A 71718-nucleotide genomic window follows, 5' to 3' on the forward strand; every position below is an offset into this window, starting at 1 on the left:
AAGATGAGTAAAGCAATAAGGTAAAAAAACAAAAACAAAACATAGAAAATTACATCTACACACAATTCTACAAAGAACTGTCCTGTAACCTTTCCTCTGTGCTTGTATACCTCACGGTGTATACATCAAACATGGTGGCTCTCACTCTGTAGCAGGTCAGTCCTTTAAAACACTATTGTCCCAATCAGACAGATGTCCTTAGTGTTTTTGAACTCCATGAGCAATTTCACACATTAGGAGGACTTGCTAGGCAGCATAAGCTAATGTATGTTTCCTCCGGTCGCCACAGTGATGGTGACAGCCTCTCACCATCCTGACAGGCCAGTCCAGTTAGCTGTGGACGGTCACACAAGCAGCAAAGACTTGTAAGCAAACTGGTCCTCACTGAAGTAACATTTAGCAGAGGTGCATGATATCCAGTGTGGTCTGAGTGAGAAAGCGTGTCTTTCACTCATTGGTAGCAGCGTGCTGATTATTCTCAGGGTTCAGACGACGTGTCGGTTACTGCATTCACACAAGTCAGTAACATAACAGCACCGCTTGGAAAGAGTAAATAACTGTATATAAATATGTCTGAGTGATGTGACAGCCGGTCAGCTTTGATTAAAGTTAATAGCGGCTTGGGTGAATTTCACTCACAAACTTAAAGCTGGAATCTACAAATGTTTACGACTGTTTACAGGCGTTACATTTAAGTGAAGTATGATAAGTTGCCTTTGGTGATGTCACCTGTTACTTTCTGTCACCATTTTTTTTAAAAAGAAAGTGACCTAACCACACTTGCTGTGTGTAGCCCGCTCCTCACCTCTGCTTGAGGCTCCAGGCTACCAGCACAACACACCCAAAACCCTGGGTACTGAACTGTTGGCAGCTGAGTTGCATTGTGGGTAACTTAATCAAAGAGTCGTCTTTTCAAAACAAAAACTTTTTTAGCAAATTTCTTTTAATTTTAAACGTTTGAAAATTAAAGTTACAATCCTTTAATGTTCATGAAATAAACCCTGTTGTGAAGTTACTGATGGTGAGCATTTTTTAGCAATAGCCATTTAATGTATTTACATTCAGTAATCTCTCTATATATTGGTGGAGTCCGCCATTCACACGCTGGATTCAAACAGCTTATTTTTATTCAATTGAATCAAAAAGATACAATGCATACATGCAATCCAGCGTTACTGCTGTTATTAATTCCATCTCACTGATATCACCGTCATTATTTTCCCTGCTGGTGCTGCTTCACATTTCAGTGTCTGTACAACAATTTAATGGTCATCACCTGAGGCCACATGTTTAACTCACAATAGGCTCCTTTTGGCTGCTGCTTTCTTCTAAGCTGTTGGCTCATACACACATTTGACACGATTTTACACCAAATTTTAGCCACATGTCCACAATTTCATTCGTATATTAAATCATTATTATTATTTGAACCTGTTTGCTACTGGAAATATGAATGATTTCACACAAATATAAGAGTTTCAAAAAGCAAAATCGGCAGAACGTCACTAACAAAATGTATGTTTTTAAGAGTGGACCTTGGAGCAGATAAATCCATGAGTCTGATTAGCCTGACCATCCAGTACACATGATTATTCATGATTACTGAAGAGCTGCTCTCAGAGATCACGCCAACACTTTGCTCTTAGTAGAACTTCATGTGTCTTTGTCTCAACTTTAGTTCTCTCTTGAGCATTTTTAGATTTAATTCTGTATAAAGTTATGAAATGGTCTTTTTTTTCAATTTCCTCATGAAAGCTTCTTCTACAGGTTTTCATTTTCATTTATATTAGTGTTTGTAACCATTGTACATTAACTACAGCTTAGAACTCAACCTCTCAAAAGCTTCTTTACACTTGAAGGAAAACACTGCTCCCTAGTGGTTCATTGTGCCTTGTCTAAGAATTTCATGGGTACACAAGAAATATAGCAATTATTTTGAAAATATCAGCACTTCCTTTATGATGTCATTAACCTGCATGGTGACAGCTCCAGGAAAACCTGTTCTCATTGTCGGCCAGTAGCCTTTGGATGTGATCCAAACAGAATATACTGCGCGGGGGAGTTCAATGACTCTGAGGGCTGTTAAAATAACTACTCTGGGCCTTGAACTTTTCAAGGTTATAAACTTTTACATTCATAGGCTGTAAAAATAGAAAGTGAGCAGGAAAAACGATCATTTCTCATTCAATTTGAGGGTACAGTTACACTAACCACTCATGCATGACTTCACTTTGATTTTAAATTCCTTTATTTAAAAAATTCAGACATCTTTAAATATTGAGACGACATGCACAGTGGGGGTATTACAGTCATCAATCTTCTTATCATGACAAAAAAAAACAAACAAAGCAAAGTATGAACTTAAGACAAACAAAGTCAGTCAACAAGTTAGTCAACAAAACCTTGAGAGAGAACAGATGAGGGGGGTCGTTTGGTGCCTGACGCTGGCTCTGGCTCTGATATGATGGACATGAATCATAATGTAGATTCTACAGGTGAAGCCGACGACAGGAAGTCTCAGCTGAATTTGGCTTTAGAGAAATCCATCTCTGGGTGCTGAGCCATGAACCTGCAGAGAGAGAAGATCTCAGAGTCACAAATGAGACAACGTGTTGTTTCCAAAGCAAGAAATCACAATCAATTCATTATTAACTCAGGACATTTTGACTTTGCACGGGAAACTATCTCTACTCCTTGACTTTAGATATACCTTTCTTTTATTCTTAAATAATGGATGGGTTCTAGTTTATCCATTTCTCCACATTTCTATTTGTGCATGGTCAAACTTTTCTCTTGCTGGTATACAGTAGTACACCACCAACCGTTTACCTTAAGCTATAGCACCTCCATCTGGCCAGTGAATGAGCTGTTTACAAACTTACAATAGGGAAAAGATGCATGATCCCCGTGAGATGACACCATCAGACAACACATTTGATTGGTCGGACACAATGTGAACTTTGTGTCAATAAAAAAAACCTCTGAGAGGACCTATATTACCTCTACAGTCACCACAGTAGTACTGTTTAACCCGTATAAAACTATACAAGAATCTTAAAGGCAGCTTTACAAGCTTTAAGAGGAAGTGGATGTCGACATGACAGCAGGCGTGTCTCCTGAGAGCAGCTGAGGAGGAAGAAGGTCATTTACTACCAACAGTGATAAGAGAGGGTCCTTCACAGCCGACTCACAGCTCTGACGCTAGCTCACATCAGGGTCTTATCAGCAGCTCTGAGGAATATTTAACATGATGCCTCGTGGATGGACCGCTGGATCAGCAGGGGTTACTGTTCATAAAATGACTGACATCACAGTCAGATTGTCGCAGTCACAACAATCATCACGTATGTTCATGGGGTGAAAGCACCATTTTATTTCATTATCGATTATTCCTTTTGTCTATAAAATGCCACATAAAAAAACAAAACAAAAACATTTTCAGATTTCTTCTTTTGCCCAATCACCATCATAAAACCCAAAGACTCTTTATCTAGATCTAGATTATCACACTTAAGAAGCTGGAAACAGCAAAGGTTTGACATGTTTGCTTGAAAAATTACTGAAAAGATTAATCAATTAGCAAAATAGAGAATTAATTTTCTTTTGATTAATCGACGTGCTGATATTTGATATTTCAGAGTCACCTGGGTGTCTGGGTGCCTTTATCAGACAGAATAAGGCATTGTGGTGATTAGCCACAGGGTTGTGTGGGAGTGTTTTTCAATGGCTCATTTGAGTGACATAATGTTGTGAAGCTTTATAACCTTATGAGAAAACACCGACAAAAGATTAACATATCTAGTTGTTATCTGTGATGGATTACATATCTTGGTATTATCACTGAAAATCCCCGTGCAGACACCAAAATGAATTAGAAACAATGGCTGTGTAGAGAGCAGGAAATCAATCTATAAATTTTAAGAAGAACTAAAAAAAATGTTTGGGAGGTTGTAGTTAATGGGCCAACACACGCAAAACCACAGTAACACCTTCAAAGTGCACCAAAACCCAAGTGGATCATCTGGAAGAACTGTGGTGCTCTGAGACAGTATCATGGGTGATGTGGAGTGACAGATTACAGCTTGTTTGTGATGTGTCTCCTTGAAGCGGGTCACGTCTGTGCCTGGCAGAAGCTTGTACGCACTATCTTTTATTGCTACAGTTACGGCAGGTGAGCCTGGCCTTGAGCGGAAATATGTAACAATGAAGACAAAACTAGGCAGCTTTCAAATTCACTCTTCTAATAAACTCTTTATACGCCATAAAGCTTCTGTTAAACTGACTATGGATATACTGTCTGCTTTGGAGAGTTAGCCTATAAAACCCCATAGATGTCAGCTGACGGGGGATAAAAAGATCTTTAAAGAAAAACTGAGCGGGCGTATTATCACACTTACTTTTTAAGAATGTCTTGCTTCTTCTGCTCTTCAGATGTAGGCAGGCCCATTGATTTCTGCCTTTGGTCATACATCATCTTCTCTACCATCCCACGCGTCTCCCCGTCCAGGTCTGACAGCTGTTCGGCAGGAAACACACACAGTCAGGATGAGGCAGTCGGCTTTTACTACACGTGTATACGGAGGCAGAATACACCTAAAGGCTTAAACTTGACATGGTTTACCTTTGAGTTCTCTGGACACACTTTCTTGGTGTTAATTTCTGGATCTGCAGTAACAATCCTGCTCCACCACTCCATTTTATTTATCTGAAATTAAAGAATGTAATTAGGCTCAGGTTCTTCATTCACTCGGTTGCTGCTAAAGATACACAGAACAATGGTTATAACGTGTCTTCAGCGACCCGCATCAACTCTGTTCTTACCTTTTCAAAGTGGACTGTAACAACCTTTCCATCGTCGAGGAGCCAGGAGCTTTCCTCCACCTTTACCTCGTTGTAAAGCTGCCCTTCAATAACAGGAGGGTGTCCCTTCAGGCCCACTTTGATGGAGCGTCGCTGGATGTCCACGACTACGTCTCTCCCCTTAATGCGGAACTTGACATCAAAAGGCACCACCAGCTGTAGGAGGATGGTAAAATTGATGATGCGTATTAGATTCTGTTTTATCCGCAGCTATCAAAACTACAAAACACTGAGGGTGGAATCACCTGGTGTTACTGACTGCCAGCATTGTTACGATCAATACACTGGATCTCTGCTGATAGAAGATGCAATCATACCCATGATTCTGCTTTTGGGTGTGAACTAATTTAGGTGTAAAATGTGCTGATTGGTTCATTGATGTAAAAACATGCTCAGTGACAAGATGCCCATATGTGGAGAGGTGACAGTTACACTTGCGCAATGATAAGAAAATTATTTATGCATTGCAGAAATGAGTGTGATTTGTGTATTAAGAAGTAACAGTTTTAAGACAGAATGAAATAAATTTGGCCTGTTAAAAAAAAAACAGCCAATAAAAATGCACTGAGTATGCCTAGTTTAGCGAATGGAGCGTACCAGGAACTTCATTTGACAGCAACAGACACTTGTTTCCCCTGACTGTCTGTACACACTAGCACAGATTGGACATTACATAGACAGGAGCTGCTTTTCTTGAGGGAAGAAGCGTGTCGACACTATTCCCTGGAGATGACATATATCAACCAGCAATGATGTGTGTCAAGACACCACCAGAGTGTAGGCTGACATAGAAAACAATGGGTGATAGTGCTCTGACACATGTCATATATACTGCTGGTGTGTGTTGGCCGTAAAGCATCTATAATGGAAATCTTTAAAATAACAGTGTACGAAATGACAATGTGACAATATAAAAAAGGGGTTTCTCAAAGTGATGGCCCTGCAAAGATTTATCACCTGACTCTGCAGCTCACTGCGGCTTACAGAGCTTTATCGTGAGTTTCAGTTCATTGTTTAACTGACTGGCTGCAACTTTTCTGTTTTGATTCACTCTCACGACTATCACAGGACCCCGACACACCTCAACACCAAAGAACCAGCAGTGACAAAAGCCGACTGTCTGATTGCCTCTCGTTGCCTGTGTCTCCGTCAAAAAGCTGTACTTGAACACTACTATATATTATACACACAATATTATCTTCACAACTTAATTCTGCTGCCCCCCAAAATGTAGGTTTAAGAGTGAGGTGCTTTTACAAATGCTCCACAAATATTCATCCTGTAAGCAACATGTCCAGGATGCTAACTGTATGTAGACAGAAAAAGCTGCAGCATTAACATAAAATGTTGATTTCACTGTGCAATCTGATCTGAGTAAACGGTGTTAGCAAATGAAACAGATGGCGTTCAAGTGAACACTGCCATCTCTGAATATAAATATGAAAGGTGTGTAATGTTAAAAATGGACATTGCTGAGCAAGAGAGGCCCAGGAAAACGAGGCAATGATCTGTCTCGTGATGTCACTGTTGAGAGTTTTTGGCAAAAATCTGGCTGTCTGAGCAGGAAGGTGATCTAAAAACACGTCCTCTGAGAGGCTAAGTAAACACAAATTGGTGACTCTTCCACAGAAATGTCGAGTCACAGCATTATCCTGAAGTCAAACAGCACTCACATCAACTTCAGACAGCGTCTGTGTCCACTTGTAGTTTGGCAGGTCAGCTCCATTTCCTGCATTAGGCTTAATTTTATCTTTGTCCTTCTCATCCTGCTCTCCTTCTGAGTCCGACTGGGGAAAAGAAAAATTAAGATGAGTACATCAGCAGAACCAGATTTTACTGCTAATCAACACTCTAAAACGGTCCAACTGTTAACTCACCCCCTTCTCTTTATCTGCTTTGTCAGAGGACTTTTCGTCGATTTTTGCGTCGATTTTCTGTTCTTCATTCTTTTTCTAAAGTATAGAACAAAATATTAACTAAGTGATATTTGGCAGTGGTTTAGTGGTTCATGTGTGACAGAGCATCACAGCTGCCAGATTTCACCTTGTCGAGTTCGGACTGAAGTTTCTCTGCTTCTTCATCAGTCAGTTCCTGAATTCTGGGACCGTCGTCAGGTTTCTTTTTCCTCTCCTCCTCTGCTAGCTTGGCAGCTCTTTCGGCTTTCTCCTTCTTTTCCTTCTCCTGTTTCATCTGTTTGTCTTTGTTGGCCTTCATTGCTATTTTGTTGTGGTGGGCAAAAGCATCTTTGATAAGCTGAAACGAGAGATGGCGAGAAATGGGGGGGGGGGGGGGGGGGGGTGCCTCTGTTACTACATCGTACAGTATGCAGTCTCAAATGTCCCAGAAGCTACAGATACAGGAACACTGCTCACCTTCTCTGGGGCACCTGATTCTCCACCGGTGAAGAAATCAGTTTTGCGTCGTAGAAAACTGAAAAATGTGTTTACCAACTGTTGAGAGAAAAATAAGGGGTCACAAATTTCATCCAATATATCACAGCTTTAATTTTTACTTCAGCATCACTAGAAACAGTAAATAGTGTTCAATCTGACACCTCTTACACAGCATCAGCTTGATAGTACATATAGATTGATCATATTCATGGTTAGTTTATACATCACTCACATAAAATTCTCATTTCTTTTAACCATCCTCCATAAAAAACTGTTATTATTCACTGATCAAACTGCAAATATTTGCATCAAATGCAGAAAAACTACTTAACAATATGATCTTCATCCTTCAACTGACCACCTGTCTCAACCTTTAGTTCCTTTATCATAAGCAAAGACGTGCGAAAGGAAGTCTGCTTCTTCTAGAAGTCACCTGACACCACCCAGACAGGACCCAGCATCTCAGTGCAACATACAAATGTTTGCTTGTACGACGAATCTTTATAAAACCAAACTTCCAGGAAAGAGGACCCTTAACTAATACGTTTTACAGGAGCTAAAATGAGATTTTACTGACATTTCCTTCTGCATTGTTGGTCACATGTATGCCGAATTCAACTGAACACACAGCTGATAGAAACATAGCATTATGGTCTGTCCACCGAGACAGCTTGTTGATAATGATAACGACATGAGTTAAAATCTGTAAAATTCTTGACGTTCAAACGTTTTCTGCACGTGAATGCCTACAGACGAGGTGTGCCTACTAGCCTACATGCTAACTACATTAGCTCCTATATTAGCACGCTTGCTTAGCATGTCAGCAGCACACTGACTTACCTCTTGTACCCCTCCTTCGTGTTGTTGCGCCATAACAAGCAACATAGAGTCATACTTTTCTTCATCATCACCCATATTGGTGAATTACGAAAAGGTTGGATACAATGTGAGCTGAGAGATGACAAGCAAAAAGTTGTGTTAGCGACAATGTGAGGCCCTTGGTCACGCTACTCACTTCCTGGAAACAAACCCCGCCTACCCTTGATTTGCACCAATCGGAAGAATAGATTTTGAATGACAGTGGAAACATCCAATGAAGGGAGAGAATTGGTTAAGGGAGGAAGTGAGGCGCCCGGGAAGAAATCGAAGTTTCCAGAGAAGCCACCAAAAAAATATATGATTTTCTTGCAAATATAATTTTAAACGACTACATTATCTTTTTTTAATTTATTTTTTTAAAGTAGATATTTAAAATTATGTACATAAAACATTTGTTGGCATTTTTAATTAACAGATTTAAATGAACAAAATATATTGTTCCCAGTGTCAGATTAACCAATTGCTAGCTAGGTGTAAGGTGGCTAGGCTAGTGGAATAAAATTCTGAAATTACAACTGAATTTATTCAATGTGCGTTATTAGATTTAGGGTCAACCATTAGGCTTTTATTTTATCTATCCTTTTTTTTTTTTTTTTTTTTTAAATTTTAACAACAGACAGTTTCTCTAACCATACCAGGAAATGTACAGGTTTCAACCATAAGGATGAAACCAACTGAGAGAAAAGCAGCAACTGTGCTCTACCATATAATTTATTATTCATATAGGCTATACTTTAAACTGTTTAAGGATAGATTAAGCATCCAAAAGTGTAATTTGGATGCAATTCATTAATTTTGCTGTTGGCCCCAATGTTTTGTGAAGTCAATGTCAACACTCTTCTATTTCTGAGCTAATCAGGTACTTTTTAGTTCATTGACAGAAAATAACCCTGCAAAATAATTACAACACATCACACTTTTTTTTATATCATTTTAAGTCAAAGTCATTTGAAGATGTCACCGCTGGCTTTCTAATAAGCATTTATGATTTGTCTTTTGGCATTTTTATAGGCTTAACAAATCCACAATTAATCAGAAACATAATCCACAAATCAATTGATAAAAACGAGATCAGATTTCTCACAAATATATTTTGTTTCATCAATTACAATTAATGATGCAATCAACAAAAGCAGATGAACACTTTATAGCACTTTAGAGGTTATGTCATAATTTAAGTCAGCTACCGAGTATTATGTCTTCAGAGTGTGATATCCAGGTGCTACTGGATGATAGTTCACTCTCTGTCTGTGACCCAGATCACATATCTGTGAGCTGCCAAAAAATGAACTGACTCCACCTCATTTAAGCTTGCTAATTTTTGAGGATTTCCACAAGTTTGTTACCTCTATTGATATGTACAAGATGCTCATAACAGAAAATCAGTAGTTATTACAGTCAGATAAACCTGATAGAGTCAGCGGATTAAACAACATAGAAATAAATAAACCGGCAGCACAGTTGTAATCCTCAAAGCTATAAAAAAATCATTGGGTCCTTTCATGCAGGTCCAAGGTGTAAGTGGGGCACAGGTCAGCTGGCAGCCTGTGCGCTGACCCCGTCAGTCCTTGGTAGACTGGTACAGACGGAGTTAATGACTGAGGTAAACATGATAAATGTCATTCACCCCACCGGCTTCTGTGTTTCACTTTCCTGTGCTGCTGCTGAGTTTAACTAGCCTTATCGCCGCCACGTGGATGGAACCTAGATCCCTCGACATGGGAAGTCCATGGTCACTGTTTTTTTTTTTTCTCCCTCCGATGCAATGGTTTAAAAAAGGAGGGTCAAGGCTGAGCTTGTGGTGGGCAGGTCACATCCTGGATAAATAGGGCTGGAGCTTGTGGAGCGACACTGTTCATGCCTTCTGGAGCTTACAGGCCTGCTATTTTTCCTTTGAAGGCATTCTACAGACATCTCTTCCTTCATAATGTTTCCTCTGGATGAGATCACACCCAACACTTGCTCTGGTTACCGGGATCAGCATCCTCACACTATTCTTTATAACATCTTGAGCGGGAGGGAGAGTGGCTACCTCAACACCAAACTGAACCACAACACCACAGCGCACAACTGCCGCTGTGAGCAGAGGAGGACGGTTTGCCTGAAGGACCCAAAGGCCACCTGCCAGGTTGCCTCCAGCGTGCTGGTCAAAACCATCCACTTTGTGAGAAGTTTACCCTCCTTCAGTCAGCTTCCATCAGGAGATCAGTCATCATTGTTAAGACACTGCTGGGTTCCTTTATTTGTTCTGGGGCTTGCCCAAGAAAAGATAGTGTTTGAAGTGACTGATGCACCAAATTCAAGTATCCTGAGACAGATTTTGCTGGGACCAGGACCAGGACTCACTGAGAAGGAAGCTGAAAGACCAACTTTTGCTGGAGTGCACAAACTCAGAACTTGCTTGCATTATCTGTGGAATCTGGATCTCAGTCCGAAGGAATACGCTTACCTGAAGGGTGCTTTGTTGTTTAACCCAGGTAGGACGCATTTTCATTAACTGTTTCATCATCATTCTAATTATTTTGTTGGATAATGTCATATGAGCTTAAACAGAAACTTCTCTTTATCTGTTCCAGCTGTTCAAGGACTGAGTGCCTTGCTGTCCATTGAAGGTCTCCAACAGGAAGCTCAGAGAGCTCTCCACGAAGTCATCCACCTCCTGCACCCAGAGGACACCCTTCGCTTCAGCAATGTCCTTCAAGCCGCCTCTGCCGTCCAGACCGTCAGCCACAGCCTGGTCACGGAGCTCTTCTTCAAGCCAGTTATTGGCAACACAAATATGTTACATTTATTAACGGAGATGTTGTTTGTGCAATAAGATCGCAGTTAGTAAGACTTGAATGTTTGAATGTTGTAATATGGATTTTTTATACAGTGAACATACAGTTGAAAAGCGCACGAAATAAAGCTTTTAATACCTTCCTCAGCTTCATGAAGTTATGACCTGATCCTTAAAAGAAAATGCATACTTTGACTCCCTCATGTGGTCACATGTGGCAAACAACAGGCAAACAGTTGCCGTGTTTCGTTTCGTTTCACTTCATTTACTTTATTGTTTTTACAATGAGTAAGCAGTTAAAAGATGGCCTACACACACTTTTGCTGACAATATAAAGCACAGTACCCTGGTGAAAGGCCCAAGCATTACTCTTTGAAATCTGAGAAGAAAATCTAATGAGCAAATGGAAAGAAATTGCTTCAGCAGACAATTCAACACGTTTATTGGAATAAGAAGTGTACAGTAGGATAGGTACAGCTAACAATTTATATGACACAGATACATTCATCACTTCCTAAATAGTCTGGTGCTTATCTGCTTCTTGCACAAAACCAGAGCAACCAGTTTCACACCACTTCATTATAACCACCCTGGTGTTGCAGCCACATTCTTGACACACAAACATAGATCCTGGGAGAGTAAGAGAGACTGCAATCTGGACAATTATACCACAATATGTGTATTAACTGAAGGCATTACAATAGGGTCCTTGACCAACAGTAACCATAATCTAATGCTGATAAGAAAAACACAGGGCTGAATAAATTCCACTGAGTCACCTGGTCAAATTCCCATCAGCACCCAGAAGCAAACACAGCGAACACATTAAGGTAAGAAACCAGACCAGACATTCACTTCATGAGTCAGCTTGAATTAATGTCACTAATAAATTATAGTCATAGTACAGGATACAACCTAAAGTCTAGCTGCAGTTCACACCAGCTTTCGAAGCATCTTTCAATTACAGACAGGACGGCCACAAACAGTACCCAGAATGCATCACACACCTGGTCAACCTAAAACTTATGAGCTATCTGTTTCATATGAGCTTCATGTTACTGTGTAGCTCTAATAATAATCAGATCTGGAAAAACAATCACACTCTATCTACATTGTATGAAAATCATAGAAGTCACAACAGAAAAATCCCCTGAATTTTGACATCAAGAAAAACAAACAAAAAAACTCAAGGTTCACTCACAAGATGTAGCTTGTGCAGCTCTGTAGCTTTCAACTTGTTTTTTCTCAGTGGAAACAATGTGAAACAGCTAGCCTGGCTCTGCACCTGTACAGCTCACTCATCAACATGTTTTAACTCATTTTTAAGTACAGAAACAGAACCGTAAAAACAACTGATTGTTGTCAAGAAATAGTTAGATGCATAACTGGCCGTAAAACCATTTTATCGTTTATACACTTTGGTTATTGTACAGAATACACTAATAAAATATAACATGTTAATTAATGAGCAAGAGAGATATTCCTTGGCAGATTTTGTTGCCTTCGGACTGAACCAGGTTGGCCATTTCCAGTGTATATGATAAGCTACGCTAACTGGCTGTAACCTGTAACCCTCCGCAAGAGAGCAAATACATGTTTTTCTCAAAATGTATGTACAGCCAGGCACACACAAGATTCCACCCAATGTTATTATAACAGGATTTTGAACCATCACATAAAACTGGCTTTTTCCTTCTGCCAGTTATCATTACTTCATTCTTTTAAACTACTGCCACTTTTAGGTTCTCTTACAGTAAATATGTCAAACTATCAGAAGTTAATTTCTGATCATTAATCTATAATCACTCATGTTCAAAACCACTAAATTAAAAGCACTAAATACAAATAAACTTCTTAAAAATCTAATCTATGATGATGAAATGTGCCAAAAAACCTCTGTATTTTATTTTTACAGAACTGAATCCAAATATTTTTTGAATTACAGCAGAATAATCTGACCAGGTCAGGTTTCATGAACATAACTCAGTTCTCCTTCAAGGACGAGGGGACGGTTAACTGTGATACAATATCTAAGAGTCATCGAGAGCTGCGTGATATCTGCTTGCAATATAGCAATCCTTCAAATATACACATAATATTTATCAACCATAAATATCTACACACAGAGCCCTGAGTTCACTGACGTCCTTCAGACAATGTGAATTTTCACATTTTCACGGCTCAGCTTCAGAAACAGCAAAGCCACGTCTCTACAAACAGCTTGGCTCAGCCACAGACTCCTGTGCAAGTAGTGTCGCCTTTCAACGTCCCACATGTGACCTTGTGGACACAGCATGACAAACAATTCAAGCATACATCGCCAGTGTGGAGCAGGAATCATGTTCTCACAGAGGTACGAATTAGCGGGACACCTGAAGAGTTGGTTCCTGTGTGAGAGGGTGAGTAGGCTGTTGGAGAACTAGAAGTATGACCTGTAAGAACAACAAAAGACAGAAAGAGCATGGTCATTCCTCAGCACGTATCTGTAGAGGAGACAGAGTATTAACTCTGCTCACTGCCATCGCTATTCAAAGTACCCTGCAACTAGAAATCATGTTGCACTCACACCTAGGATATACAATTTTAAAAGGGGAAACAGTACATCAGAAAGATTAAAAAACTTATAATACTGTAGGAAAAAATAGGGGAGACGTTTTTTCAGACTCCCCCCTACTTGAGTTTTTAGTTTTTAATTACTAGCAGCACTTTGGAGCTTTGGTTTTGTGGACCATTGTTTTGCTTCTTCTTATGCACGAACATGCAGCAAATGCAGCAAATAGGTGATCAAATGCAGGGGAAAGGAAGTAAACATGGATCTGAGCCAGACTGAATCCAGACGTCCAGACTTCACCACACTTGCAGACTTGTGGACTTTACTCCCATTCTCTGAGTGAAGTCAAACCGAAACTCTGCTTACAAGAAAAGTGCAAGGGGCACATGTTAATACGTTAATCTTAGTGAATTAAATTGTTTAAATATGATCCCGAAATCAACCATAATAGACTTATTGTCAGAACGATCATATTTATTATAGAGATGTTGAACAATATTTTTTCTACAATTCTTTTAAGTATATACTATTTTAGCATGGCATGGCATATTTTATAGTTTAGTAATGGTTAAAACATTTCTCTCACTCACAGCTTAATGCAGGTTGCTGTGAACATTTTGTCTTGCAGCTGACTGACTACTGTAGAATATCCTCTTGTTACAGTACAGCACAGCTCTGATGACACATCGCAGTAGCAGGTGAACAGGTTGCATTCATTGAATCAAACCATTCATGACCAGTTTGTGCAGTTAAAAGATTTAGATGAATACTGTTTTATGTTCTTGCATGAGGCCCATTATTGTTTACTTATATTCTTATCATTCCATCTACTTTCTCAGATAAAATCTTGCAGATGGATGAAACAATTGAGACTTGCACTACAGGATCCAGTCATTAAAAGAACTCCATGCAGTACTGGACCTCTTGGCTTTAGCTCCTATTACTGACAAAAATGATTTACATCTTTGTATGTCACTGCTGCAGCCCTATGAAAAGGCTCTGGGTATGTTTTATCTTTACCTCTATGTTAATTTGCTTGGAAGTCAGTCCACAGACAGTATGAATATTTATCACCTGTCCCACAAAGTCTCCTGCTGTTAGTGTCGTTTCCCATATGCTTGAGGCATTAAATGTCAACCCAATCACACAACAGTTTACATGGAAGAAGCACAAGACCTCAGATAATTATTCTGGCATCTTCGTTAATTTGTGTTGAGCCGCTGTTCTCAGAAAAATAAAGGTTAAAAATGTTTAAGTTTAATTGCATAACTCATCCTAACTAATGTGTAAATTCTTCAAATTATAAGACATACATTCTGCTATTTTGTGCATCCTTCAAAGATGCATTATTACATGTGTTGTTTAGTGCAATATTTCATTGAACCACTAGTTATAGCCACACAAAGGCAAACTGTAAGTAACACCAGTAATCAAACACCTGCACCAGGCCATTGCTGCCATAAAGGGCAGAGGTCATATCCTCTGTGTTTATTCTGGGGAATAAAGGTGTTTACATTCTACATTTAAAAACATAGACATTCAGACTGAACCCAGTATATTCAGAATTAATATACAGTCCTTAAAACCTAAATACTTTAAGGCCAACTAAGTACATTATTGTGAGTTTCTCCACCAGAAATGTTTTTCTAGTAGAGAGGAAAAGGCTTTGATACAGCATTTAGGCCAACGATTGTCAAACTGGGGGGGTGCATGCAGGGCCAGGGGGAATAATGGCGAAAATATGTTATAGCAAATCTGATTCCTGAGGGAACAATAGCCATACAAGTGTGCTCTGAGGCTTGACAGGCAATCAAAACTCAAGTGTGCATTTGTGCACTATGACAGGTTTTTGACAGGGAGGCTAAACAGGTGATGCCCAGCACACAACACATCAGTCAAATATGACATATAATAATAAAATAATAATATGAGTCATGTGCTTTCAACTTCCCCATCAAAGCAGTAAGAGACATCTGTGTCTTTTGTGTCCAATTCTGACACCTTTGGACAGTTTGATTTGATTCATGTGCAGGGACAGAGCTGGATAATATATCTATATTGTGAAATGAGACTACATATTTTCTTATATATTGTTTATCGTTATATTGTGGAATGTCATAACTCTCGTCTTTTCCTGGTTTTAAAGGCTGCATGACAGAAAAGTGATGTAATTTTCTAAACTTACCAGACTGTTATTTTTGTCCCCATTTACTTGCCTTTACCCACTTAGTCATTATATCCACATTACTGATGATAACTTAACATTAATGTAATTGTGTTAAAGGAACTGTTGTTCCCCTCCAAAAATTACAATCTATTGCAGGAGCTTATACAGTGAAACACTGTTGCAGCACTCTCCTAAAAATCTGAAGTAGATGGGGACTTGTTAAAAACAAACAAAGATAAAATGTCTCCATAAAGCTTGTCCAGGGTAATCCAAGACTCTAGAAGCCTTGCAATCCAGAATTGATCTCAAAAGACATTATTTACACCCTCGACAAGCGATCAAGTTTTTCCACCACTTCAGACGGGATGCATGCTAACATGTTTAGCTTAGCAGATACTGTAAAGATTCTGGCTTTAAAATTGGTGTAAATAACGTCTTTTATAATCAGTTTGGGATCTCAGGGCATTTAAAGACTTGGATTACACCGGACAAGCTGTAAGGAGCCATCTTATGTTCTGTTGTCATTTCTTGTTACGCTTTAAAACAAGTCCCCATCTACTTTGGTTGTTTAGGAGAATGCTGCAACACTGTTTTGCTGTGAAGCTTCAGAAATGTTTTGTGGTATACAAAACTTCATACGACTCTCCATCAATGTGGGGGTGAGGAGATAATGACTGAATTTCCATTTCTGGGTGAATCTATCCTTTAACATTTTGTGTGCAATAGTCATATGTAGCCTAAAGATATTGCATTGTTTTTTTTTTGCATGACAGAAAATGTTTGAGATTTAGAGTTTACAGAAATCTTAAAATTATTAGTTTAAATGATGAAAAATCAATTTCTACAGTAGAAAAAAAAATCTAAACTATACAAGAGAGACATGCCATCTGTTCCCCGCTGTAGTATTTTATTTTCAAAAACCAAAAAGACTCTTTGTCTAGTCAGAAATAAAAGTGTAAGTAGAAGTTGGAACAGATCTTATCAGGAAGTTAAACCAGTGTTATCAGGCTGTGTGTGATGACTGCTGGATGGATTTCCCCTGTTATACGAGCCACGTTATGTAAAACAAAATGTGTACTTTATTCAAAGTCACTGACCAAATTACTGGGAAAAGCTGGTGAGTGACACACTGTTCAAGCTACAGTCTTAATGAAAAAGAGAGTACACATTACAGTACACTGTGTATAGAATAATATAATAAAGACCTATTTCTTACCTCCATTGTTCCTCCACATGTCTCTGGCACACTTGTCAGAGGAGGTCAGTTCGGAGATTTGGATGTTTGGATTTGATTTGTAGTCATCTTAAGGAAACAGAGAAAATGAGAGTGACTGTCACTCGGTGGCAGAAAAGCAGTTGTAGGGCAAAATAGAGTTAAGAAGCGCAAAACTACAACTTACTGTTGTTGCTGAATGAAAAGGAATCGCTCTCTCGCATCGTCTCGTTCCCGCTGTCTGACAGCGTCCTCTCCCTCCTTGAGACGGGCGGCCTCTTCTTCGTACTCTTCCTTGTGCTGATGCGGATGATGCCACGCACCAGCCGACACTCGGCCTCCTGCTCATCCATTTTGTGTTCTTCTGCCAGTGAGTTGATGAGGTGGTTGATGTCCTTGCTCTTCCTCAGAAAAACAGAGTCGGAGGTGCACCTGGCCAACTCCTCGATCTGATATTCAGAGTACAGCTCCAGCAGCTTCTTTGCAATCAGTGAGTCCACATCCTCCTCGCCATCCTCCCAGTCATCAAACCTCATGGACTCATGCAGGGACGGATGTCTGGGCTGTGTTCGACCACCGGGCGGAGGCACATATGATGGTTGTTTGCTTTCAACTTCTAGATACTCCCTTGGACTGTCGACTTTGACTCCAGCGATGCGGACGTCCCCAAACAAGTCTACGGCGTCCTCCTCTTTGTTGTCTCCTGGGTTCACACCTTGGAGGCTGACCTTCTCTGGTTCGTCTGTGGAGGTCTCGTTTGGCGCCAGGCACGGAGCGAGGATGGAACGCTGGCACACCCTATACAGGCCGCAGGTGAGCACACTGCAGATAAAGGTCCTGCAGTTCCTTGGAGAAGCGCAGGGATTGCAGGTTTGTGTGGCAGAGGAAGGATCAGCTGAGCCAGGAATGAAGCCAATGGTCTCAGACTCCTTCCCATTAGCATCTTTCAGTTGAGCTTTGTGGACTGTCTTTGGCTCTGGCGTCGGGAGCCTCTCTTCCACTGGGTCCACACAGCGCTCCTCATATGATGACCTCTGGCTGCTGCTCCTGCTGGGCCCATGCCTGTAGCTGCCAGGCCCCGCGCTGCGTCTCAGACTGCCAGTGCTGCCGGCTGACATGACGTGCTGGCTCCAAGATCTGGATGAACATCAGAGAGAAAACAAGGTGCACGGTGTTGAAATGGCATCACTAAACGTTATGCTTGTTATCAACCCAATCTTCTCGGCAAAACCTAAAAATCACTTGCAGGTACCTGAGGGCATCTGTCTTCACAACAAATGTGAAACTGCTATCCCCAGGTGGCACGTAAAGTCACCCAACTGGTTCTTTTAAGGATGTGTAACCACACAGTCAGAGACAATAACATCTCAAGTTCACTGGATGATGTCATGGGGATTTCGAGAAATGGACTACACCTGTTACATGAAAAATATTAATATGTAGCCTATTACTTTATATAATGGTCAAAATTATAAAGAACAAATGTATGGGGCAATAAATAATTCCATTCATCCACAACCACACACAGCGTTGGGTTTACGCTGTGACGCAGAATCAACGTAGACCAATTTCAATTAAAAGTCTTGGAATTGAATGTTCCTTGGTCTCGAGAAAAGGTTCAAAACACCCGGACAATAACTAACCTGCGAACTTCTTACGCATCTGTTTATCAAATTTCATTCCGCACCCCTTTAAGCAAACAACGAGGAGTACAACGCCATCATTAAAACTGTTTCGGTCAGCTGGCTGCTAGCTACAACTGTTGACTTTTTTTTGATTGACAAACAATATTACATTAGGATAAACAAGCACTGTTTTGGAGGTGCATGAATGCCGAATTGAAGAACAAGCCTTATTGAATCTGAATGTGTCTTCGGTTATGTTTTGTTGGGACTACATGTCATTAAATACAAAAATAATCTTTAAATGGTCAGATTCTAAGATTTAGTCCGTCGTTCCGTGTCACGACGGCAGGTGTTGGGACGATGTTTACAGTACTCATTCCATGTAGTTAGCTAGTTAATTAAAACACAAGTGAAATTAAATCATTATTTTGCTTTTTTCCCCCACACATTTAACCACCACCATTAATTAAAGGTATTGCTTGACACACTAATCTCTTTCGTTTATAAAAATGATTTTCACTTTCATGGCGACTTGTCACTGCGGCTCTTTCCTCCATTAGAGGACTCAGGAACTTCTCACTAAACATTACTCACAGTGTACACGGTGCGTCCACCAAACGACTCCCGAATTAATGATGTCTTCTCAACCTTTCACCACACATGTCTGTTCTTAATCCATTTTGAACGTCCCCTGTAGGAACTCCGCGACAAAAGGTCAGTTTCAGTAAAGTTTTCGACCAAATCCGTGTACCTGAGCGTCAAGGTGGAGGAAACGCACCAGGTGGCTACAGCGAGTGGATGGACTTCCGGTAATGACATAAAAAAATAAAACGCAAGTGTAATCGCCTCTGTGGTTTTAGCTCGGAATTATGAATTGACCGTGATAATAACCTATCAGAATGCATTTAAATCACGTAGCAATCCTTAGAGAGTCCACCCCACCCCGGACACATATTGCTGATAACTTCCCAAATGTCCTGTTTGATAAACCTACGTCAAGTCACCTACAGTGGCCTCTGATTTACCGGATATTGTAATGTTTAGCAACTGGTGACATTTGCAGGTTCGTAGACATTTTACATTTATAGAGAAAAATATTATAACGAAAGTGTGCGAGGTATTCCACTAGATTAAGTGGCTATTCCGTGTTTATGTCTGCCACTTTAATCATACCTAAAATCTAATATTTCAGTAGGATATTTATTTTGAAATAGATTTAACCGGAAATACACGTTTTCTTTGTGTGGATATTGACGGCAGCCAGTTTTCCCGGATGCCTCGTCTAATGGCAACGTAGCTAACCAACACTAGTCACGAATGTGTCAGGACTCTTGGAAGGAGAGTGATAGGAATTAAAAATTGCGAAGTTTTAGTGCTCATTTTAATTTATGAATATAAGAACTCTGGAGATAAACAAAACGGTTAGCTGGTATGCGCAAGACGAGCAAGCTAACAAGCTAGCAGTAGTAACGGTACTTTGGTTTTACTGATGTTAAATAGTCTGCAGCTGGCTGAGTTGGCTAACAGCTAGTCTGAATGCCACTGCTAACACGCTAACGATGGCAATGGGACATCGTCTAAATTGGTCTTTCTGTGGACAGACTTTCAGAGGAATAAATTAAGAGACATGGAAAGTAACGAGGGTGTCCTTTCGAGCACGGGGTCTTCGGGTTATTTACAACTGGATACCCACAGTAACGATATAGGATTAGCTTGTTTTCTACGTGGAATGACGACATTTGCACCGCTCAGCTGCCTCAAACACGAGCGTCGGTGATGCTGGTGAACGCCGGCCAAATGCCCTGGTTGTCCGGATTGGGACAGAGCACCCAAACTACATTATAAATCATGAAAAACTGCGAGTATCAGCAAATCGACCCGCAGGCACTTCCGACACCAACACCGACGCCTCCAGCTGATCATGGGAACGACAGTGACAAGAGAGAGGAGCCGAAAAGACCGAAGAGAAAGTGGGAAGTTTTCCCCGGAAAGAATCGCTTCTACTGCGATGGACGGATCATAGTGGCCCGACAGAGTGGGGTCCTGCCCCTCACTCTGGGCCTTATTCTCGTCACAAGTGGATTATTCTTTATATTTGAGTGAGTTCATGTTTCATATTCAGGCTATTAATGTGTCATGTCACTTGCGAGTTCAGTCGTTGTCCTCGTGACAAATATATTTAATTAAATGTATATATCTATATATGTTAAAGGACGACATTTCAGTACTTCACAGTTTCCATAACAGTACAGAAATATGACGCTAATCGGCTCTTAAATGGGCATTTTATTGAACTGAATTCTGTCTGGTGTATTAGATCAACGCCGAAGCTTACAGCCGATCCCAGTGATCAATACAATGTTCTTCTGCGTGTTGTACAGGTGTAATTTCTTCACTAACACGCAATTCATCCGAACAAGGTCAGATTTTATGATGCAGTCTGGCAAGGTTTACTAAAATGCAGCTACCAGACCTCTTTTTGTCCCCTCATTTGGTTTTACAACGTCTGAATATCTGGTAATGTTGTACATTCAAATTTAAGTTTATTCTTTCAGCTGTTATAATATGATATGTGCTATAATATTGAATTGTGCTTGAATATGAAAGTATCTTCCTTTCTGTCACTGTGTAGGGAAAAATGTGTTCCGTCTCCAGAGAATCAGATGGTGATTAAGTGCACTGGATGTTAATTAAAATAGATCCCCTGGTGGGCGAGAAAAGTAGGCTCAGTTGTATGAGACAAGGCTCTTTTTAAGATCCTTTACCAGCCTTTGATACTGTCATTGTTTCTTGTTAATCCATCCCCTCTCCCTCTGTGTCTGTGCTCCCCCCCCCCCCACAGCTGTCCCTTCCTGGTCAAACACCTGACCAGCTGCATACCTGTTATTGGAGGAGGCCTCTTTGTCTTTGTGGTCATCACCCTGCTCCAGACCAGCTTCACTGACCCCGGCATCCTGCCCAGAGCAACGCCAGATGAGGCTGCAGACATTGAAAAACAGATCGGTAAGAGCCAACCGGAGTCAGAACTATAAGATTGTCTCAAGTGCCTTTGAGTTTGATATCCACTGTCATGAAATCTTATTTTTAAAGTGTTCACTGTTTTCCCCCAGAGTGGTACTCTGCCAGTTTATGGCACTCCTGGCACTATAGAAGTGTCCATGTGGCGATGTGCTTAAACTCAGCTCATTTCTTTATAAGTTATCCTCTGCTCAGTGGCATTCAATCATGTCAGACTTCAAGTAAGTACTCTTTGTGGCACTGTCATAAGAGCATTCACAAAGTTTATTTAGCTTTGGAGCACAATTCACAGTCGAGACTGGAGGCATTTTTCTGCTAGCGTCTGCTATTTTCCTCTGAAAATGAAACATAAGGCAGGTTCTAATAGAAGTCTCATTCACCATATGTGTAATGAATGTCAGTTGGCAGCCACTAGGGCAATTTTTCTGGAAGAGATGTGCTTTGTTGACTTCTAAAGTTTGGACTGGAAGATACGATATCTCTCTGACAAGGTCCAGTAGAGATTCCTTTACCCCAGTCTGTCCTGTTTTCACCACAGTCCTGTTCCCAGTGCTCCATCAGCTATATTTACTGCCAGTTTTAAGTCTTGCCAGAAGTATCTTTATTTTTTCACGTGGCATGCTTCAATATAATGACCTTGTCTAAAGTTGGCTTCATGTGCACCTTGTTAACTCCTACTCATGACCAAAGTTTAGGCAGTGGTGATGTAAGCTGTTCATATTACCCAACTGTGCTGCTGTTGTTCCAGCTATTTTTGAAACGAAGACTCTGACATAAGTATTGCATATTTACCTACTGCTTTGGACATTTAGTTAAACTCAAGATTATCTGAACAGGTGTCTTAGGCTGAATTTAATTACCGATCCTATATAACATTTTATTTACAAGGCAATTAATGAGAGATAATTTCAATCTGTAGTAAACTGTGTCCTGAGTCATCTAAACAGGTTTTGAGAACATCATGTTCACACTGGAAAAGTGACAAATAAAGTGAACCTAGATAAATTAATATGCTTCAATGTGCTGCTGTTGATGTAGTATTTTCCCACAAGGTGGATGGTGGTAAAACAGATCCAGGAACATCTCAGGCAACATTCCAAAGTAGCTTGGATTGTTGTGTCAGTGCAGTTCTGTCATTTCCTGTAAGTACAAAATGGTACATTAGTACATATTGTATACAGTTAGTATGTAGTAAGGAATTGCAACACAGTATAAACCTTTTTTTTTACCGAAGCCATTTAATTTCAGGAAAAGTCACAGATATAATTATAACCCTGCTTCCAAAAAAAGTTGGGACACTGTGTAAAATATAAATAGAATGTGTTGTCCCTTTTCATATATACTCAGTTCTATCTGCTTATTCTGAATTTGATGTCAGCAACACGTTTCAAACAAGTTGGGACAGGAGCAACAACAGACTGGGGAAGCTGTGGAATGCTCCCAAAACACCTGTTTGGAACATTTTACAGGTCAACAGGTTCACTGGCAGTGTGAGAAAAAGTACCCAAAAGTCATATATTAACATGAATGTATACACTCTACTATGGGTTGACCAATGATCAGCCTGGCTGTCAAATCTGATATTCTTTTTTCTGATCATCTGAATCAAGGTTTTTTTTTCTCTTTTTTTCAAAAATCCCATTGCCGATAAAATAAATACATTTAAAAATGCACTACTTTGGCTCTGATGCAGCCTGCAATCTTTAAGGTAAACAGTTTAAAGTTATCAGATTAACGTAGTGGAGTAAAAAGTACAATATTTGCCTCGAACTTGTAGTGGAGCGGAAGTATAAAGTAGCAGAAAATGGAAATATTCAAGTTAAGCACAATTACTGCAAAAGCGCACATAAATACAGTACTCAAGTAGCTGTATTTAGTTACATTCAATCACTGTTTATTGATAATAGATTATAGTATCATTGTTTGGTATGAGAGCGGCACCCTTGAAAGGCTGAGTCATTCACAGGCAAGGATGGGGCCAGGTTCACCCCTTTGTGAAGCACATGATTGTAGGAAGGATATTACCACATGGGCTCAGGAACGACTTAATTGAAGTCTGCCATCGTTAATGTTATTAGATGTACCTGTGCAAAAGGTCAAATGTTTCCCATAAAAAGAGGTCTTTAAAGTAGAAACATTTTCTGGTTAGAAAACCCACAAACTTTGAGGAATTTTGTTGGAATGTTGTTGTGTTTGTTATCAGACTGTTGAAATGGCTGCTTATTTGTATAAATATTGTGCAAATTAATCAGAAATTCAATAAAGTAAACGTCTTTGTTGTCAGAACTGTTTCGACTTTAATCACAGAGGCTGTGAAATTGTTAATGGTGCAAGGAACAAATCTACCTCCAGAATCAGAAACAGAAACAGATTTTTTGCCAAGAGGGATTTTATGCATCCTCCGTCCTCCTACCTCAGCCTATTAAAACCATATGCAATAATAATTTCAACCTGCTGGTCAGAATGCAGCAAAAATAAAAACAAGTTTTATGTTGCATTCCAGAAAACAAAGACACTTTGGAGCGCCATCCAAAGTGTCCCAAACTGGGAACAATCAGTCTACCCCGGCTTTATGAAGAAGCAGTTGTTTGACGTTACACAACAATGGCAGCACCTACAGGGATGGAGTGGGATATTTTGGTAGACAATAATATTTCTATTTGGCTAGTGAGTGAAATATTTAGCTACTTGTCCAGGTATCAGTGCTGTAAAATAAAATCTATATGATGTGACCTCATGCATGGCTTTTCTTCTCTGTTTCATTTATATATGCAAGGAGGCTTGACTGCTAAAGGTTCAGTGTGTGTACACTTGCCAAAGGAACATCTGTTTGGTGTGGTCTGCAATGTCTTGGAAATTGGAAATGTTGACGAGTAAAGTGCGACCTTCCGACTTTGAATGGAAAGCAGCATTAAAGACCATACAAATGGCACAGGTGCTTTCACTTAGTCTGGCATTTGAGACTAGATGCTCAGGTTGCCATTGGGATGAAACTATGTTGGGAATTATGCTTGCTCACCACAGATGCTGGACCAATAAGAATGCCTGGAGAGCATTGCAATTTCACACATCAAAGCCATTTGAAGTACTGATAATTTCTTTAATAAACAGCTGTTACAGTAGTTTATAGTACATGTTAAATGGCTAGTGTTTAGGTGATAATAATCAAAGGACAGACCATTATCACTTGACGAGTTGATCAGTTGAATGTAACAAATGTTGTCCTGTTGTTTCTCTTCACTGTCCTCTCCTCTGTAGACAACACAGGAAACACCAGCTATCGACCTCCACCGCGCACAAAGGAAGTCCTCATCAACCAGCAGGTGGTGAAGCTCAAGTACTGCTTCACCTGCAAGATGTTCCGGCCTCCGCGCACCTCCCACTGCAGCCTGTGTGACAACTGTGTGGGTGAGCTGCGGACACACACCGACACTCTGACATTTACCACTGATAAATAATGAATAGAGGTTCTCGCAGGGCTACAGTGAACATCGATGCATTACACTAGCTCAGGCTGGACTGACTTCAATGACGTATTAGCATATTTCCCAAACTTCTAGAAGTTTTGAATTAAAACCAAAATGTCAGTGGTTCCACTCATTGTGAATTCTCTTTTGGTGCACTTCTCTTTTTAGAGCGATTCGACCATCACTGTCCTTGGGTGGGGAACTGCGTGGGGAAGCGCAACTACCGTTTCTTCTACACCTTCATCGTGTCACTCTCCTTCCTGACGGCGTTCATCTTCGGCTGTGTGACCACACATCTAGCACTGAGTATGTGTTTCTGCTTTGGTTTACATGTGTTGAAAAACAGTCATGATATTACTGATAACAACTGCTAACACACCTGGCTCAAACAACACCTGCCACTAATGCTACGTTCACACCCCAGTTACGAGTGACCTGAATCTGATTTTTTCGCTCATATGTGACCCATATCTGATTTGCTTTTGACAGTGTGAACAGCACAAGTCGCATTGAATCTGACATTTTCTAATCAGATTCAGGCCACATTTAAATGTGGTACTGAATCGGATACGTATCGGATTTTTTTGAATGCGACCGCAATCTGAACAGCCAGGTCGCATTTAATGCGACTTTTTTTAACGTCATTCTGACCCGCGCTGCACTGTTTTGTAAATGAATGACAAATAAAGTTGATTGAAAAGCGGGCGGGAGCCACGAACATAATCAAAACAAACATGGAGGACAGCAGTGAATGCTCTGTCTATGCTCTAGTCTATGCTCCGCATAGAGCCATCATTAAAATATGAATTTTCTTTCTCCTCTTCCTCGTCGTGATATCACCTGCTCACAAATATGCCGGCTGCCGCCACACTGTTTTTAGCATTAAGCCATACAGTCCCACGTTACCGGTTGCCGTTGCCATGTTCGCTTCCGTAAACACCGCTGTGGCGTGATGTCATCAATGATCAACTGCGCATGCGGGTCACTTCAGGAGCGTGAGCTGTTCACACAGCAATCCGTAGACAGGCCGCATTTAAAGAGGTAATGTGAACAGCCAAACAAAAAATCGGATTTGAGCCATAAATCGGAATTGTGCATTAAGACCTGCAGTGTGAACGTAGCTTAAGTGTTGGCGTTTGTTTTGTCTGGCTTTGACTACTAGATAGGCGAGGTTTACCACATCAGAGCAGTTCAGGTATGGAGGCCCGAACCTGCCAATATCAAAAATAAATAACTTAAATAAATTACAATTCTATTAAATGCATATACATACTATTCTACTAACCAACTGAAAGGGGAAAAATTGACCCCATGAAACACTGTGAATGACACCCCCCTCATTTGCATAAAGTAGCAGACATGCATCAGAACCAGAATCAGAAACGGATTTATTGCCAAGAAGGATTTTACACCAACAAGGATTTTTTCTAGGTGAATAAGGTGCATACATTAAAGACAATAAACAATAAACAAACAGTGACTATAATAAATATAAAAAAATATGAAAAATAAAAGATGTACAAATTCTGCATTAATGTAATGCAAAGATTCCAAGGGCGGTGGTGGGTTTGAGTGCCAGAGTGCAAGAGTCAGTGTCAGTGGAGGTGGGGGTGGGGGTCCCGGGACTTGTTAAGGATCCCAACTGCAGAGGGGAAGAAACTGTTCATGTGGCGGGAGGTTTTGGTCCTGATGGACCGCAGCCTCCTGCCAGAGGGGAGAGTGTCAAAAAGTCTGTGACCGGGATGGGAGGGATCGGCCACAATCCTACCTGCACGCCTCAGAGCCCTGGAGCTGTGCAGGTCCTGAAGGGATGGAAGGTTGCAGCCAATCACCTTCTCAGCAGAGCATATGATACGCTGCAGTCTGCTCTTGTCCTTAGCAGTGGCAGCAGCGTACCAGACGGTGATGGAGGAGGTAAGGATGGACTCGATGATGGCAGTGTAGAAGTGCACCATCATCGTCTTTGGCAGGTTAAACTTCTTCAGCTGCCGCAGGAAGAACATCCTCTGTTGAGCTTTTTTGGTGAGGGATCTGATGTTCAGCTCCCATTTTAGGTCCTGGGAGATGATGGTGCCCAGGAAGTGGCAGGACTCCACAGAGTCGACTGGGGAGCCACACAGAAAGAAATATAGAAATAAAAAGAAATCATAAAGAAATATAAAAAGAATCTATAGAAGAAAATAGGTTTGGGGTAATAAATGGAGGGAAAATGCAAAGGTAAAATAACACATACATTAATGCATAAAAAACATTTAAAAATGAATACATTACTAGAATTTATAAATTCAAAGTTAAAAATAATTAAAACAAAGAAATTAACACAAAGATAAATAAAAAATGGAAGCAAATTAAAACATTTGATATTTAATTTAATCACATTTTAAATGGTTTGTGCATTTAGTGTCATATTCATATATTTGTTGAGTCATTTATTATTTTATTTTGATTTGGCAGTTTTGGTCCTCCGTATTTGATCGTCTGATAAGAAAAATGTAATGAACATGTTTGAGTTCTGACTTTGGTATTACGGCTCACTTGTTGGCTTTGGAAACCCCCAAAACGACGTGTCAGTGTTCTTCTTTCCTCTCTTTCAGGGGCTCAGGGAGGGAAAGGCCTGGTGTTCGCTCTGCAGGAGAGTCCAGGCAGATATCCTTTAACCACAAACATGTAAAGACTTCTTGAGCAAGTGAACACTGTCATTGAGGATGTTTATGTATTCCTCCCTCCTCCAATATCCCGATCTACTGTAATCCTTAACCCAATGTTTCACTGCAGTGGAGCTGGTGATATGCTTCTTCTCAGTCTGGTCCATCCTGGGCCTCTCAGGCTTCCATACATACCTGGTTGCTTCTAACCTGACCACTAATGAAGATGTGAGTACTGCATTGAGTTGTATACATTACAACTATGAAAGTTTGTTGCTGTCTTGTGGTACAATATTAATTCAAAAACAAATTTTAAAGTGAAAGTCATATTAAATTAAGTTAATTTTTAATTGAAATAAAAAATGCACAAGAAAAATGTGTCAATTAATAATAATGGTGGATAATTGTGTAAAACATCTCTTGGCAAATATTCACTGAGATTTTGTGGAGTTAATAAATACTTCTCTGAAATCAAAATAATGTTGAAATGAAAAACGAAATGTTGCATTGAAAATAATTATAAATAAACCTTTTCTGTTCCAGATTAAAGGCTCGTGGTCAGGGAAGAGTGGAGAAGGTGTCACCAACCCATACAGTCACAGAAACATCTTTATCAACTGCTGCACTATGCTCTGTGGACCCATGCCACCCAGGTTAGTTCAGATCTCACATACTGGATGAAGTAATGAAAGTAATCCATGCATGATTAAGATCGAGAGACAAGGTCAGTTAGCATTAGCATGTCTCTCCCAGACATCTTTTTTTTTTTCTTGAATGTTGCATCACATCAAAATATTTTTAGATCCTTTATTATCAGTTGATCTGCTTTTTCTGTGACTAAACAGATATGTTTTAAAAAAAATGTGTCAAAGATTCAATTCTCGTTTTTAAGTTTTGAACACACATTTAGCCCCAAACTCTGCTCTATGGCAGTGATGTAAAAATGTATAGACTGTGGTTTTATCAGGCCTGTACAGTGAATTTTAGGCTGGAGTACATATCGAGACAGATTCAATCACTAGCTGTTATGACTGTGATGCAACAATGAGCTCCATGTTTTGACATTGTCTGACTCTAAATATAACTCACTCATAACTGCTTGCAGTGGACAGCACGCAAATGAAGGAGTAACCACAATCATTCTGTATTCTGTTGCCAAACAGCACCATAGCTGATTACAACAGTGCATCTGTAAACAATTTTTGACGATGAATCCATTATTAGAATGGTTGTTTTTGTTGTGTTTCAGCACTTGGCTTATTCATTTAAATTTTCCAAAATTAACAATAAATACTCAATTTATACTCAACCAAAGTGAGGACCCTGTTGGATGTGCAAGAAAAAATGTAGTTCTACAGCTTCTGAATGAAATAAAGACTCGTTACATGAATATCTCGTTGTTGAAAATGCCACTTAGACCAGCTTTCGAGTCTATTTGCACGATGGAAAGTTTGCATCATTCACTGAATGTACATGAGATGTCAAGATGGGAACAGGAAGGTGAACACGTCATGACTTGGATCTTCCTCCCTTCTTTCTTTTTTTTATTCAGCTTGATCGACAGACGAGGTTTCCTGCCCGCGGATGAATCCGTCCAGACAGCCGGCACGGACATCGAGCTGCCAACTCTGACCAATAAAAGCGAGATAAATGTGGTAGGAGGATCTTCTCAGCTGGCTTATGGCTTGCAGGATGCCCCCTCTCCTGTGCCTGCACCCCCCAACTCCCTCCAAAACTCTTCCTCTGCCTGACAGACGGCTTGTTGCCTGCTGTAGCCCCGAGCCAGCATCTGTCTGCTGCCTGTTGTTGACAGTTGTGTACAGGTTAATCCATATGTATACTGTATTTACATTACAGTCAGCGGTTCACATATCATTGAAGAAGGTTGAGTACTTAGTGTATGCTGGCATAATTTAAATGAGTTAAAATCAAATTAGAAGCAGGTTAAGGGAATAATTTAGGTCTTGGAGAATGTGTCTATGGGCTGTCTGTTCATAGCGTGAGATGAAATCAGTGTCAGTCTCGTGTCTGTATGAACAGCAGCCACTGGGGCCACAAGTGCTAATCCTGCTGTAAGGCTAACTACTGAAACAGTGTAACAGTAGCATAAGTAGACAAAGCTTAAAAATTCACCAAACTGACTCCGTAACATCAGTTATGCAGCAATATCCATTTAGGTTTGCTAACATTAGCCATCACAAGCTACTGGTCAGACCAGACCAAGTCAGGCTGTAGCAGCAACTCTCCTGAGTGTGTTGAAGTGAGCCGGGGTGCCATTTATTGCTTATAATTTAAACTTGTTATGTGTGGAAGATGATTGTGTTATTTCCTCTTTCAAAAGTTACACTTTTGTTTCAAGTACAGTTACAGTGAGGACGTGTTTAGCCTAACTTAATGTAAGACTGCAGGAAGACTGCCACTGTTTCAAAGTGGGAAAAATCTACCTACAGAACAAACGCCTCTGAAGCTCTCAAATCAACACATTTAGTCTTCTTTATGCTTTTATGCAGAGCTAACATGCTGGAACTATTCTCTTTTCCAGTTTCAACACTTAATAATGTCCCTCGTTAATACATGGAAATTTAATAACCCTAACTATAAATTTACCATTTATTCATGTTCTATTTTCCTTGCTTTGTTTTTTGTTTGTTTGTTTTTTAACATCCTTTTTGTAAAAAACAAAACAAAAACACAAAAAGCTTCAACATGAAACTCACCCTAAAATCAGAAAGTATAGTTTCTGTAACATATCTGTATGGGTTGATGAACAATTCGTCATGTAAATCAGACAGATTTAGAAGTGTTGGTAGGTGCGTTTACATTTTGGACAGAGCAATACTCGCGGTTTCTCTTTGTTTTCAGTCTTAGTGCTAATCGAACGGTTGGAAGTTGAGAATGAGAGTGGTATCAGTCAAAGATGAAAACCTTTCGTTTCTTTCTGGGGGTAAAAACAAACAAACAAATAAGCCGGTTGTACAGAGAGTTTAAACTTAGGACACCTCCTCCAGGCTGTTCATGCACTTCTCAACTACCCAGTCATGTTTACCTCATGGAAATGAAAAGAATCAGGTTTACTGACATTTTTCTTTTGATACAAGCCACAGAGATATTACTCGCTATATATTTTTTATGTCTATTTTCTCACGTTTTGTATCAGTGTGTACACCTCAGTATTTTATTCCTGTGCAGTATGTCGACTCAGGGTCTTTTTAAGGTAGGAGGAGGGCAGGAGTTGTAAGAAGTGAACGCTCAGATGTTGTTTCCAGCTCGTCCTCCTCACAGAGCGCCTCTCTTGTTCTCCGTGACAGCCAGGGATATAAAAGGATGCCTGGAGAGACGTACAGCAACTTTTGTTTACAAGACGTATCTGCGGTTCAGATAGAGTTGCAGTCTGAGCCACAGTACTCTCATATCAAGTCGTAGAGTAGCTGCTGTTTGGCATTTTGGCAGACAAACAGGTCTTTTTTTTGTTTACACCGAAATAACAAGACAGCTATAACCCCTGTATTTGTGTGTGTGGAACAGACTGAAAGCCAGTCGAAGCTGTAGTGTTTCTCGTCTGAAATTTATTTTGTGCATATAAACTGTGTGTAAAAATAGTCTTTTGATTTCAGTTCATACACCGACTTCATACAGGGAAGCTTTTTCTGCACCAACAGTTGGAGGTTTTTCCTGTGTGGGTTCACTTTCTCCTGTCTCATGTTAATAGCCATATTTGTCTGCATATAAAAGGTCAAAGTGCCAAATTATTTATGATACATCAAGCCAATCACCATAATTTCCCTTGTTTGCCTTCATGCCTTTATTCCATGTTTTTTTGTTTGATTTGTCCATCCTATTTTATACATATTTCTATTTCTATCAGTATTTGAAATGTAAAAATGTAATAAAACATTCATTTTTGTCCATGAATTCATCATCTTTGTGTTGTTTTTCATTGTTTTCTGTTTGTCCATCCTTTCTGTTATATAATTTTATCTTCCAAGAGAAGGAAAGCCTATAAATAGGCCCCCATGTGTCTATTCATCCAGTCCTAACTTGTTGTTGTGTATGTGGTCTGTCTCTGTGCCTGTGTTCTGCCACCAACACTAGGAGGAGAAATGTCTAGACTTTGCTGTGATCTGCACTGGCTGATTAGCCACTGTTAGTGCAGGAAAAGCGATGCTTGAGCTTGGTAAGCCTGTTTAGAGGAAAGGAAGACGAGTGCAGAGTCTCTGTGCCTGCTGCTGTATTTACATGTCCTCCTGTCTTGCTTATGCATGGCTTTATTCATATGCTGCCATGTCGAATACACTGCAGAGTGCATAATTTAACAATGCAGAGTGTACTGTATGTAAAATTCATACACGATTTACAGATGTGTAGTCGTTGCTCAAATATTTCCAATGTACTTTGTCAGTATTATATTTTAAATTGGACCTTTTTCATGCCGCAGATCACTAGAATTCAGTTTCACTGCAATAAGTTGTTCTTGTCAAAGTGGAAATATATTTGAAACAGCATTAAGCCATGATGGGAGGGTAAAAATATATACTTACATATATATATATATATATATATATATATAATATAAGTCATGAATAAAATTCTTAAAAGTGTGTTAGATGTATTACACCAACATTTTATTTCCTACTCGACTAAGAAGGATAAAGGATAACTCCAGAAGGAAGCTCATTCAAAGGTGGACAATACAGTCATCAAAGCCCTGCATCACTGATAACCTATCAAGACGAACTGTAGTGATTAAAGCACCCAGAGATGAAAATTCAGTCATTATCTCCTTCCCCCCGTGCTGACGGAAAGTCAGGTTAAGTTTCGTAGTCCACAAAACATTTCTGGAGCTTCACAGCAAAACAGTGTTGCATTATTCTCCCAAACTATTGAAGTATATGGGGACCTATTTGAAAAGGTTAAAAAAAAGAACAAACATAAAATGGCTCCATACATTTAGTCCGGCGTAATCCAAATCTCAGAAAGACCAGCGATCCCAAATTGAAAAGATGTTATTTATACCATTTATACCATTTTTTACATTTTAGAACAAGTCCCCATCTACTTCAGTTGTTTAAGAGACTGATGCAATGCTTTTTTGCTGTGAAGCTCCAGAAATGTTTTGTGGACTACAAAACTTTACCTGACTTTCCATCGACATGAAGGTGAGTAGATTATTACTGAATTTTCATTTTTTGGGTGCATTTAACCTTTAATGACATCTGATTGCTACATTATTAAGTTTATGGAGAGCAGCTCCATGTAGGCAAACACAAATTAGAAAGTCTTGCTGTGATGAGTTGCTGGATTGACCTGAAACTTTCAATTGTTACCTTCTGAACTGAGAGGTTACACAGCTTTTGACTCAGCGAATAGTGAACTGAACTTTTTGAACCTCCATTAACAGTTAATGCTTTAAATTTGAATAAAAAATGACTCCCACGGCTCTTCGCTCTTGAAGTTCATCCATTATTCACACTCTTGAGTGTATTATGGCTTCAAGGCTGAGGGCATTTTAATTTTAACTCAAATGAAAAAGCAGTGTTTAAAGCTGCACTAATCAATATTTTTATGTTAACATTTGAAAGAATAACTGTTACGGTTGTATGGAACATTTTACTTTCTTTCAGCTCATTGTTTCTTTTTAGGTCCACTGCTTTACTGTTTCGGTTCAGTCTCAGCACTGACAGACACAAGACTACCTCTTATGTTGTGTTTACACAGAAAGCCAAGCTAATTTTGGCCTTGCAGTTTGACTGCAAGATCATATCTGTTTATTCAGCCCAAACAGCCAGATTATTGTGCATTAGTTGTAGGCTAGTGAGCAATGACACACCGAGGTTGTGTGTGTTCTTGTGTTTGAATTCAGGTCAATCACTAATCTTAGCACTCACCAGGGACTGGTTCTCTTTCCTCTCCCCCCCCTTTCCTCTCTGCAACATTTGGGTACAATACCAGAATTTCTGTTTTGTCTTGAAACATTTTTTTACCATCTTACTAGACACTGCTCTGATACCTCAAAGCATTTGCCCAAAGTGAACCAAGTGCTGGTTCTAGGTTGGTGCTGGTACTGTTTTTTAGTTGGTTCAACCTACAAACCTTCTACGACCTGTGTGCTTTTCCACCAGTTGGAGAGCCTCCGCAGAGTCACATCATTGCATCACTGTATATGTTGCAGATTTCCCAGCACCACAAGGAACAACTCTGGTGGACTACGTCGTCTCTTTACAAGTGTTGCTCCTGGCTTTGCATGCCTACATTGGCATCCAAACAGGGTCCTCAGATCACTGCTGTTTCAAAACAGCACTGTTTTCAAACTGGCACTCGAACTGCCTTGGTTCAAAAAGGGGTATCGGATGTCTCTTGAGCTAATCATGTATCAAATAAAATTCCCTAGGTCCAATATGAATCTCCGTGCTGATCTATGGCATGAAACATTTGTGATCTCTTGCGTTGGACCACTTGTGTGGCCCTGCTTGCACTCCCAGCTTGGAGCTTTGATCCTTCCTGCACAGCTGTTGCTGAATTCGCTGAAGTGATGTAACACTGCTGTTTGCCTTGTTAACTTCACCGCCTCATGCTTTCTTCCCCTTCTCTTTCTTGTGCCTCCCCAGTGTACACAGGGAACTAAAGGTCTGCTGGAGTCGGCCACTCGACCCCCGCTCCTGTCCACCTCATGTCCTCAGGGGAAACCCCAGACAGCTCATACCTGCCCAGACAACAGCCCCGCGGTGAACTCTGACCCCTCGCCGGAGCTCTCCACGAGCTGCGGAGCCCGTCATACTGTCAGCTCCCAAGGCCATACCTCTCCACCACGTCACTCCAAGAGTCGGTCGAAGAAAAGTAAACGAGCGGCTTTGCATATTCCCAACCCTGCATTCGATGCCCCTGTTTCCCCTACCTCTCCGGATGCTGGCCCCAAATCCAGGGGCCACGAAGGTGCCAGCTTCTCCCCTTTGCACTGACTGACTTGAATGACGGCTTTCTCAAGTGAAAACACACATTGTTTGAAGCTTGCATGCTGTAACACAGTCAGATACAAGTGGTATGAATTTAAAATTGTCTTTGTTGGTTTTCTGATAGTCCTGGCTCATGTCATTGTGTATGAGGACGACAATCACAAGGATGTGTAACTGTGTGATCAATCTGCAGCGGAAGCAGGAATATGAGAGCAGATTGGAAGATTATTCTGCCTGTAGAGGATGCAACTTAGCCTCTGGTGTAGAATGACAAGCACATGGCAAGATGAGATTTGTAAGATGGAGGAACTGGTGTACTGATAGAGCACTTTGTCTTTCTGATGATTCTCATGTAAAACATGAATTTTACCAGCATGTCAGATCCATCAAATATTGTGAAACAGTGGCTTTGATGTATCAGGTGGACAAACTCTGGGAGCTTAAGAGCTAAAGCTCAGAGTTCGTGTGTAACTTTGAGGAGAAAAAGTTGTCCTTAAAGAGGAAGTCCATCCCAAATGTAGAATTCACATATGTCATTTCTATAGCACTGTGCAGCGCAGTTTATTGCATGAACTTGAGCCAGTTTCTCCTCAAGCTGAATAGCAGAGGGACAGTTTGTACTGATGATGTCATGTTGGGACATATAGGCAGTGAATAATGGAACAAGTCATGCATGACAGGAGCTGTGGAGTGCTTTCAAGGATATGGGGACATTTTAACATTCATATCTGCGAGCTCTGCCTTCAAATCAAACTCCTTTGGATGTACAGATGGGTGACAAATGAAGGAAAAACCTGACATTAATAGTTACAGTAAGAACACCTCTCCTTACATTCTCCACCTCTGTGGAACCCTACTGTAGGGATGAACATCATTTGGTGTTTTGATGACGGTGGTGGAAACCAAGCTAGATTACCGAGTGGTCCTCAGACTTTCAGGAACCCCTCATCAACCAAATGACACCTACTTTAAGGGGATTTGATTAACTGTAAATTTGTTAGGTAATATGAACTGCACGATTTGTAGCCTGACGTGCCAGATGGCTTGAACCATCTGGAAAGCCGTTAGAAGCTGTTTGGAAAAGGGCGGGCACTTTCAGAAAATATCTGGCAGGTGATTGGAGGAAACTACCACAGAACATCCTCATATCTAAACGACTAAATAGGTCAGTTGCCGTTGACTCCTTAAAACAACAGCTGTGCACCAGTGACAAGTGTACTCAACCTTGGTCGTATGCTCGCAGCTTTGTCAGGTTTAGGCAAAAAATCACCTTTATTCGGTTTAGGAAAACATTGAGGTTTGGGTTAAAACAACTATGTTACATATGGAACTTCAGTTATGTTACGGATTTAATGTAACTACGGTCGTAAGGTAGTTCAAACTTTTGTCAAACCAGTCAGAGAAAGAGCAAACTGCTTTCAATCGAGAAAAACCTTCAGTGCTTCTTTGCTCTTCTTTCAATAAAATATACTCTCCAGTTCCGAACTAACCACTTTAGAAGCTGCCATTGTTGTTGTCAAACGAGCAGTTGCTTCTCTCGCTGGTCATCACACCTAAACCACACCTGTAGCTGCCAGTAGTTGCTCATAAGACACTGATTGGTCTGAACCACGTGTTTCAGATACAAGCACACAGGCTTGACGCCTGGCAAGACTGATTCTTGAGATTGTGCGATCGCGTCATCTCTCGGATCAAGCTGCCTGGCAAGCTACCATGATTTGGGCCTCAAAGAAAAGAGCAAAGTGCTTGTCAGACATTGTCTGAAACTCTCTTCCCCTACACCTAACTGACGTTGTAATTGGGCTGGTTTTCACTGATTTTCTGAAAACTATCTAATAAGCATGCCCACTTGACACAATGATTACACTCTTATCCCTTTGTTGGACAATTAATCGTTTCTCACCCCACTCTATATAACAGCAGGTTTTGACCCCATCTTCAAGTGTGCCTTTCAAAAACAGCTGGAAACATTTCTGTCTTTCGGAGTGTTCAGACGTGATTTCATATGAACTAGTTAGTTTCAACCATACTCTAACCTTTGGCTTCTGATTTGCACTTTTATCTAATTTTATTTTGTTTAATCTAACGTTTATCTAATCTCCAAGATTCAAGATTCAGTACATTATTGCTGTTGAACATGGTTATTACAGTTATTCTATAGTTATTCATTCATTAAGTTACCATAAACTAATTGAAACACAGCAAACCTGGAGACATGTCAGATTTGAGCAATGTACTTGATGGGTTTTTAAAAACAACAGCATGCAAACAAAATGTGCAGAAACTGGGATGCCCGCAGCTCACTTTTGCCCTGGGGCCCTTGAGCAGTTTAAATCCGGCCCTGGATAGAGAGCACTATCCGACATGTTGCTCCAAAATTTTCAACACGTCTCAGTTGGGTTGCGACCTACTGACTGTGACGGTCAAAGCATGAAACTCACATCATGTACAAGCCTCTGCATTTGTCTCTGTTTGTACACACATTTATTCAGGTTTTCCTTTGCCGCCCATCTGTAACATCTCAAACAAAAGGTATTCGGGCTCATTGAACATGCAAAAATGGCAATGTGATGTCATTATCAGAGCTAACTTTGTTTAAAAGTGCTGACTTTACTATCCAATAGTAAATATCCAATAGTCCTATATGTTAAAATTGCACATGTGAATTCAGTTTTTGTGCAGATTTTCTCTTTAACTTGGCACAAACAGCACAGTGAGTTAAGCGTGTATCAGTCGTATCGGTGTGTGTTGGTGTTCAGATTTCTTTGCTGTATAATTGGCAGCGAATGCAACTGCATGACAGTGACTAAAGATGTATTTTATGGTACTTTTTTGTTTATTTTTACATCTATTCAAACATCACATCACACACCTCTGAGGTCCTGTACCACTGTTTGTAGGAAGCTGTGACTTGGATTCCTGAATATAGTTGTGTACCTGAGCTGAAGCGGTATCGTTCATTGCGTGTGCTGCTGCACCTCCTCCTGCTTATGTTATCACGCACATGACACAATGATTTAAGGCTTCCATTCAAACTTCCACTCCCTGCACACTTTGTATCATCGATACCTGTTCTCTCCTCCTTAGAACTTTTTTACTTTGTGCACTCATAGACAAATCTAAGAAGATCGATGTGAAAGTGGATGTGTTGGTCTGTTCTCAGGTGGTAAGCTGTAGGGGTTAGGTGTTCAATATGCAAGTTCTATGTGACACGCATCATGTTTATCCACATTGTAACCTGATGGCAATAGCTGCACAAAAATGCAATGATCCCAACAATCATCACCGTGCACTAAAACGTAGGCACACACACACACACACACACACACACACACACACACACACACACACACACACACTGTTTGTCTGTAGTTCACCTAAAGCGTGAGTAGAGCAGCATCACTGTATTTTCTGTGTCCAAAGTCATCCCAACACCTTCTGGATGTGGCTGAGAGTAATGCAAGCAATGCATTTCTGAGGAGAAGACTGTTGTACTGCATTTGTACAGACTGTAGGGTTGTTTAAGCCAACACTCCTGTCAAAATAAAGGAAAAAGGAAAATAAAGTTCAGTGAAATAAAGAGGATCACTTTGTTTTTTTTGTGCCACTGAAATGCTGCAATTCACCACTAGATGGCAGCGATGGTCTATAAGCATGGAGCAGCCGCTGCGTTCACACTCCACCAGTGTACAGTATGTAGTGTGTACATATTGAGTTGCAGGCATTCTCTTTCTTTCCTTTTCTTGCTCCACCTCAGAATCCTTCTCTAATTACTTCTCTTTGTGTTCCTCTCCACCTTTGTAATTACTTTTTTGTGAAATAAGAGAATTCTATATAATGTCTTTCCCCATATGGCGGAACAGAAAATGGAAAGAAAACACTGAGCGCTTTAACATTTTGTGATGTTATTGTGAAGTCTCTCTGGGTTTATTCAGTCAACCGTATACTGAAATACAATGAAACAATGCATGAAAGCCAAACTGTACTCTGGGAGCAGACAGGTGTTTTAAAATGGAGTGCAGAGGAAGTGTTGAGGCTGGAGAGGTGGAGCGGACACGTGACGGTTCAGTTTCTGCTCTGAATTCCACAGCTGACTGTGAGACTGTAGGTGGAGGAAGTGAAAAAATAACTGACTATCTTTCCATCGTTAGCAGCTTTCATTAATCAACATCACAAGACTGTAGTTGGGTGGGGTGATTCATTTTGTTGAAGTCTTGAAAATGTCCAGGTCCAAATCACCATATATATATTTTTTTTTTAGAGAAACGGGACACCATGAAGCAAAGGAGGCAAAGGTTGGAATACTGGGCATCCCATTTGTTTGACAACTTCGAGAGATGTTTCTCTGACTTTAAAGAGTCAAGAGTAAATAAGCAAAACTTAAAGTTAAAGAAAACTTCATTACACGTGTATTTAAAGTAACAGTTCACCAAGTAAATAAAAATTCAGTCATTATCTACTCATTTTCGTAGTAAAACAAAAACGAAAAAAAAAAATCAAAACAAGTCCCCATCTAATTCAGTTGTTTAGGAGAATGCTGCTATGCTGTTTGCTCTGAAGCTCCAGAAATGTTTTGTGGACCGCAAAACTTCTCCCGACTTTCCATCAGCATTGGGGGGTGAGTCGATGACTGAATTTGCATTTTTTAGGTGAACTGTTCCTTTAAGAAGAGTTTAATATTTAACATCAGCCAAATAATCTTCACCAGAGTTGTGTGAAGTGTGATCAAATTAGATTGACTACTGTATCATATAGCAACATAAAGAAATCCATCAACTGTCACCAGTTTATATAACACAATGATAAATAATAACTGAGCAGAAGAGAATAAAAGAAATAAATAATAAAACACTAAAATAACACATTGATTACATTTATGGAACTTTAATCAGATTTTGACACTGATGTTGCTCAATCCTGATTGGTCCACGGAAATTTATGACAACTGCTTTGTTCAACAGAGCCCTACCAAATTAAAAGCAGACACATTACAGACCATTTCTCAAAGGTACGTGTTGATTCAGGGTTATGATTTGCTCTTTCACCACCAACTGTTTGGTGACGTTTCTTTTTGTTTGTCTCACACTTGATTCCTCTTTCCGAGAAAGGGTCTGCATTCTATAAAGACGCTTGTTACCTTGGTTCAAACCATACACAGCCATTCATCTGCCAATTTTGAAACCTGCTTATCCTCTACAGGGTTGCAGGAAGGCTGGAGCCTATCTCAGTCCAGTTAGCACACAGTAGATGGAAGGCAGGCTACACAAAGGGCATGTTGCCATGTTGTCTATCACCAGTAACACATGCTGGGGCCATCAACATTTGAATGTGAGAAAATGTGTATGGCAGGCTGTGCCTTTTACAGTGCAGTTCATTTTTAAAATGCAGTTTCCTTCTAAAGCCATTGCACGTCCCGTTGCCCTTGGGAATGTTTTATACAAATTGATTCTTGAATTGCACCCTATAATTTTATTATAAATTGCTTGCCAAGAGCAGAAACCAAAAAAGGTTTATGCATTCTGGTTTTACTTTACTGCCGTGGGTATCACCGCTCAGTAAACAAGGCTGTCTTTGTTGGCTTTGCTATCGCAACGTGGAGAATCATAACACTAAACCATCTGAGATACACGGCAATGTGTGGGAGCATTTTTGACAGCACAGATGGGAAATCAATTGTCAATTCTCGTCAAACCTGACTTTTTTTCTGTTTTTCTGACTGTTAAAGGTGCAATATGTAGGATATGGGCAGAATTTTAGCTTGAACATTCAAAAAATGAACTAATATGATCATCAGAATGTGAAGAAACAACACTGGGTAATGTTATGTCAGAGAATTGCTATGTACTGTGTTGCAGAGACGTCTACTGAATTAAGCATGCTAACAAGCTAGTCCTGGCCCTTCTAGTCTGATAATGCTACTTTGTATAAATATGTGTAAATATTTTTAGATTTATTTTCCTTGCTAAACAGAAAAATACAACTGTAACATATCATTTGTGTGAAATGGCCAGAATTGGCCAAAACTACTAACTATGGGGCGGCAAAACCGCTAATGCTCACAACACTCTGCTGTATTTCTTGTATTGCTTTTTTTCTGTTTAATAAGGAAAAGAGGTGAAAAAGTATTTCCTTGCTTGACACTTTGTGAGTTTATTTTGTCTGTTGCTCATTTATTCGGTTAAAGCAAATAGAAAATGCACAATGCATGAAAACTCGCCTTTCGGTACGTTCAAGAACGCTTGCGGGACTTGTATGTGTAGCCTTCCAGCAATAAAAATGCTGTCTGAAAGTCGTGAAACCAGTTACAACATAGTGTCTTTTGTGAACATAAAGGTCAACTATCAAGTCATCCACAGCCAAGGCACATTATGTCACTCACTGCACGCCATCTTTACATGATTTGCCTTTAACTCCGCAGTAGGAATGAAGAATGACAAGATTTGTATTGCACCTTTTACTTCAGGTTATCTGTCAGGCTTGCTATTGGAAAAAAAAAAGTGGTGTTTCTGGTCTGTGTCTGCTGTTCACAACGTGAGGGGAAAATGATTCAGCGTCAGAGGTAAACACACATCGTCCCATCACTGTCATCACAAGATGTGTTGCCTTTGTCAATGTTATGTCCCTGAAGCAACAAGAGTTTTCGTTAGCAGCAGGTTGTTCTTCAGCCATCCTGCTGCTCACAGAATCAACTGTTGAGAAAGAAAATAAGCTCTACGATAGTATATCAGTGTACTTCCTGCTTCCTTACTCATTTTTCTTAAAGTACCCACGTTCCTAAATGTCTCTTTTTGATATCACAAAAGTTGTATCACCAGTGCGTTCCATTATTGTTGCACAAACTAAAGTTGTCTCTTGAATGTGCTGAGTGTTCTGAAATAATATTATGGGAGTATTTTTCTGGCAAACCTTTAAGCTGCACTTATCATCAATATCTAACTATAAAGCAAAGAATCTGTCTGTCTGTCTTTTATTCATTTATCTCAAGAACCATTCATCCAATCTACGTCACACAGGTTTGTTGCTGAGGAAGTGCAGTCTCGAATTTGGTGCAATTTGGACACCCGACATGTTCAATATTCATACATTTTGAAATAACAGGGAGTACCGTTCTGGGCAGCTTCAGTGCTCTGGCTTCATGGCTCTACAGGCTGAAGTTGGGCTCACATGTGATCCCTCTCATGTGATCTCATGGGGAAGCAGACGTTAAAAAGTTAGAGATTAGCGTGATGCAGAGACTTGGCAGTGACACAGGTGGAGCGTCATGCCTTCCTGATGTTGTTGACTTGCTCCGATTGTATTTTTTGTAATTTGTCCTTGATTTTTGTGCTTCTACCATGGGTGGATAAGCTGCGTTGTTAAAATGTGTCTGTTTTAAGTGTGTTTATTGTTAATTTTCCTAACTGTGTTGTGCTGTCGATTTCAAGTCTGTACAGGGTGTTTTATTTTGAAAATGGGCCAGATGCACTCAGCCGTTCCACTGACTGTCTGTCTGGCTAGATCTGCCTCGTGCAGCTTGATGGAGCTTCTATCCGTTGCCCTCAAAAACAGACTCTGGACATATTCACCATGGAGCAGAGCAGAGAGCCAATTCTTGAAACGTGTTATGGCGTAGCTAGTGCAACCAGCATTGTCTAAAACAGCTGCAATCAGCAGATGCAGACGTGCCTTCTCGAATTGGCGTATTAATGCACCTCATCGACTGCATTTTCCGTTTGCGGTAGCCAGCTGTTAAATCCACAGTAAGCTACCTGCCCAGCATCGAATGACAGACAGCACAGTTAGCGACTAGCTTGTGAGGTCAGTGCCAGGGTGAAGTATTTCCCTTAAGAGTTGGTGGAGAACAAAATAGAGGTAGAAAGACAGTGAATATTACATTCCTAATCTTGCTGCCAGATATTAAAAAAGACACTTCAGCAATAACAACTTTATGAGGTGACAGTACATCAGATGTTTTAAAACTTGTTCTGCTGCCTCTGAAGTGGCCCAAAAATCCATTAACACATTAAAGACGAGGTCACTGTATATTTTCTAATGGCTAATTTGTCATCTGACCAAAGACGAACAGTTAAAATGAGCCTTTTGGCTTTAACTGACACAGATTCAGTGATGATCAGTGTGTTTTAGCCTGAAAATAAATAAATAAAATGACCTCTGACCTTTAATTAACTTATTAATTAATCATCTTTGAGTCTGAGGCATTATTTTAATTTATTCAGTCATTAATGTCAAATGCATCCTGATAATCAATTGCTTACAATCTGTCATTATTAAAATGAACACACAATTCAGACCTACAAGGTTTACGCAGGAGGCAGGCTCAGGCAGGCTCAGGCAGTAGAGGTTGTGAGGGGTGGCAGAGGTGCGGGAGGCTGGGTGGCGAGTGGTAGAGGAGCTGGTTCACATGTATGAGTCAGTCACACTGGAAGAAGAGGATGGCAGGGTTAAAACGCTGGTGAGTGAACGAAAGAAAGCTTTCTAAATACATAAACTCTAGAGATACAGGGAGCGATCAAGTACCACTGGAGCTGGCGACAATAATCCGGCACCGTGCAGAGGGACGGTCTGGGTATAAGAGCAGGCGCTGATTATACTCAATGTGCTGCAGGTGTGTGGACCGGCACCGCTCTGAGCAGCAGCAAAGCCACGCGCAGCCTTACCAAGCACCTCTGAAACAGAAAGCACAAAACAGAGACCACAAACAGGCCACCACAAAGATCAAATCATACCACTTTAACTAAAACATATGAGATTATCATACTGTAAAGAAGCCAACAATCTAGATACTATCCATGTGAAACACTGCACATCAGCAGGTAAACTAAGTTTTTTCTTTCCAGCTGTCTAGATGGTAGTTTACCTGTCTACATGTGTGCAGCTTACGAGGGAAGCCGGGCTCCCCCTCTCTCCATGCGCTCCTCGGAATGTCAAGACAAATTAGGTCGCTGCGGGCCAAGAAATGTTTAATGAGTTTCCCTCGGAAGAACAAATAAATGTTTATGGAGAACAGCCGCTTAACATCGCTGATCTCCCCTTCCTTGTCTGCTGTGTACGGCTATCTCATGAAAACACAGCACCGTTGCCAAGGAGATCCCCCCTTCTCTGCTTAATGAGTGGGGTCTTTGTCTGGGCATGAGGCTTCAGGTTAAATCTTTTCATCACCCTTTACTATGCATTCACTTCTTGGCACCGATAACATCTCATCAGACGCCATAACCTTATCTCATTTAGTGTAGGTCTTCTGCGACAGCCAGAGTCAAAGTCAAGATCAAGGGCAAGAATGGGAATGTTTCCAGAACTTTATCATGTCATCATTACTGGCTTCAGCTAACGTTCGACTGACATGAGTTTTAAAGGCTACTGCTGAAAGCCTATAATCAATGCTATGTGATTTATGTGTAGGTCTTATGTATATTAAAAGCTTTCACCAGAATTCTTTCAGTCTATAAAACTTGAAGAGCAAGTTAAGAACACTGAAAAGTCTTTTTTATGACCTCCAGTTGTTTAATTTCTTCTTACCTTGCTGCAGTTGAGTAGAAGTGTTCTCGACGGTGTGGTCAGCACACTGTGATGTCACTGCTGGCTGGGGTCACAGGTGCAACAGAGCACACATGACCACATCTCACCACCTCAGTCTGAATAGGTCTTTTGAATAGGTCGATAGGCGAAAACAGACCGGACCTTTGTTGTCACCTAGTGAACTTGGTGATTGGTTGCAGATGCAGGCACAATAACTACTTGGTCAGGCTAAGGAAAGAATGATGGCTAGGGTTAAGGGTTTGGGTTTGAAACAGACAAGCGAAACAGGACTGTACCTTCGTTGCCACATGGATCATGTTGTGAATGGTTGCAGTTAGGTTTAGGCACAAAAACTGCATGGCTATGTTTAGGAAAAGATCATGGTTTGGGTTAAAATAAGTAAGGTAGGATGCAATAGTAACATAAAAGATATGTTATATATGTGGCGTAGTTAAAGTACAATGTCAGGTTAAAAAAACTCACGGATTAATTTTGTTTTTGCATGGGGAAGGAACAGCAGTCTTCTGGGTGAAAAACTACGACACTTGATGGTTGGAAAGTACCAGAGGCAAACTTGAAATGGACCTTCACCGTCGCGTGGTTAACGCTGGGAAACATTAGCAGTTAGGTGAGGTTAGGTTTAGGCACAAAAACTGCTCGGTTAGGTTTAGTAAAAGATCATGGTTTGCATTGAAACAAGTAAGCCTTGTACGTCAGTGACCTCAAAGATATATTAGGTATGTGAAGTAGTTTATGCAAGTTAAAAGAGCTCAACGATGACGACTTGCACGGGTCATGAACAGCAAGCAAAATCCTATGCTTGTTGACATGAAAACTACAACATTTGCCTAACGACCCAGCCTGAGTCTTTATCTGACACTGGTTAGCCTTTGTATTAATGTGTCAACATAAATTTCAGAAATAACTTTAATAGTATATGGTTATTCTCCAAGTAGCTACTCTTATGACCAAAGAAAGAAGGTTAATTAATGTTCCAGCTCTTACCAAATGTTGGAGGTTGAGGTAGTGACTAAAAGAATGAGATTGTAAGCAGTGGGGGATATTTGATACTGGAAACAGATTTCAGTGTTCCTCCCCACAATGTAAACTCTACTGTGGTGTCTTCAGTCTCCAAGTTCCTGCTGTTCTCCAGCTGTGCGCCAGGGGTGAAAATGACTGATCTATCCATGGGGATGGTGTCATGTTGGATCAGAGTCAACATATTTCTGTGCAAAAGCCTAATACAGTCCCTCTACAAATTATATTCATATGCAACTCATTTGCTTTGTCTTCTGGAGGACATTTTCTGTTGTAATGGTGCCTGAATCACTTTCACATTTAGTGTGACGCTCTTACACTGCAGCAAAAGGTCATAGAGAGGGCGTACAAAGCACAAGGCCGACACCGGAGACTCTCATTTTTCTCTCACTCAACCAAGTGCTTTAGGTGCATAATCTTGGCCATTTTCCAGCTTTTATGTTGAGAACCAAATGTTAGATAGTTACATTCAATAGAATATTGTCGTTATGCCAAAGATGTTATTTTGGAAAAGGCTGTCATTTTAAACCTTTAACTTGGAAGAAGTTAATCTCTATCTTCTAATAAAAATCTTGAGACTGGTGGTGAGAATCTGTAATGACAAGGCTTCAGTTGAAGATCTATATTGAGAGCTGGATTCCTGATGATGGATATTCAAAGGTTGGGCCTGAGGTGCTGCCCCAAGCAAAGGAGCCTGGTTCGTGAGTGAGGGTGAAATTAAGTGTGAGATCGACAGACATGTTCGTCAAACAGTCAGAATGAGTCTTCTCCCTGGGTTGGCTGGGCTCACCCTTACCAATAGGGTGAGGAGCTAAGAAATCCAGAGGGAGCTCGGACTACAGTACAACCACCGCTCTTTCGCATTGAAAGGAGGCAGTTCAAGTGATTTGGATCTGATGCGTCCTGGGTGCCTTCCACTGGAGGTTTTTGGGGCACACCCAACTTAAGGAGACCCCGTGGGAGACCGAGAACATGCCAGACAGATCATCTCACTTGCTGGCGAGAGGGACAGCTCAATTGCATAGCTTAGCCTGCTGTCATCAAGGCCTGGATAAGCAGCAGAAAATGGGTGGATGGAAGAAAGAATTGACAAAGGGAAACACTAAGAGCTATTGAGTATAAAGCAGGAAAATGAAAGTTTAAATAAGACAGGGCCAGTCTATAAAAAATCAATTTGATTGAAGTTTTGCTGAGTTTCATCGACGTTAGATGGCTGAGGAAGCTTTAGAGGTTGTATCCGGGTAAAAGTAAGTTACTATGGTATATATATATATATTTTTTAGCTATGCTAGAAGTGCAACTTCACTGGTGGTAATGTTGGTGAGTCACACAGTCCACCACTTTCGTGCATAAAGGTGACTTTTGTCAGAAAATGGAGTGTTAAGAAACGTTAATGCTAATCTGATGCATGCTAACACCAATATAAAAGCCTCTTTATGAATCAATAAGATCCGGTCCACACCAGACATGTTCATCTGGCCGACATACCATGTAGAATGATGGCGGTCCACTCCTGTTTGCCAGATCTGAGCCATAAGCAGGCCATACCATTGCTATGTGTCAGCCAAGAGCGAACTGAATACACCAGAACTGGCCCAAATCACAGTTAATTTCTATTCTGGTGGACTGGATCTGGCCCAGACATGGGGTAGTTCTGGTTTATTTGGTTCACTGTGGCCTGCTTGTGGCTCAGATCTGGAAGACAGGAATGGGCCGCCCAAGTGCCGCCATTACATGCGGTATGTTGGCCGATGTACAATTTTGCTATCTGGGTTGGCGCCATTAACAGTATGCCCAATTGGCTATTAGCATTTCCTGCGTGCAGTGTTCCCATGGATGTACACACAACTATCACTGGTTTACTTTCATACTGAAAAAAAAGTTAAAATGTGATTATTCTCAGATGAGTTCTGAATTATCTTGTTTTCTGTAATTTCTCAGTAGATTTATGGACAAATTTGTGATGGACATCCCACAACAATGATGTCCTCGGGAAGTGTAAGTCACACTGAATGATGACATATCTTTGTTTTAACATTTGACTGACTTATCACTCCAAGGAGTACAACTTTCACTCAAATTCACCTCATACAGTATCTTCGCCTCACGTCTGTCCCTCCTTACCTCCCCTCCAACTCTCCCATGCTCACCTGGTGTGGTTTTTGGCTTTCTCCTTTGGCTTTGACCTGTGGAATGTCTATGTCTATTACAGACCATATCTTATAGTATCCCAAATGCAAAAATGCCGCCCAGAACAATAACTTAAATTGCAGGGGACAACAGCAAATCTGTCATTCCCCACCTCCACCTGTGAAGTTAATCCCATCCAAATGGGGCTGTTCTCCTGTTTTTATAATGTCAGCAATGGCGACACAACACAAGCACAAATCAGTTTTAATGATCGCGATTCTGAAAATAACTCAAGTTTTGAATTAAAATGTAAACCTCAGCAGAGACAGCTTCCCCTCCTGCTTGTTTAGGATTTATATACATCCTGTGCTTTTCAATCAAAGCACAGATTCTTTTAGTCAACACCTGTAGCAGCTGTTTCGTGAGGTCTAATCTTTTTTATATTTCACTGTATGTATTTACTAGACTGTGTGATTCAGACAGGTTCAGTCCAATTCTGAAATTCCTTCAGTCAGCAGAAGGAAATGGTTGATTTGGCACGTGTCCAAAGCATCAACACAGATGCTGGAGCGCTTCATCTGCTTTGAGGAGATTCATGCTTTTCAACTTCGGTTCACAAATCCTCTCCTGACTTAAATCCATTACATGCTGACATTTGTATTTTTAATCTGTGAATCCCAAAACAGATAAGTGTTCGGTCGTGCTGCGTTGGTTGGTATTCAGCTGTCCGACAGATGGAAGATGGAAATAGTGATGGAGCACCAGGAGGCCATGTGTTGCCTGGATAGGAGCTTGAAAGAGTCTTTGTTGGATAATTTGCGACACTGCAACCAGATAGATGAGGGAAAAAAATGCTTTATTTCTCAATTTGTACTTCAGGCCCGGTTGCTACTGGATAACCTCTCTTTCCTTTTTCATCAACTCGCTGATCCCCGACTCCTCCCTTAGAGTCACAGAATCACTGTGTCAGGATTTTGGTGGTACAATTAGTATAAACTGGGGGCAGTTTTACAGTGTGGGCTGGCACTGCCTCACCCACCTCACCACCAACTGTTCAGCCTCTGACGCCGTGTGGGGTCCGCCAGCGTGAAACTCGGCTGAATGAATGGGGGGTTGAACGTGCAGGTGAAAGAATACTTTCCTTCCTGCAGTGAGATATCACATGCAACCACTTGACTTGTGCAGGAAAATTAATTGACTTTGTTTTACAGGCGAGATGTGAGAGATTGCTTGTGCTGTTTCCTGGAACAACACCAACAAAATAAGCTTTCAGCCCCAAATCACCAGCTCAAAGCAGTTCTGTGTTTAATGTGGAAATAATTTGGATGATGGAAAGATGAGATAAAACATTACTATTACTCTAAATATTATGACTGCTATTTATATTAAAGTGATGCAATCATAATTCCCTGGCCTTAACAGAAACTGATTTGATGTTAATGCTGCTGCTTTAACTGCTGACATGCGGTGAAAGGGGCAGCCGTCCATCATGCCGCCACCTGAACTAAAGAATGAATGAAAAATGTTTCACCCGTGTCTTCTACGCAGTGGTGATTTACACTCACATTTACACAGTGACAATGAAGGAGGGCAGGAAGTAGCATAGTTAGTTTCGGGAGCTAGATAAGCTCTCCTGAAAGGGTGTGCACGGGGCCGGGTTACAGCCCGTTTACCCATTTACCCTTGCCCTCTTAGGCTTAGCTGCCCCTGTGGAGGGAAAAGAAATTGTTTTATTTTTGCTGTTGTGGCTGTAAAGCCCATTGTTGCTGAAGTGAGTCCCATAGATTTGAAACAGAACTAGATAGTGAACCCAAAGATGGCGACCATTCAGTCCAATGAGAATTGCCTGCCTGGTGCTGTATGCCAACATAGTTCATAATAGAGTCATTATTGACCTTGTTTACAGTTTGAGGTGTCCTGCCTGCAGTTTTACAGATATCTTTTTTATAATGGTGCTCTACGGGGAAAATGGCCCACAGCAGAGTTTTTAGCTGCGATGTCGCTAGTGGCCACGAGGCAAAATTGGAAGCAAGGCTGAGCAGCATCTAGTGTCCAGGTCTATTATTCATTCATAAAGTTGGACCAAACATGAATTGCCAAATGAGCCAAATCTTTTCGAAAAAAATTAAAGCCAAGTAACACCCTTTGCCCCTGTCGTGACACTGTAGCATCCAAACTTCTTGTAAATGATTAATGACAAATGTTAGAACCTATGGGATGCTCTCAGAACAGAAATCTCCACATATGCTTCCAAACACTGTGCAGTTATAAAGATAGAATGGAACTGGATTGCAGAGGAATGATAATAATTTGCTTGGCACTGTCTTAAAATTATTGTCTCTGGAAAGTGTCTCTTGAAAGTAATGTTTATTATTGTAATCAAGGCAATCTGCTGTATTCATTTATGGAGATATGAGGTATGATAACAATCATATCCGGGGGAGATAAGTTGAATGTTGGACCTGGATTGAAATTAAACAAAGCTTTCAGTCAGTCACCTGTCTGAACCCATGCTGAGTCTGATCCTGATGTTTGGAAAAGGAAGCAGAGAACTCAAAATAAACCAATGGCATCACTGCATGCAGTTAGCCAAGGCTTGATGGTAAACCAGCTCTTCGAAAAAGGCTGAGTCTTCCTCTGTCTTGATGTTCAGCCAGTCAGGTCCAAGTTACCATGACAAGCCGCTTGCTGTCCTCTGCCACCGGTTGGGTGGTGGTGTATTACTCAGCCAGATGTGGTGTGGCCGGTGGAAAACTGCGGCCAAGATCTCATATCTCTAGTGTTGAGGAGGTGCGAACTACACGCGAACAACTTATAACGAGAGTCAGTGGGGAAGATTTTTTCACCCTGGGCTGGAAATACGTCACATATCACTAACTTCACCACGTTAACTGACAATGTCAGGAGTTCTCTGTCCTGATTGGACAATGTGTGCAGGGATACCAGACATTTCTTTTCTTTTTTACTGCACAAGCAGAGGGAGGAGAGACATGGGTTGCTCACCAGACACACTGCAACTATCACAGTTGGCATATATTGAACACTTATTTCAACAGGAATATAGCACTCACAGCAGCTTTAATGAAGATCTTTTTGATTCCTCTTCATGCGTGGTGAGGTGAGAAGCCCTCTTTTGACTGGCAGCCACTTCAAGTATTACAGTTCCAGTAACTCGAATTTATACTTAATATGATGCCTACAGTATCAACACATTATCATCTGAGCTGAAAGGGTCTATGTTTAAAGTTTGAATATTGTAGTTTTTTACGTCTTTGGGTTTTGAAATGTGTTGTGTAGTATATTTTTTATTAATTTCAACAAAGAAAAAAATTCAGCCGCTAAATGTGACATCTGTCCATCTCCCCCATTATTGCAGCCACGCCACAACACTCAAATCATCTGCCCCCTCAAGTGGCTGCCAGTTTGTTTTAGCTAACGTTGCTAATGGTAGCCAATGCTAATACCGCCAACACTAGCTAATGTTAACATTGCTAATGCTACCTGACATTACAGTGCAGTATGCTGAGCGCATACTGTAGAAATCAGCCATTTTTAGGTAGGCAACTGCCCAGAGTCTTGATGTTAACGAAACACAGATACCAGGTGATTCCAGCAGCGTTATACTATCGGCACACATTGGCTTACTATCGGCTCACAAACCTTGTTAGAGGCTGGAACGAACTGTCAGAATTATTACACAGAAATTAACAAAATAATCATTTCGACCTGAGCATTGTAAAATTGTGAATTCACAATTGTAATAATGTTTTTAAGGGAAAGAGATACTTTTAGTCTGCACCTTTCTACAAGCTCTGTAGATGTTTTATTTTGAAAAAATGATTTGTCTGCATTACAATTCTATCAATATGACCTTTAATCATTCAAATTAAAACTTTAAAAATATAAATGTATTTGTGGTTATTTAAATTACCATGTTTCATATCATTTAGGTGGGTTACACCTAAAATCGAGGTGGTGGGGTTGAGTAACAGTCCTTCAAAATGTCTGTGCATGTCCCTTCTCTCCTGTGTCATATTACATGAAGTGGATCACTAAGCTTATGTGAATAGATCAGGGAGGATTATTTTTATTATGGAGGATGGGTAGTTATGAGAAAACCAGCAGGTGTGGGGGAGAACACACCGTGAAGCAACAATGAAGACTCTGGCTTTTCTCTGGTACCATTTTCCTTTTTTTCAATGGTTTGTGTGTATTGTTTGACGTTTCAACTGCTGAAAAATAAAAGATGATTATGAATTTACTGTGAGGGAAAGTACTGCTGAGCTTGTTTTTGACCTTGGGAGGTTTGCTGGCTATGACGGCTACAAATGGACCTGAGCTTTGGTCGGGCCTGCCGTGCAAGCCCGACCAAGAACCAGAAAATAAGAGGCCTAAAATAGGGCAAAGGACTGCAATTCTGTCAATGAGCCGTGTTGTGCGAGTAAAAATAATCCAGTGGGAAAATATAATCAAAGGACTCTCCACTACTTATCCGTATTTGACTCCATTCAAGTCAAATTTAAACAACTGTGAGAGGAACGCAGTGGATTTCTCACAGCATTGCAAACTATTATATATAATGCCGTGGCTCAGAACACACAGCTGACATACTGCTGGACATGGAGGAACTGTTTCAGGCCAAACTGAGAGCTGAAGCAGAAAAAAAGGAGAATGTGAAGGTGACATCAGTTTTAAGAACTAACTTAACTTTTCAAATTCAGCTTTTAAACCTAATAAATCTAATTTTGTAAAACAAAACCTCACAAAGTATCTCTGTTGCTTTTACTTGCTGCTTTTAAAGTTTTTTAAAATTTACGAGGGAGTGACAGGAAGCAGAACGACATCGAAATGGCAGGACACAAAGTACAGTAAGGGTGCTGTGGTCGAGGTGGTGTAGGGGCAGAAACATTGGCCTTTAATCACGACCTTTACCGAGAACACACTGTGAGTCAAGTTTTAATTTCTAGCTAAACGTTCTGTCGTTTCACCATAACCGAAGCCTCTCCCTAACCTTAGCCAAAATTGTTTTAGTTGCCTAAGCATAACCATAGCCTCGCCTGAGCCATAAATATAGTTGTCTTAGGTGCCCAACCTTAACCCAAACCTTAGACAGAGTTATTTTACTTGTCTTTAACTTTGGATTTAAATGTCGGGCATTCTACTTTGGGCCAGAAAGTGTTTTTTATGCTACCACCTACCAGACTAACTGGTTTATTGCGAGCTAGGCTTATTCGTCAGCATCAACGTGAAGAGACTTGAGTGTTAACAGCAGGAAGCAGGTACAGTGCAATACGTGGACGACGTGTATGTCCACAGCACGATCATGGACACCAGATCAACTGATTACTTTGAGTACACCTTGCACAACCAGATAAATAACCGCACACTTTTTTGTGGCTTCATTGCAGAACACCCACTAATAATACTTGCCATCTTTCATGTTCCCGTTGACATCCCTCTGCCGCTCCCTGACTGTGTGCACATGAGATGACTTTGAGCCCACTCCCTGAGTCACGGCATTAACATGCACGTGTTGTAAAACCAAACTAAGCTATGAGCCTGGCACATGTCACACAGATAAAATGTCTACACATGACTTTAGTAATATGTGCTCTTGAGCTAAGCTGAGCTGGCAAAGCGATACACAATGTTATGACTAAATAAAATTTTAATATACAGTGTAACTAGATAAACTAAATTTCCTTATGTAGCTATTTTGAAAATCATATACAGTAGCTAGCTTGCTACCATAGACCATGTACATCATGAGACTAAGCAGCTGGCTAGCTAGCATTAGCTGAACTGCAGCAGGTGCACATACGGTGTAACTATGTAATAAACTGCTAAAAGCTAAAAAGCGTTAGCGCACACCAAATATGAAAATGCAGTCATTATCTGCTCACCCTCATGCGATGGAAATTTGGAGTTGCATGAGCTCGACTGCACGTTGAGGGTGTGAATAACGTATTTTGTGATATCGAGGCTTCTCGCTTCGATTACCCCAGATGAGCTGTACGGAGTCCCATCTACTTCAGTTGTTTAGGAGAAAGCTGCACCGTTTTGCTGTGAAGCTCCCGAAATGTTTTGTGGACTACGAAACTTCACCCAAATTTCCATCGCATGAGGGTGAGCAGATAATGACTGCGTTTTCATATTTGGTTGAACTTATCCTTTAAGTAATTTAAAAGCAGGAATTGAAATGTGGGCATATATTTTCCCATGACACCTGCAGGGCTCAGTAAGAAGGATCCCAAGGAGGTCTTTATTCAGCACTTTCACAGTTTTTTCCAGGCGCCCTCTGTGCTACTTTGCAACAATGTGACATGGTCCATATCATCTGCCCACAAGGTTTGAGAGAGTGTACTAACTCTGTGTGGAGCTCTAATGAGGGAAGACCACCCCTGAAAGATCCTGCTATGCCATTAAGTTACTTTCCATATGTAAAAGCACACAAAGGTGTATTGTTGCAGTGTATTACACAAGGACCTGTATCACAATCACTACATCCGCTTGTCCCAGATTCTCTGATTAAAACCTTATCGCATCTACTGTATTGCAATGGCTAATGAATTATTCACAGGTGATTACATTAATTGCACTTAACAGTGAACACGTGCTACGATTTAGTTGTATTTATGCAAAAAAGGAATTGTGAATGTTGCGTTTCATCATTTACTAATTGGTAAGATGATGTAAAGCAGGCCGAGTGAGAACATTTGTCTCTGCACAGACTTGTAGGAGACGTGATGTAGGTGTGGTGGCAACGATTTCAGCCAATAACCTTTCAAAATACCTGGATTATCACTGCAAGACTTCAAAGACCTATACTTTGTCAATCCTGTGACGTATACTGCTCTCTGCTAACATCAAACGCATGGACTCTGATGAATTTATGTGGCTATAAAGGAGGGTTTTGGGCTGAGCATAAACGGCCTCACATCTGTGCTCAATCTTCACTGTGGCGTGTAATGAGGATCACAGGGCCTTTGTTCTCTCCCAGAGGAGAGAGGGAGCCAGGTAGGGGGCCTGAAGCTCAGGTAAGCCTGTGTGTGTGCCGCACGGCTAATGGAAAACATTAGTGGAGGGCTGTGGCGCTGACCTGGGGGTCTTATTGGCGGCCTTTAAACCATGCGACTGACCAAAGGTTTGGGATCTCCCACAAATAAAAGCAAGGGGTGCAGCTCGAGCCTCAACCTGAGCCTGACACACTCTCACATATACACCTCACCTTTGACCTGTTCACAGCTGAAACTGTAGCATGCAACAAGGTGAGGGTCGGCGGGTCAGCCCCTGAGTATACATATAACAAAGAGATGAGCCTCAGATATTTGCTTTCTCTTTAGAGTACAAATGAGAGGACCAAGACGTTGAACATTCAAGGTTTGATATAACAGCAGGTGATGTGCATAATGTGTTTTTTGTATTTTTTAATATTTTAACTCAAATCCTTCATTAACAAGAAGAAAGTTAGCTAAATTTACTAAAATTAAATGAAGTATCTACCTTCATTTTGATGAAAAAGTTATAAAGAACATCAGAATTCCAAGTGTAAAGGCCAATAGTTCGTTATATAGCACAATACAGCACCCTGTAAATATGCTGTTGTGACTTGACCAACCAGAGGAAAAGTGTAAGTAAAATCACACTTAGCATTTGTGTTAAAGTTGTGAGCTTTAGAGGTCTGTTTCCCCTGCCTGCAGCTTCATATACAGGGTTTGAGTCCTGATCTTGCTGTCCCCAACGTTTTTTTGGAGATTGCCGACAAAAAGCCCAGGATCAGAGGCAGAATGGTGCTGTTCAAAGACCCGATCCAGGAGCTCGAGGGCAGCTTGCCTGCTTGTCGCCCACGCTTGCTGGATATCAGTTGTGGATTGGTCCACAGGTGCGAACATTGCCTGCTGCTCCCTCAGGATGGGTGAAATGCAGAGTGCCAGTTTCACTATGTTGTACATGGTGCGATATGTGATCAAATAAAGATGCTTCTTCTTCTCCTCCTCCTCATTTAGGTTCATGCCGGTAGCGACCAGGTTGGATTAAGAATAATTTGTCATTTTCAGCCTGTAGGATTCTTGCTTGGAGGTTGTGGCTGTTGTTTTCTGAAGCTTTAGTAGGAAGTTTTGAAACGGTAACGAACAGACAGCTGAAGGACTGTACTTTTCATACATCACTTTCTTCATTCACAATGAGTCAAATGACTTAATGTATGTGTAATGTGAATGGAGTCGCTCAGAGCACAAACCCACAATTATCACCTGCCTCTGGAGTTTCCCTCAGCTCTGCGGAGCGTTTGAGCTGTTCTGGTTTTACGGCCGGCGACTGTTTTGTACGGTGGCACTGAAGGCCAAAACAGAAGGACATTTCAGAAAACAAAACCACATTTACATTGTGTTTTCTATAATGTTGTTGTGTTTTCTGAAATGTTGTGTTGTGAACCTAGACTTCTCGCTCAGCACCGAACGGCAGAAAAGGTAGCGTCCAGTGGCTAACTCTACTGCGCTTTTTAGCCATGTATTTTCTCTTTGGCCTACATAAACTGTTCTTATCTTTGTTTCCAAACAGCTGTTTTCTGCAAACAAAGCTCACTGTACTACCTGCCCAGCAGCAAATGACTTGTAAAGATAATGACTGGCTGGCAAACACAGTCCAGCATTTGGCTGCTAAATAAAATATTGGACTCACTATCGGGAGGCCTGCACTTTTATGTTAGCCACAACAACTTAATGAGGTGATAATATGTCAATATGGTGTCAGCTTGCTCCACTTCCCCTAATGGACCAAAAAACAAATATTTTACTGCTCCTTCAAAGTCATTTCATTCAATTTTTACAACTCACACATTAAACAGTATATTCAAAGACACCATGAATTCACAAAAGGCAAATCAGACCAAACTGTCCATGTTTTATATGGATGATTTTATTTTGTAGTAGCATTCGTAGTGTGGTTAGTTGACTCTGAGTCAGTACTCTTGCCTGTCTTTAAAGAGCTTGCTGTCTAAGCTGCAGGTTTTCAAGTTAAACTCTACCTTCAAGCAATTCTGTAAAGAAGCTGTTTCATGTATTTAAAGGTTGAGCTGTGACACCAGCTCCTATTATACACCTGAAGTGGACCAAAGGAATCCTTTTCTCTTTCTTCATAATTGATTTTCTTCCAGGCAGCATGACTAAGCTTTAGGACAGTAAATCTTACAGGACAATGGCCAAGTTGAATTGTCATCCACGGCATTGTTTGCCAGATAAACAAGGTGTTCTTTTACTGGCTTGGGTAACCTGGACGACGTTAAAAATCACAGACACCACAGCTTTGCTTTGGTAATTATTACATGACTCCACCTGACATTATAAAACTAATCCCGTCTGAATGGGGCTGTAATCTGATCGCAAGTCCACAAAGCCAGTGGCTGGGGAGTTGCTATAATCCAAACCCCACAGGTGGATACAATATCAAACCCCAGGAGGTGTTTTTTTGTAACATTGTAGAAATCCTGACACAAGCCACATCTTATCCCCTTGAGGTGGACCAGAAGCAGTGCTTCTGCTGCTTCAAAGGCCCAGGCGAGTGTGCAGTGTATCAGCCTCCAGCATCAGCTACTCAACGCTGGAACTGCAAGAGGTCTAACTAATCGTGTTGTTTGACGCTATAGAGAAAATTGCTTTACCCCACGAATGGAGCATTCATTAGTTTTTACTGCCATTACACCTCATAAAGCATGTTTGATCTCCGATCATGTGGTGTGAATTCCAAGTAAAAGCCACTCTGTGTGTGTGTTGGTCCTTTTTCAATTAATGTGATTTTATACTGGACTTTGTAATGGAAGTAAATTGATTATGATTAATTACTGAGTTGTGGAGAAGGGGCAGGATTAAATAATTGTATACTTCTTCCTACTCCTTTTCAGGCATGTCAATGCTTGGAATATACTTTGTGACATGCTTTATATGTCTTTATATGTATATATTTGTCGAACTAATTGAACTTTTTGTTTTGTTTTCACATGTCCAAAATAAATTTGCATTCATTAATTTGTGCATGTTAGAATGTGACCGTGTCACTTTATGTTACTTTTCATACTACGTGTGATGTTTGAGTGACAAGATTCTACGAAGGGCTTCATCTCACCTACAGTATGTTTGGTGGTATTTAATCTGATTTGGATGTAATAAAGTAGAACCAATTAGTTCACAGCAAGCGTTAGATTGATCGTAGCTGGCAAGCCTTCTATTTAGTGCTTAAGATAAAACATCTCCCTCCCATTCGATTTAACTGGAATTACAACTTTCATTTTATCCTTGGCCAAACAGTAACCCACAACCTGTTCTGATCTGGTTCCATTTACTGTAAAACGCCAAAACAAAACACGTGCTTTACTTTCAGGAACCAGGAAGACATAAATACCATGTTTTATGTAACAACTTCCTTTAGGAACAGGTTGGTCTGGTAGGACACCATGTTCTGACACCACCGACTGTTTCTAAAGCCAACCCTAAATTAAAACACACTTATTGTGAAGCCTGGTAGCCAGAATAAATTTTCAGCTTTTTATGTTTTATCCATGGATATGTTCAAATGTGTATGTGTTATATGTATCATATCAACATTTCTACAAATATGTCATATCACGTTCACATTACATGTATATGAGCTGACTTTCATGTTATGAGGTGGTCGGGTTGGTGGTGGCAATACAGGTACCAAGTAAGAGACCACTGCTCCAGACTGCATTTCAACATTTGTTAGCACTGAATCACTCAATGTTCTTAACGAGACGTCAGGACATTTTCCAGCTGTGTTTGTGGTGACGGTATTTTAAATCAAAACATGATCTTTCCCTAACCCTAACCAAGTGGTTTTTGTGCCTAAACCTAACCAGACCAAAAGCACAGCGTTGTCACAGCATAAAATTGAAAATTTCAACATATCCATGGTTTGCAACAACATACATCGTCAACATTTATTCAGGCGATTGGGATGTCTGTTTGGTGCTCAAAAGAAACTTCTTGCTTCTCCCTCCCTTCGATCTAACTGGAATGATAACTTTCATTTTATTCTCGGAAAAAACGTTCATCGCAACCTGTTCTAACCTAGTTTCATTTACTGTACAACGCCAAAACAAAATATGTGCTATACCTACATGTAGTTGCCTGACGTCTCTGACCGGAACTGGAAGACCTGATTAGATAATTAGCTGCCAAATGTTGGTCCTTCCTTTTGGAACAATACAAGCTGGCAGCTTGAACTGTTCCTCAAGCCAATCTTAAATTAGAAAACACATTGATTGTAAGTATCTGTTAGAGGTACAGGTCTAACCACATTGAATAAAATAAAAAAGGGGTCTAATAACAGCACGCACATAATATTGTAACAATAATTGAATTGTAATACTCTTACTGTAAAATGCAACATGTTTTATATTTAAGAAAAAAACAAAAAACGTGGGGGAATGCTGCCAGGTCAGACATTGACTCCAGAAACTGACTCTCTTTGTCTCTCTTAAGTCAGGATTAATGAAAGGCAACAAAAGACCTTTAGAAAACAAGGAACACCTTAGCAGAAACATGATGCACCCGTGCTCTGATGACCGCCCACTGAACGTCACACGTGCGTACTGTATTGTCTCAAACCTGGGAGGTGTAGCAAAGGCATTCCTTTAGATGGTCAAAATTAGATATCTATCGGGTCTTAACATTGGTGTCAGAGCGGTGAACAGAGCTCCTTTTCCTTTCTGACACAAAGAATGTCTCACTCACTTTTAAGTAATGGAAGAACCAACTATGTAATACTTGGTTGTGATATGATTTCTGATGTTAAATAGGCTATAAAAACACATGGTTTAACACGGTAATGGAGCATGGCAGCCATTTGGTTTCCTCATTAAGTTTTCTCCAGGTCCACTGTTGCATAGATCCCCACTTATTTATTACAACTGACGATATTAAGGAGTACTTTGAGTTAAATTTAAGTCGGGCACCTTATATTTAATGTCAGATAAGAGGGTTTGCACCAAAACCAACTCTGTGGTAGATTAAAGTAGTCATTGTAGCAGTTCTGAAGAGTTATGGTTGGTTCATTTTAAAGTAATACGCTGGTGGTTTTGCATGTTTTAGCCCATTAACTACAAATAGTATATACAACATATTAATGCTAATGGTTTTTTAAGCAAATCACATGTTTTTAGTTTGATTCCCCACCATTTCCCCTCAAGTATATAAAAATAAACTTGCAGTGACTTTTATGACTGTATAATGTAACTGAGAGCAGGGGGCTGGGTGGGTAGTTTTGCTCTAATCCAGATTTGAATCCATTAAACCTGCAATAACTTATTGTTTGTGGCACCTCGGCACCAGTGAAAACTATTTTTCGACACATGACTGTGTGTAAGCGCTACAGAAATGCAGTTCAAATGAGGTCTATATCAGTTCATATGGCTTACTTGTTAGCAAACACGTTCCTGTTTACTCAACCAGCAGATACGGAGCAACATTAGCATTCGTTTGGACTTGTGTTTCTCACCATTTAGCGAAAAGTAAGTCCAATATACATTCTTTCTTTTTTAGCTCTGTTTTGGTCTCCACCAACTCCTGAGAAGGAGAGCTAGACACTCAAATTTCTTTACCAGCTAGTTGCTAGCTTTGTCCGTCCAACTTAAAACAACACGTTGGAAGCAGTGAAAGTGTACCAAGGTACGTTCGTAACTGAAGTAACATCAGTAACCTTATTATTTTAACACAAACCACAATGTTTTCTTAAACCTAACAAGAAGTTTTCTCGCTTACACTTAACCACACAGCAAGCATATGATGAAGGTCCGCAACACCTGTGGCTGGTACGCTGCAAATGTCATGTTGTTTTGGTAATGGTGATATTTTTTGTTCTGGAAGTCACTGGCAATCTACCCGGTCTGTCATTCAGGTATGAGGAGAAAATGTTCTCGATTGCTGTATCAAAAAGTATTCTTCTTCAACGAACCACTATCACAAACATGTTTTCAGCCTGGATAGTTTCCCATCATGCTTGAAGCACTACGTGCATCCTCATAATCATCCCCTTCAATGTTATGACACAAGGCTGATTTAGCTCGGCTGTATAGCCACAAAGTAGGAGGTTATATGTCACAAATGTAGCATACATACATTTTCCCGGAACAGCAGCTGGAGTAAATGCTATATTTACTATGGTGATCACATTAGCAGGGCCTCCCTATAGTGTTCATGCTGACATAAACAACGCAGGCTGTTATGTAAGAGAGGTAGTGAATGTAAACAGCATGGGTCATTTGAGTGACACAGACCGACACAGATGAGTGCCTCAGGAACACAAAAGCTGTGACAGCTGGGTGAAAAATGGATGTCTCTCCGACACTTCCCCATCATTTTCAAAGCAGAACCAGATATGCGTGACATGCACCCACTAAAACATCTGAGTGAGACGTCTCTGTGATTAAACCATGGGTTACACTGTTCTGTATTATCCTGCTAATGGACTCCAAATGATGGTTGTTTTATTAATAAGGCTAAATTATGATTGTCAGGCCAGTGGAAATGAAATTGCTAATATAAATGTTATGTGCCAAATCTAACTGAATGTCATGGTGCAAAAAGCTGGAATCTGTCTGACAAGATAAATAGATCTGCTGCAATTTGCATTTATCACATTTCACAAAAGGCGAGCTTGAAATGTCACTGTTTAACCTGTCAACGCCATTATTGTACTATAGTCCAGGAAGTGTGTGTGTGTGAGATCTGTGTGTGTGAGACATTAACACATTCTTTCCTTCCAGGGGGAAAAGTGACTGTAGTCACTGCAAGTGGAAAAGAAGAGGCAGACCAGAGCCTATGGAGTTATATAAGAGTGACGTGTTCGCCTCTTTAGGCGTGCAGACACTATTGATGCTGTTGTTAAGCTGCTGAAACACAAAGTGTACACAATAGAGCAGAAGAATCTGCATCTGACATAACACACACACGAGGTGCTTAATGATGTTCAACAGGGTGTTGTCACGGCCGTGAACCCTGGTTTCATATGAAGAATACAAACTATCGTATAATATACTGTAGTAACAAAGCGATGCTCCTTTTATGACAATGGCACAACTTATTTCTGAGTTTGGTTGATAACAGCTAAGTTGCCACCTCATACATTTTGGCCACTCTTGGCTCAGTGTTGTGATGCGTTTAGGGTGTCAGGTGTAATTTGAGGTAATTTGGTATATTTATAGGCAACCACAGCAACAACATGTATTCAGACATAGACTAAATCACAATGTCTGTTTACGATCACTTCCAGATATCCAGTATATGTTAACATGTTAATTTAACTTCTGGTGCTGGTCAGAACTAGCATAATAACAAAGTATCATTATAACTGACGCAACGGTGGCACTTTCAAGGCTTTACAGGTGTTAGCTAAGTGGGATAAGCAATAATAATAGTGTTAGCAGTGTCCACTCAATAAAGTTACTAACCTAGGTCTTCATGAATGAATGATACGCCATATTAAAAGGCCTGAGAAAGAGGATTAGCATCCTGTTACCATTAAAAGGCTGGTTCTGGTTAAGTGACAGTATGTGATGAAAGTCTTGTCCATAATTTAAGTATCGCTCTGGATTTTTACTGTCCATTGTCTTTTTGGTTGCTGACCAATCAGAAAGTGCTGAAATAATACACTCCAGTACCACAGTTGAGCTTCCCACCTTGTGCGTGATGTCAGTGGATGCTGTATGAAAATGGTGTATTGCTTCTCAGCTTGTAGGCTTTCATTCTGGGAGTTTGATGGTGGCTTGATATCATTTTTTATTCTGTAGACAGAGTGGAGTTTACCGTCCTTGTCAAGATATATGTACAACATATTGCGAGGTAAATATGTCAGGCTGTATTGTCTGTCAAATGTCAGAGGTTTTCTGACTTTTGATTTCTTAAACATGTTCAGGTGGTCAGGTTTCACTTTCACTGGCAGAGGTTGGATAAGGTGTCGGTCAAGATTCACACAGTTACTGTAATTGTAACTAAAGTAATAAAATCATTTATTTTTATATAAAAAAGTGCTCAGCTGTTTTTAATGCAAACTGCAAGGGTGGTCAAACTGAGAAACTGAGGCGATATCAGGTAAATAAGCAGCTGGCACACAAATATGTTGGTATGTAAAGTTTAACATGTACACAAAGCAATGTCTGTAGTCATTGCACTGACAAATCTTTAAAGGTTATGGAGTATCATTTGAGCAAAGAAACAACAAAAAGTCTCCAGACACATTTGCCAATGCATCTTAATGTGCCACACACCTTGTGCTCAGTCCCCGGGGCTGTAAAATAAAACTGTTTGTGGAAGGTGTGGGTGTGACACAGAAGCGACCCTGTATCTCCTCAATTATGCTTTGGCTTTATTTTTAGCACAAGGACGGGTGCTGATTTCCATCAACCACACAATTCAGGAATAACAGCGGAGTCACTGATGCGTGAGACAGCGTATTTGTAATATGCACATAACATGCAAATAATTGACGTTTTGAATACTTCCACTGTGCTTACAAGGGCCTCTGTGACTGTCCATCTCGCTTCATTGACATTTATAAAAGACACAAACTGTTCTTCACTCTTCTTAGATTGAACAATGAGCCATGATGACGAGGTATCATGTGATCGGCCCGACATCTGATTCAGTCTCATTCCACAGCGGTCGAAAATGATCTAGAATGTTCTGAGATCTTTGTACAACAGGTCTGTTGGTTGACCACAACATCCAGGGATTAATGAGTTGCCGTTCTGACCTTTTCTCGTATGTTACAGTATCATTATGTGAATTACATGTTTTTTCCTCTTCAGATGAAAAACTGACTTGCCTGACACCAATTAGGCCTTCAAAAGGTCTTTCTTTTTCCCCTGAGATTTTGTAGTCTAATGTAACCATGGTAGATGGAAGCTATTGATCCCCTTATGGAAAAACACCTGATTGGATTGTTTTACTCTGAAGAGTTTCTCATAATTCCCTGGATGGCTGGACGGAAATATACAGCACCATGAAAGATCTTGTTCTTTTCCAATCACATCACGTGCAAAACACTTTCCAAATGAATGAGCTTTACTTTGTCAGTACCCTGTTTTGGATCGCCGTGACATTTTGTGCAGACATTCAAGGTTCCTTGAAAACAAATCTCCCCATGACCTTTGTCCAGTTTTACCAGCAGGTGAACATTTCAACATCTGTCTTTACATTCATTCCTCTGACAACTCCGATCAGAAACTAACTTTCGGCCTGAACTTCATCAAACAACAAGTCGTCCCACTCAAACAACAAAACACCTCATCTGTCCATGCCCTGTAGAGCGACACACGTGAGCTGTTCGGATCTTACGACATAATTGTCTGTGCCTTTACAAAGCTGTTACACAATCACTGTTGAACAGTAATTCCCTTTAAGAATGTGACAGGGCTATGGGTCGTTAGGTTGAAGGGCAAGATCCTGGTTTTAGTTCAAATAAGTACCTGATAATAGTAAAAACATGGTTTATGGAACATTTGTTGACCCATTCATCCACATAGACTCCTAGATGTTTTATGGCACTTGCTGAAAGGACTGATGGTCGTTTTTGGGAAAACAATCTCACTGATTTCGTAACATTATAAAGGCCCTAAAAATATTGCATTTCCTCATTTAGCTCTGTACTAGCTACAGTGATGAGGTCCTACATTAACATACATTTTTTTTTTTTGGCCAAAGATGGCACAGCTTTTGTCACATCATTAGAGATTTCTGTGTCTGCATTTTTGTCTGCACTCTCCTCACTGGTTTGAAGCTGATATCCCCATGAAACAATCCAAAGTTAGCAACAATCAAATTGTGGAGACTCCCGTCCTTTATTTTTACCTTATTTTCCCAGCTTGGGATCAATAAAGTATATCTATTCTATTCTATTCTATTCTTTGTTTATGGTAGCGGACTCCTTCTCCAAACTAACGTAAGCTGCTGAGAGAGGTGCTCGAGAACATACATAAAGTCACATCCTTTGGACTGTGGGATGTTGGCTGGATGGATTGCCATGAAATTTTGTGCAGACATTCAAGTTTCCTTAAAAAATTCAGTCCACCCATGACCTTTGTCCAGTTATACCAACAGGTCAGTCTTGTTCTTATCCAGTCAAATATCTCAACATCTGTTTTTACAATTATTCCGAGTCCTTCACAAAGAAATCAACGGTCCAGGAGCACTAAAAACTTAAATTAATTGTCTACAGGCTAGAGGCGCCCGAGAGCGATGGGGGAAGGTCTCATTTTTCACGTCACTTTACAATCTGCTCACATTTGGCCTATAAAAAAGTGATGACACGTGTAAATTGCAACACAATGTTACATTGAGCTCCTTTAACTGTTGTAGCAAATTTAAAAACACATTATTTTCCAAGGTGTTATTCATTTATCATGCTCCTCCATTTTTGCCACAACAGTCGTATTATATTGTACATTTCTTTATAGTGCCTCAGCTAAAAATGATTTTTAAAACATAAAAACATTAATTTAGTAAGTTTCCGCGTGTGTGCGACATACTTCAAACACAGAGCAGGTCTGGAGTGCAACAGGGACACAGTATTGGAGCCAAACGTGCCCAGTCCCAGAGAACTGCGTCCTCTAATTGCGCTTAACTAGTAATTACCATATTTCCTACAGTCCTTGAACCTGCCATCTGACGCATGGGAAGTAGGTGTGTGCGTGTGTGTATGTGTGTGTGCATGTGTGTGTGTGTGTAGGCTAGTCTTCTGTATATTGTAGTGTTCATAAATCTCAGGCCAGCCAATAGGGAGGCTGCTGTTAATCCCTGCTCGGTAAAAACCCGGTGTGGGTCCAGAGGCGGCTCTAATCTGAGCACAGAGTCACACAGACACACACAGACACACACAGACTCAGGACTGGAGGTTTCTGCCTTTGGAGATGTCCGTTATTCTTCAGCATTTTCTCATTACTTTATTGCTTTGAGGAGGTTTTTCTAAAACTTGTCTCAGAAGAGGAGACGCTGTCTGAATTGTTTCATCCACAGTCATCCAAACTCCAGCGGGGCTCCTGTGTGTGTGGGGATTGCGCTGCGCCGCCGCTGCTGCTCTCATCACAGCCTACACACTTTGTGGACATCGCGCTCAGTCCGGTCGTCATGTCCTCCGGTGATGCCTCGGAGCAGAGTCGGCGGGTCAGCGTGCTGTCTTGGGATCAGGTGCGGCGTTTGGACTCCATCCTGGGAGAGAGCGTCCCCATCCACGGCCGCGGAAACTTCCCCACGCTGTCCGTGCAGCCCCGACAGATCGTCCAGGTGAGAGCCCCGCTCCGTCCAGCTGTCTGTAATGTCACGATCAAATAAAGTCTGCGGGAGCGCATGTGGTATTAAAGATGGAGGAACGGATACACAAATCAATATGAGCAGAAAATGTGCTTTTTTTGTTGTTGTTGCAAGAAATCATGTAACTTGATTTAGTTTTAATCATCATGCATAACTCATTATTTAAGTCTACTTCAGTGGGTTTTAATACTGTATAGTTTCTGTGGTCTCACTCAGCTGTGCCTGCAAATCACAAGCAGGTCATTTCAATTTTAAAAGTTGCAAATAACCCTTAAAGAAGGGACAGGAGGAGAGGGAGCTGCTGACCAGGTTGAATATGTTTGCGTCTACCCCCCAGTACACACATGCAAATACACACAAATACACACTGACAACACTGCAAGCATGGAAATACTGATGTAAATGTGTTTCTCAGGCCGGTTAATTTCCAACATGTTAATAATCAGCTGATTATATGTAGCCTGCTGTCATTCTTTTGGACCAGACGCTCATTTCTTGACATTTTTTTTTTTTTGAATACATTTTGAAGTTATGTCTCGGCATGAACGTTTCAGTGGACAATTCAAAAATCCTGAGCAAATTCACTTGTTGCTCTCACAGTGTGGATAGAAATAACTCAGAGCAACCTGAACCTCACAAAGTCCTCTCTGCTGTCTCCCCTGTGTTGACACACAGATTGCCACCGCTGTTACGAAACACATGCGCAGTGCTAAGGATCTGTGGCGTCGCCGATTACGCTCAAAAAAAGACATCTGATCACTCGTCCTCTTCACACTGACACAGGAGTCGGGATGATCTAACACTGTGACTGCAGTTTTCCACTAGCTCACTAATGCGCCTGCTCCCTCGCTGCTCTAACAGAGATAATGACCGAGCCACGGTATATTTACTAGGCATGAAGCATATGGGGAATTGCCTGGGTTGTAATTTTCCTGCAAATTATTTAAATGCCTTTCGCCTGTAATCCGGGTTCATGTTTCACTCGAGTGATTCATATTTTCTGTGGTGATCCTGTGGGGAAGAGAGACCCTCACAGACACAGCATTTCAAGGGCCTCTATAATCAAGGAGGCCCCGACCATCTCCACCCACCATCCCCACCAGAGTCTTTCCTTCATTACACAATCCTGGAGACAACAGGGACCCCAAACATTTTTCTTTCCATGAGTGCTTTTGGAGAAAGACCAGCTTCTGGAAAAGTTAGACCATTGCTTACCCAACGTCTGATGAGAGGCACCGAGGGTTTCCCTCTGTCTCCAGTGTCTGAGTGTTAGCATGTTGGATTAGCTGAAGTGCAAAGATAATTATTTGAGTAATCCAGACTTGTTTTTTTGTATATCCCTGAGTCTTTTTAGCTTTAGATAGCAGTGCAAATACTTGCTAATGTCTAAGCAAAAACAAAAAAGCCACCAGCGACATTAGAAAGGCAGTGGAAATGAACTTATTTTAATATGAGCTGCCTATGCTAATATGAAAAAGAACCATAACGTCTATTTTTTTATGTTATAGCACATTTTCTTTGAGAAATAAGATACACTTTTGTTCGCATAGCCAAAATCTACTGTAAGTATCTTTGATTCGAAGTCTGCGCGGCATCACCTCGCAGCGACACGCTTAATTTGACAAAAACAAAAGCAGAAGTCATGTTCCCTGTCATGGACTACGAGTCGAGCCAGTTTCAAGTCCCTGCAAGTTGATTTTCATACCATATGGACATGAATGGAAACCAGTGGCTGCCTGGGAGAAAGGAAAAACACATTCAGATCTAAACCACTATGATATGTTTTGGAAAATGGCTGACAGTAATGTGAGGTATCAGTGATTCATGGTAAATGGGCTGCAACATGCGAAACCACCAGTCTGCTCCGTTGAATGTCATTTATTTTTAGCCTACGCAGAGTCTCAGCTACCTGAGACAGATAGAGATGATTTGGCAGCCGGTTGCTGTCGTCACAGACTGGGTAAGGTGACCAACGGATCACACTCCCGAAGAGTCAGAGGGGCCCCTGTCAATGGTCGGCTTGTCTGAGCGCCACATTTAAATAACATCTGTTTGTGGTCTGGTTGTGAGTGTGCCATGGGAGGAAAACTTTTACTGTTACTTACACCTCTGTGCTCTCAGTTTCATTTAATGTTGACGGTTATCAGCCCACAGTCAGAGTCAGAAGGCCTCTATATCTACAGAGGCTCTGTGCACATGTGTGGTAGCATCATACCACATGATGATAAACACAGATATCTGGTGTGTGTGCCACAGCTTACATCATTCGTTGAGTGGTTTTCTGTGTGGAGGCGGAGGTATGGAGTCTGATTCCAGCCCTTCAGGCTATCGTATATAAACTAAATTGTTGTGTCTAGAGCACATGAGATAAGTCTCGTCACTGCTTTAATCATGGGGTTTTATTTATTTTTTTTCAAACTGGAAGTAGTACTTCACTTTCCCGCATGGTAGAAAGTGATCTGGCTTTGAAGCCGATTGTGAGGAGTGGATTAGTGCCTGTAATAACACTGGGCTTGTGGGTCAGGCTTGACAACGTATCACTGTGGTAAGTGAAGACCAGTCGCCTGACTCCACTGTGGCCTCCGCCACACTGTAAACCAACTCCTCACTGGGCCATTGTTGAGAAGGAGCAACATGAAGACACCACATGCTCCCAGTGCTCCCTAGAGGATGAAAACCATTCACTTCTGGATGGACTGTTCAGTAATGATTTGTATTTGGCGTTTTGCTTTCAGTTTTTCTCACAGATCAAACAGTGTGGGCAGTGCTGAAAGGACCTTTTCGTCTGGTTTTTCTGTTGATGAATTTAGAGTTCTGGCGGGCTTTTAAATCCACTTCGAAACAAAACTTGACTTCACTTCCTATGTGCCTCTAGTGGCTATCTGAAAACAAGGAAATGAGTTTGCATTCCTGCACTTCCAGTTCCTTTAAATGCCTTAAAGGGGCTTTATGTAGTTTTGGAGAAGAAAGTCAGACTCAGAATTTAAATATTTACAATATTAATGAGGTAATGAGACAAACCTGACAAAAAAAAAAAATCTATCCATGACTGAATAAACAAGCTGTTCTCAGTTTGTTTCTTTCTCTTCTGGTTATAATTTCTCCCCAAAACAACATAGTGCACCTTTAAAGAAGGTCTGTAGTTGACACAAGCTTAAGATATTTCCACATTTTGTTCGAGGACATGGAGTATATCTGTATTCCTCATGTTTGAATTAAAAAAAAACATTTATTTGTCTTAAAATAGGTGGTTGCTAACAAGTGGCTATATGAAACTACAGAGGTTGTCGGGACTACTCACTAGTCCGTCTTTACAGGCAGGCTTTAGTTGCAAACTATTACTATGTTGAAGTCATGTGCCCATGATGGTCCGGGTTAGCCGACAAAAATACATGGTCCCTGCAGCACTCCATTGAGAACACCAATAAAGTTACATTTCCTGGATTTTTGATCTTTTAGCAACCTGGGATGAGTTTACTTACTATACTTAAAGGGTAACTCCACCAATTTACACATTATGTTTTACAGGTCTTGTGGAGTACTTCTGCATATGTGGAAAAAAGTAGTTAAATGTCTTGTGGAAGTGGAAGCTGTGTGTAATCTGATAAATTGCCCGCATTGATGTCACTCAGTTGCATTGTGGATAATGTAGGCGCCAGGTTTTGAGAAGGAAGAAGAACACTACAAATGCAAAAAAGTCTGGGTTGTTGTATTGATTTTGATCCTTTGTTTTTAAACTGTCCATAATGAGACCAACAGTGTTACAGGAGTGCAATGCTGGATCATTGGACTACATGGACCTACATTACCCACAATGCAACTTAGCTTCTGAGTGACACCACTTTTTTTTTTTACATACAGTATGCAGATGTTTGTGTGTGTGTGTGTGTGTATATATATGTATTCTTGACTACTTTTAGACCAACGAGAAAATAAGAAGAATATATAATAATTCAGTACTCTCCTTTCAAACATTATTTAGACCTTCCTGTTGTGCATTTCACAAAAAATAAAATTAGCTCTTACCTGAATACATAAATTATGTAAAATACTTGTGTCCAGGCCCTCCATTGGTGCCCCTACAACCTGCTGGTTGCAGGTGCACCCATCAAGATGGGGAATAACTTGATTCCACTATTAAATCACAGTTACAAGACATATGAGGATGACTAACCACAGCTTCCACTCTCACCAGTTTTATTTTACATGGCTGGCACAAAAATCTAATGCAACAAAAGTCTCCTCAGATGGGTTCCTTGGATAAAATCCTATCACAAGACATTAAGATGTCTTTGAACCCTTGAAGCAGATGAACAAATCCTTCATTGAAAACATCCATCTCACAGGGGTGTAGTAGCATCACGTTTCAGCCTGTGACTCACTCTGGTCTGAGCATACAGGTGAAATGACCACCCCTGCATAGGAAATTCAAGGAAGCTTTTCAAATCAGAGGAAAAACCATCATCATCATCATCATCCCCCCGCTGCCTGCCAAGCTACTGCACGACTGACTGGCTGGGTTAGTTTTGGAGTAAATGCGAAGGTCAGGGACTCGTAACTCCTCACTTGCTGTCGCCATTTCCTTAGCAGAGGGATCATCTGAATCACTGCCCGGAGCTCTCATTGGCGTCCAGGGGACTATGGGCTGGTAAACGGCTGGGTCATTTCAAACTGCCGTAATAAAAACACATTCAGGCCGCAGCTTAAATGAAATACTCAAGGAAACGATTGAGACTGGAGAAGGAAAGTGGAGAGACTGTTATGTGTCGCCAAGGCGTTGTCAACACCAGACAGTCTGGTGTGTTTGCGGCTCTTTTTACAAGGCTTTTTTTTTCTCAAAACGTCGGCGGAAGTGTCTCCCTTTCGCTCGGCTCACCAGGTGCTGGTGCGTCATGTGGGAAATGTACTGGCCTGTTTTACGAGTGCTGAAGGACGGAGGTGGTGGGGGTGGCAGAGCGTTGTTTCCTCATGCGTTCCATTCGGGACCCTCAGACAGGCAGATTATGGCATGCTGTTAACTCGGACCAACTGTTTAAGTGTGAGGTCAGAGCAAATAGTGCTGTGGGTTTCCCTCGTTGGATCCACTTCTCTTAAGTGTTGTCCAGTGAAACCCCATTTCTCATTGGATTGTGGAGTGATGTGATGCCTTGTTTCTTTTCTGTTTGACTTGAAATATGTTGCTTTTGTATCCTAACCTTAAGTTTATAAGATACAATTTAAGATTACAAGATACAACTTGATTTTGAGATGAAAACATCGATAGTGATTCCATGTCTGTGTGTTTAGTGCAAGACTGGACTCTGATGTGTTAGCCTAGCTAAGCATAAACAATGGAGGTAGGGGGAAGAAGGCTAGCATGGGGGTAAGGGGGCTGGGGGGTACAGAACCACTGCAGTGAAACTAAGTTATATATTTATATTTATTTATTTTTATTTTATTATGAAAAAGCAAGTGAATGATAATAGGTATAAACATACAGAATGTAAACATGTTACATCCATAGTCCCTCCACAGGTAACAAAAAACAGTAACATTTACATTAACAGCATACCAATATACAGAAGACATTATACAATATGTCCAGTTAAAAGTGATCACAGGTCAGGTTTAAGCCATTTGAGTCGTTGTTTGCAATGAGTCTTAAAAGTAGGGTATGTAGGGCACTCCCTTATAGTGGTACAGTAGGTGAGTTGAATGCATTTGGTTCATGTAGACAAAATAAACAAGAGTTTGCTGATGCTATCGTGCTGACCTTCATTTTACTTGCACCCTTTTTTTAGTAATTGCTTCCAGGATTACTAGAGTTTATTTGTTGCTTCTTAAATACCGATTAGAATTGTGTTTTTCTGTTTTTGTAGGGAGGCGTGCCACAGGTTTAAGTTCGAGTTTATTCATCCACTATTTCTATGCAGCATCTCCATCTGCACATTACTGTGCAGTGCATTAGTTGAAGCCAAAGGGAGGGGAAAGACACTGCAACATAAAAAATACCATCCTCATCTTAGTTCCTTTACTCTTCTGTGTTTGTCTTGGCTTTAGTCAGTGCCTTAATTGCTAAAAAGCTGACAACAACATCTATATATAATGGAATAACAATGTCTGGTGGAAGAAAAAGCCTTAATTTGACATTACAAATCAACACATGAAGTTCTTCTTCTTTGTAACTGTCA

The 71718-nt window shown here is 40.7% G+C and overlaps 5 protein-coding genes and 1 long non-coding RNA gene across 7 annotated transcripts in view; 3 read left to right on the plus strand and 3 right to left on the minus strand.

Moving 5' to 3' along the window:
• Positions 1–2230: 2230 nt before the first annotated feature.
• nudc (nudC nuclear distribution protein) lies at positions 2231–8281 on the minus strand. Its single transcript, XM_084380162.1, has 9 exons — positions 8094–8281; positions 7233–7310; positions 6904–7113; positions 6738–6812; positions 6534–6647; positions 4822–5016; positions 4622–4705; positions 4398–4516; positions 2231–2569 (listed from the first exon to the last, which is right to left on the minus strand). Exons 1-9 carry the CDS (start codon positions 8166–8168, stop codon positions 2518–2520), a joined length of 1002 nt encoding a protein of 333 aa, XP_084236288.1. The 5' UTR covers positions 8169–8281; the 3' UTR covers positions 2231–2517.
• A 1778-nt stretch (positions 8282–10059) lies between these two features.
• On the plus strand, positions 10060–10950 carry nr0b2b (nuclear receptor subfamily 0, group B, member 2b; the record flags this gene model as incomplete). The annotated part of the gene is made up of 2 exons (XM_084378661.1): positions 10060–10609; positions 10709–10950. The coding sequence occupies 2 exons, from the start codon at positions 10060–10062 to the stop codon at positions 10948–10950; spliced, it is 792 nt and encodes a 263-aa protein (XP_084234787.1).
• A 386-nt stretch (positions 10951–11336) lies between these two features.
• Positions 11337–19391, minus strand: kdf1b (keratinocyte differentiation factor 1b). The gene is made up of 4 exons (XM_084378808.1): positions 19062–19391; positions 17030–17979; positions 16846–16932; positions 11337–13343 (listed from the first exon to the last, which is right to left on the minus strand). The coding sequence occupies exons 2-4, from the start codon at positions 17958–17960 to the stop codon at positions 13249–13251; spliced, it is 1113 nt and encodes a 370-aa protein (XP_084234934.1). The 5' UTR covers positions 17961–17979; positions 19062–19391; the 3' UTR covers positions 11337–13248.
• Positions 19392–19710: 319 nt separating this feature from the next.
• Positions 19711–38121, plus strand: zdhhc18b (zDHHC palmitoyltransferase 18b). The gene is made up of 9 exons (XM_084380013.1): positions 19711–20566; positions 21310–21470; positions 24744–24893; positions 25121–25258; positions 27547–27598; positions 27723–27825; positions 28141–28250; positions 29150–29252; positions 34203–38121. Exons 1-9 carry the CDS (start codon positions 20316–20318, stop codon positions 34551–34553), a joined length of 1419 nt encoding a protein of 472 aa, XP_084236139.1. The 5' UTR covers positions 19711–20315; the 3' UTR covers positions 34554–38121.
• A 2575-nt stretch (positions 38122–40696) lies between these two features.
• LOC311272326 lies at positions 40697–43149 on the minus strand. Of its 2 annotated transcripts, XR_014624547.1 has the most exons (4): positions 43065–43149; positions 42843–42966; positions 41653–41732; positions 40697–41236 (listed from the first exon to the last, which is right to left on the minus strand). It is a non-coding gene; the product is annotated as an uncharacterized lncRNA (long non-coding RNA). The 2 variants fall into 2 exon arrangements; XR_014624546.1 differs by lacking the exon at positions 41653–41732.
• A 21940-nt stretch (positions 43150–65089) lies between these two features.
• Positions 65090–71718, plus strand: part of tent5bb (terminal nucleotidyltransferase 5Bb) — a 10454-nt gene continuing 3825 nt past the window's right edge. The window contains exon 1 of the mRNA XM_084380259.1: positions 65090–65521. Coding sequence (XP_084236385.1) covers positions 65366–65521 — 156 coding nt within the window. The 5' untranslated portion in view covers positions 65090–65365. The remainder of the gene's footprint in view (positions 65522–71718) is intronic.

Source organism: Pagrus pagrus, assembly GCF_965226575.1.
Source record: "Pagrus pagrus genome assembly, chromosome: 17".
NCBI classification, from domain to species: domain Eukaryota; kingdom Metazoa; phylum Chordata; class Actinopteri; order Spariformes; family Sparidae; genus Pagrus; species Pagrus pagrus.

Coding starts and splice junctions, on each gene's coding strand:
- nudc (XM_084380162.1), bottom strand. CDS start 8,168: ATGGGTGATGATGAAGAAAAGTATGACTCTATGTTGCTTGTTATGGCG. Junction 5,017..6,533: donor AGACGCTGTCTGAAGTTGAT/GTGAGTGCTGTT, acceptor ATCCTCCTACAG/CTGGTGGTGCCTTTTGATGT. Junction 4,517..4,621: donor TGTGTCCAGAGAACTCAAAG/GTAAACCATGTC, acceptor CCTGCCGAACAG/CTGTCAGACCTGGACGGGGA.
- kdf1b (XM_084378808.1), bottom strand. CDS start 17,960: ATGTCAGCCGGCAGCACTGGCAGTCTGAGACGCAGCGCGGGGCCTGGC. Junction 16,933..17,029: donor CTTTTCATTCAGCAACAACA/GTAAGTTGTAGT, acceptor TGTTTCCTTAAG/ATGACTACAAATCAAATCCA. Junction 13,344..16,845: donor CATGTGGAGGAACAATGGAG/GTAAGAAATAGG, acceptor TTGTTCTTACAG/GTCATACTTCTAGTTCTCCA.
- zdhhc18b (XM_084380013.1), top strand. CDS start 20,316: ATGAAAAACTGCGAGTATCAGCAAATCGACCCGCAGGCACTTCCGACA. Junction 24,894..25,120: donor CCTGTGTGACAACTGTGTGG/GTGAGCTGCGGA, acceptor TTCTCTTTTTAG/AGCGATTCGACCATCACTGT. Junction 29,253..34,202: donor ATAAAAGCGAGATAAATGTG/GTAGGAGGATCT, acceptor GTGCCTCCCCAG/TGTACACAGGGAACTAAAGG.